This window comes from Lonchura striata, chromosome 1, assembly GCF_046129695.1.
Source record: "Lonchura striata isolate bLonStr1 chromosome 1, bLonStr1.mat, whole genome shotgun sequence".
In the NCBI taxonomy this organism is placed as follows: Eukaryota; Metazoa; Chordata; class Aves; order Passeriformes; family Estrildidae; genus Lonchura; species Lonchura striata.
The window spans coordinates 125,129,650-125,192,218 of record NC_134603.1 but is presented as its reverse complement, the minus strand read 5'-3'; the positions used below and the strand labels follow the sequence as shown (position 1 = coordinate 125,192,218).

Genomic DNA, 62,569 nt, shown 5'->3' with positions numbered 1-62,569 from the left:
ACCTAAAAAAGGAGGTTTAAGGTAGGTGCAATCAAAACATAGTCTAAGATGAAGGAGGACATTCTTCTCTCACAGGTATCAACACTGCCACTCTTACTGAATTCAGAAGTCAAGGCGTTTGCTGATCGAATGCAGAACATCCATCTTCATTCCAGGCAAGAGGAAATATTTTGCAAGGATGCTGGAGCCTCCCATGAGGTGCTGTGGATAGTGACAGAAGAAAGCAGTACTGCAGCTGATCTATTGAAATCAGACCAATGCTGTGCTCTCCTTTTGGAGCAAGCCTTTCTGGCTGCAGCTGTCATGAGGAGGAAGTGACATCAAAGGCTCTAGTCTAAGTGGGCAAAGCATTAATTGCCCTTTAATCTTCCTTTAATTTTTAATCCATGCTTTGGAGTCCTCAATGTAAGCAAGTGCAGATATTCAGGCAAATACCCAATTCCCTGTTTTCCAGACACAGGTGAATAAATGAAGGTTTCAGTAGTGTGCTTTCTCCTATAGGTGAGGGTACTGCATACTTTCTTATCTTCAAACAACTAAATGTTGTAAAGACTCAACTCCCTTTTTCAACATGTTTCTCACTTTTTAAGTTATTAAGGAAGAAGAATGACTAAACACTAATAAACTGGACTAATAATGGTTTCCTGCCATCAGAAAACATAATATTTCTGCATCCCATGTCCAACACTGAGTTACCTGAAGCAGAATGGAAGACATAATTGATGTGTGGGTAGGAAAGTGCCTCCCTTTCACTGTTAGCCAGACATTAAGCCACCTTCTCTACCATGCTGAATTGCTCTTCTTACCTCATACACATTGTTAGATTCTGCCTGATCCTCACAGATGAAAAGTGCTTACTCAGGGGAAAATCTGAGGAACATCTGGCAATGTATTGTAGTGCATATTGCTTATTACCTTTTTAAAATTGTGATAATTATATCATCATCTCCAGTTCCTGGGGCTGCAGGTTACAGGTTTGGGCTCTACTGTACCCAACAATCAGCCTCTGAGGTTTAAGGCTTTGTCTTCATTCCCACAGTCATTTGTAGTATCTGAACCTACACAGGTCAGTCCTCGAGCCTGGAAATCCATGAGGACAGGAGAGACAGGATCAATTTTTATGGGACCCTAATTTGAAAACCGTGCTTGGTTTTTAAGCAGTGTTTTAGGGCAGGCACAGGTAAACTATCAAATGGACAATAAACTTTTGAGAAAAGCAGTCATTTATACAACTCTGCATTTTTTAGTTGACACCCAAAGCTGTTATAGATTAAAAGTAGTCAATTTCCAGATTTCAGTTTCAGGCAGCTCTGCTTAGTTTCAAAGAGTCTGCAGAAAAATTGCATTTGACAATAGCACTCTTCTTAATAATTCTATGCCTGGTCCTAGGAGATCTTTCTGACACTTAATCTATTTTATTTTGGTTTTAGTCCAAAGAAGGGCAGTGAAGCTGGTAAGAGGTCTAGGGCACAAATCTCACAAGGAGCAGCTGAGGAAGATGAGGGTGTTAAGCCTGGAGAAGATGAAGCTCAGAGGGGACCTTGTTGCTCTCCAGAGTAAAGGTGGGGGCCAGTCTCTTCTCTCAGGTGACAAGTGAGAGGAGAAGAGGAAATGGCCTCAAGTTGTGTCAGAGGAGGTGTGGAGAGGATAATAGAAAAAAATTCTTCCCTGGAAGGGTTGTCCAGCATTGGAACAGGGAAGTGGTGGAGTCACCATCCCTGGAGGTACTTAAAAGATATGTAGATGGGGCACCTGGGAACATGGTTTGGTGGTGGGCTTGTCAGTGTTAGGTTAGTGGTTGGATTCAATGATCTGAAAGATTATTTCCAGCCTCGATGATTCTTTGATTTTTTTGCATCTATTTACCATTCAAAAATCAGACTAATGCAATGTACTATACATATATTAGATTCTTGTTGGCTATATGGCCTAATTTTAATTCCTACACTTTGAATGAAGATTAGTTTTATGCGACACTGAAAGCAGTCACCTCTCAGTAAGGCATTTAGCACAGGGGTATAGCAGCTCCAGCTCCTCCAGAGCAGTGATCAATAACAGTGACACGTTACTCTTATGCCACAGCAAGTGACATATGGCCATGTAGCTGCACATTATAATTAACCACTGATTAACAACAGAAAGAGGATTGACTGTTACATTCAATTAACTTGCCTTCCTTTCAGCTGACAAGCAGCTGAGTGCTGAACATTTAATACACTTTTTGCAAATTTCCTTTCCTGCAAGTATTATAATTGCAGTAATTAGCACAGATCACATATGACAGCAAAACTCTCATTTCATCTATACAATAAAGTAGCTTAGAAAAAGTTAGGTTTTGTCTGTTTTATTAATTAACTAACCAGTATTTCTCTTCTACCACAAATTCTCATGGAATTCCATGTAGTTTTTCAGATAATTTAGTCAACTTATAGATAACTCTACAGAAAATTTTCCCAATATGATTGGGGTTGTCATCAGTTGATGACAGTCACATGCACATCTACAAAGAGGTACATCTGTGTAGCTGTGTGAAGAATGATCCAGGTGTCTCACATTTGCTGTTAAATGAGTTGGTATTTTCTCACATGCTGTTTTCTTTCCTTTGGACTGTATATTAGTCCATAGGGAAAAAAGCTGCCAAGGCACCCTGAACCTCCTTTTTTTCTTTCTTCTGTTTTCCATATGGTGGCCTGCTCGTATTCCCTAACAGGGACTTGATGTTTTATTTGACTTGACATTTTGATTTGCCTGTCAGAATAGCGTAGAGGTTAGAAGTGACTGGTAAAAGTAGAAAGGAGTTTATGCTAGCTAATAACCTTCCCACTGAGCAGATATTGAGAAATTTGAGCAAAAGTTGTCAAGTCAGATCACACTCCTGACAAAACGACCCACAAAGCGCCTTCAGGAGGGTTACCCTGCTGAGCTTCATGTCATCCATTCAGGTAATGAAAGCCATGAAAAAGAAGGTTAATGCCAGTACTTTGTATAGCACAGTCCCACAAACCTCAAGGAAATGTAATCTGCTGTGGTACCTGAGAGCAGATCAGGCACTGACCTTGAGTCACCACGTTGTTCCTCCTGGCATTGAGTCCCCTCTACTCAGAGGGTGGTGCCACCAAGGGCAGCTGTGGGGTCACCGTGGTGCAGGGAATGATGCACAGCTCAGGCTGTGCCCTGCCCAGGGTGCCCGGCCTCCTGCTGGCATTTCCAGGAGTGATACCGACCACAGGAACACCTTTGGCCTTCAGATGTGCATCTCTGTCCTTGTACTGACTGGCCATGGGGTGGCAATGTCAATCTTCAAGAAAACAGTTTTTACACTTGCTTGCTGCTCCTCCCTCTTTGTGGTTTTTCCCTTGTTCTCTTTTTATAGTGAAGGAATCTGTACTTACATTTAAATTTCCTTACAGAAGTTGAATTCTGCTTTTTCTTCTAGGAATAGTTCATCACCAAGACTTTCTGACCCCATGAAGGCTAGACATTCTCTTCTGCTCCCTCTTCATTCAGTTCCTTGCAGGTGCTCAAGTATATTCCTTAAATTAATTTTATGTTAAATGCCAACTTTCCACAGAATTTTCCTCTCATTCTAAAGGTGGCAAATGCCAGAGACTCAATCCTTCGGCTAAATCTTCTTTGAACATTTCATTTTGTGCTTTCCAAAAGGTACCAGACATATATTTCTTGGCAGCAAACATGACAAGAAAGTCATCAGCACTTAAGCTTACGTAGAGGAGTGCAGCCACCAGTGCTGCCCAGAAATGTTCTTCTAGTCCCGGGGTAGGTTGTTTCAGGACTAAATTCCCTGTATTTTTTACTGTAATAGTTCCAGCACTTTACTTCCTTCCCAAAAAGGAAGCAGAGGCAGGGAAGGGGCAGAATGCCACAGCACAAGTTCTGCCTGATGGGAAGATGCCCGCCCTTGCAGTCAGGATGGAATCAGGGGAGAAGAGATTTCTTCCAAAAGCTCTCAGCTTTATGTGTGTCTCATTTTGCGCAGTTTCTTCATTCATACAAAAGTGGCCCCAGAAACAGGCAGAGAGGAAGCGACATTTTGAACTGCTCTTGCAGCTTCTGGTTTCGCCTCCCATTCACCTCTTTTCCCAGAGCTCAGTACAAAGCGTGCTTTGTGTGACACGTTCCTCCTTTCAAGCATGAAACAACTATCCCTCAGCCCTTGTGCTGTACACTGCCTACTCTTGTTGGAGTAGGAAGGAATAATTACAGGGATTGTGTACGTGGTACTGAATGTCAAGGCATATTAAAACTGTTCAGTCTCTCAAGAGCAAATCAAAATTCTTCCAAGGGACTGCTTTTCTGCCTGAAATTGAATTACATCATCAATTACCTTACGAGTAGATTTACCTAGTAACTAATTTTGTTGGGGTATTTAAGAATTTACTCATCTCACCATTACCAGAATGCGTCAAAACTCTCTGTGCTCCCAAACACCACCATTTTTCATGCAGTATGGCTCCTCAGGTACAACAACACCCGCCATTCATGGAGAAGGGGGCCCATGTATCGTGCTGCAGTCTGTATCACACATGCCAGGTTTTATGAAAAAGGTTGGGTCATACAGTCTGGATCTTGGAGAAATCGATTGCTCAGCAATTTCGTATTTGTCCATAAGCGTATTTTATTTTGTGCAATGATGCCAAAGCAGGGAACTAGCAGGAATTGTTCAGTGTTTTTGTAGCATGGCTTCCTACGCTGGCAGCAGGATAAAGCAAGTTCTCATGGATAACCAAGGAAGCTTAAAGATTTGAATTTGATACAGTATGCAAGACAGTCAAGGGGATCTTTCCCAAACCATATAGTTAAGAATTAAGATTTGTCAAAGGACTCAGCTAGAGCTGAACATGTACCATCCACTTATAAGGAAGCTTTAACAGCCTTGCTGCTATTCCACATGAAAATTCAAAAGCTGGTAAAGGTATTGCATACTTCTAAGTGGGATCATAAAGCAATAACAGCAGAAATGAGAATGAGAGAGAGATTTGTGCTCTATTTCTTTCCTCCCCTACTTTAGACATTTGAAAATGGCTGAAAATGCAACAACTTCATGATTAGTCATATAATCTGAACAGATGCTGTTTGAATCCTAAATCCCAGCACCTGTCCACATTATTTCAGGCTGATCTTTACAGCCTGGCCAGAGAACCACTAAACCATATCTATTCTTCCTAGACATCTGCCTGCTTGTAAGGTCTTAAGCAAAGGGGACAGCTGCTGACATTCAGAGCTCTGCTGAAGCCACTGATGCTGTGCTAAAGCTTCTTTTGGCTTAATTCAGCAGGAAAAGGGAATGTAGGGATTCGATTCAGTCAGAATCAGTAGGAAGGCAGCAATGCTAAACCAGTTGTTCAGGGTGAGAAGGGAGAAAGACATGGGATATACACCTCGTGGGTGTCAGAAAAGGTCTTCCTAACTCAGGATGTCCTGAATCAGTTTGACAGTGCCTTTATCTTTCACCAGTCAATAAAGAGAGAGAGATGAAATCAGTCCTTTTGTTAAAGAGTATTGGATTGGTATTTTCTAATGGCTGAAATGAGGAATATGAATCCTAATGAACTAACAAGTAAATGACATATCAATGATATTACCTTCTGAAAGTAGTTCTACTGATTTATTATAGCATATTTCTTACACACCAACATTTGAGGGGTACGACAGTCTGCTGAAAGATGACATTTGGTATGACAGTTGGTTCACAAAATGTTATCATATATAATACTGTCCTGATTCCCTCCCAATTATTCCTGAAGTCTGAACTGCAGGTTGTTAACATTAACGAAAACACAATGCATTTTACCAACTAAAAAAGCAAAATGAAAAAATAGGAGTATGGTGGTTTTTTTTAAAAAAATATCTTTAAGGAATAACCTCAAGAGCCTTTACAATTTATACTCCAATCAATTTACTGCTAGCAATTAAAACCACAAGGAAAATATACAGGTGACAATACAACCTTTCACTGCATAGCTACATCTACTTTACGTGGTATCCTAAGTCACTGACACCAGTGCGGGTCCAATGTTTTGCCAGCTCTGGCAGTCTGCATGGCAGTATTACAATCTCTGCATCTTGATAGCTGAAAACAATGTGTAAAATAAACACACACACACACACACATTTTATATGTAATTTTTAAATGATTCAGCGATTCAGTGAAATCAAAGATCATGTACAAGTGAATTTAGTGACATGACAAGAGGTAATGGATTCAAACTGAGAGTGAATTTACATTAGATATTAGGAAAAAATTCTTTATGTGTGAGTGGTGAGGCACTGGAACAGGCTGCCCAGAGAAGCTGCAGATGCCTCATCCCTGGAAGCGTTCAAGGCCAGGTTAGATGGGGCTCTGAGCAACCTGGTCTAGTGAGTGGCATCCCTGCCCATGGCAAGGGAACTGAAAACAGATCATCTTTAAGGTCTTTTCCAACCCAAACCATTTTGTGATTCCATAAATTCATGCATGAAGAAAGTATCTTACCAGAGAAAGTACTGAACATTCATTATTCTGGTTGACTATTTGTATTGCATAAATTATATCCACACCAAGGACTTCTCACACCAATACGTGACACACCTTCATTTACTTTGTTGTGCATTGTGGAAGCAGAAATGACATTTCTTATCCCCCCTGAAACGTGCCCTCTCGCAGCACAAAAGCTACCATCATACTCCAGACCAAGCAAGTCTTTGTGGGGGACTGCCAGTATTAGTCAGCACTACTGATGAGAACAACAAGCAGGCAGCTTGTCAGAAGTGCTGTGTGACTCAGACTGACTTCCACAAGTCCTTCTGCACCATTACATTTCTGTATTGTCCCTGCACATGTAGAGTAACAGATGACTAAACACAACCTTATTTTAGGAATCAAGCTAACGAAGCGAGCACCGTGCGATGTGAAGGCTTGTTTCACAAAGGCTTCTGGAGTTTCACAGTGACATTCTTCCCACTACCCTGAATTAGCAGGTGTATTTATTATCTGGCAGCTGTGGGCTGGGAGAAAACCCCCATACTGAAGTCATCTTTAATACAGAGCCAGATTAACATAAAATATGAAAAACAACTATTACAAGCTCAGTGCAGGCAACCAGCTGTGAAGTCTGTAGGAACAAATGTTATTTCTGTAACTTGTTACTAATTGCCTGTAATGCCTTCAAAAACCCCTTTCCCCATAAATTGCCCAGCAAGCTCTCAGCTATATTCTCATCCTTCAAATACAGGCAGTATTTTGGAGTACCATATTTTGGGTATTTTGGGAAAAGTTCTTGAAATCCATGTTGTCTTCCACTAATCAATAGCTATTCGATCCTGAAACAATGTAAGAGCCCATTTTAAACACTGCCTTTCACTCACTAACTGAAATCCAAATCCTACACACTTACAGGACAATCACAGCATCAAATTAATTTGTACCTTTTGCAAAGGAAAACTTTTACCTACTCCAATGCTTGGAATCAGATTTCCCTTCTTACCCATTTATGATGGGAAATTGAGTTTTGTCCTTTCAAGACGCAGGTTAAACGCTGACATCCAAAAATTAGGAAACTATGCAGTGAGATCTCCCACTGCTGCCCTCTACTACAGCTCTTTCATTCAACCAGGTTTCTCTATAGTATTGCACCAGAGACTACATTTGTAATGGCAAAAGAAAAAAACCCTGGAGCTACAGAACAGAGCTTGCCTTGCACAGGAGTTTCTCTGCAGATGGCCATGGGAAACCATCCTAGAGAGAAAGGCCCAGGAGAGCTGGAGGATGTTCAAGAACCACCTCTTCCAGGTTTAAGAATGGTCTATGGCTACACACAGAAAAGCAAGCAGAGGTGGCAGAAGGCATGGAAGCATGAAGCAGGAGCTCCTGACTAGGAAAAAGCAGCATACAAGAGGTGGAAGCAAGAGCAGGTGACCCAGGGAGAAGCACCATCCAAGCATGCACAGGTAGATAACCCCCACAAGACAACCCCCAAATTAAGTGGCATATGGCAAGGAAGGTGAAGGGCAAGGGGAAAAAAGATTCAGCAGAGACATCATCAGCAACAGGAAGATTAGGGGAAGAAAAGGCACTGCAGCTGAGTGGGGCAGAGGAGCTGCTGACAGAAAAGGCCAAGGTACCAACTGCCACCTTTGCTTCTGCTGTTCCCAGCAAGAGCAATCCCAGAGCTACCCTGGACACAGTGCAGATAATGAATGTGTATCAAACTACTGTTAATATTCACACCACCAGAATTACCAATCTGCCCAAGTAGTGCTGCTCTACTGACATCTGCTTCTGCCAGTTTGGAACTCAACTGCTAGAACTTGCCCTTCACCCATCAGCGTTTCTCAGCCATGGTGTCCCCCCTGACAGGGCTGCATTTGCAGACCCTATGTTGTATAAAATACGTATTCAGCATATTTTAAGTAATGCAGTCAACCTTACTATGGCTTCTGGATGTGAATGAAAACTGAACAAATATGTAGCTATGTAATGTGTATTTCAATAAAGTCTGTAAAGTGGCAAAAATTTCTGCTGTACAAAGTATTTACAAAAGCATACAATTTCAAAAACACAAATTTATTTTACTGCCAAAATTATTAAACACTAAAAAGACAATCTTTTAGCCTATACATTAGGAATGTAAGTTTTTATGTACAATCAAGAGAACACTTTACTGCAAAAAAGGTGAAAAACTGTGTTTCTCAAACAGTGTCACATAATGAGCTGAAGAAAGAGTGTTAGTTGCTTAAATTCAGGTTTTGATGTGAAAGACATACATCCATAGACTGATGCAGATATTCCACAGACTTCAGGGAATATCAAATGTGCACATCTAGTCTTAGAAGTAGAATTATACAAATACAAAATGTAATATATTTTACATCTATATACAGCCTCAAACACCAACAAAGGTACTGGACAATTATATTAGAAATTTCTAGAATTTCTCATAGGAAACCTCCTTAGAGAGAAGTGTGGCTAAAATAGCTCTATTTCTGTACCTTTCAAATTTGTTAGGTAATCAAGGCAATTCAAGACATTTAAATCCACTCAGAAATGTCACTGCAGCTCTACAGCAAGTGGTTAGAGGCCATACATTTTTTGCACAAATGTTACATATTCTCACAACAAAAATAATTCTTCTCAGCTTCAATGAGTTTTGCAAGTGTTGCTGTTCAAAGCCATCCTTGGAAACAATGCCCTATGATTTGGAACAGTAGGGTCAGTTATAAACGTCAGCATTGGAACAACTTCTCTTATTACAATGTGAGATGATTCACTCCTACATAACATTTTCCCTGCAGAATGGTGCAGCTGTGTATGTTTGGAAGGTATTCATCACTCCTGAGCACACTGTAATATGTGTTGTCTTAATGCGTTTCCTTTACACTGTTAGAAGACATCTACTTCTTTAACAAAGATTTTCCATCTGATGGTCTGAAGTGATTGGATAATGCTCAAACCCCCAGAGTTTGACAATTTTAGAAATGTCTGCTTCCTGCCCTACTTCCCTCATCACTCTTCCCACCCCTCTCCTAATCCTGCACCATGGATATTTGGTCAACAAATAATTCTGCCCTCACTCCCCCTTGTGCCTTTTGGTTTTGGGTTTGTGTTTTTTTGGGTTTTTTTTTAACTTTTCATTTTTTAAGAGAAGAAAGAAGCACAACTCAAAGTTTTGGTACTCAGGAAAGAAATTCTTTAGACTCGATCAGTATGAATGTCAGCTCACAAAAACACACTCATCACTGGGTAAGTTACTCCAGAGACCAATACAAACATGTTTATATGACACCACATATGTATGGACAGAACAGTCTTTAGTACCAAGAACCTTTCATCATTTTCTCAAAAAAGTATGAAGATTTATGTTATTTCAGTTGTACGACTATGAGCCTATGTCTTGGGTTCAAGCCAGACCAGCTGGGTAAAAAAAGGATAAACAAACTTCATTTTAACACCATTTGGCTTGTAGCCAAGAGTACTGAAAACTTTATGTTACATATCTACACTTTATGGCATTTTAGATCCTAATTTGAAATCCTAATTATTTAGAGCTAAATCTTCCCAGTATAATAAATATCTTTTATAGCAACACCCACCTTGAAAGAGTGTCTATCATGGAGGTAACAAACAATTATGAATTAAATTAAACAAAGCAAAACCAGCAGAATTCTCAAAAATTCTAGCCCCTCAACACTACCTCACAACTAATACCATAACAACAAATATTTGTCTACTGCAGTTTTATTTATCTATTTTATGTCAATTTAAATTACTGCTAATTTTTTCTAATGTGTTCTTTAGATCCTACACTGCAAAAGTGGATTAGGAAACTGCTGTAAGCTTTGCAGGTTATTTCTTTGCAACATCTAGATCAAATTTCAAGGGAAGGAAGAGCTCTACTGTGTGGAGAGACAACCAATGCCAACTATTATCTGCCTAACACCCTGCTGCTGCTCGTGGTTATGCATGTCCAGCAGCCAGATGCATTAGTCAATGTGAAACAAATGTCCTGACTAACGTGTATTGCAGAAACGCCTATAAAAAGGAGGCCAACTTTTCTGCTGTAGAAAGTATTTACAAAAACAACCTCAAAGAACCAGTCTTTCTCACTGGTCAGTATTAAAAAATAAACATGGCAAATGTGTAGTTTATCCATTAGGAATATAAGTTTTCATGTAAAATTAGGAAAATACTTCACTGTAAAAAGGTGAGGTACTGCATTACTACAAGACAATGGTGTCACACAACGAAATGAAGAATGAGAAATTGTGGCATACTCCTTTAAATTCAGGCTCTTGGGTAAATATGAACACCTACAGACACACGGGGTTATTCTGCATACTTTGGTGCATTTTCAGGAATGTACACATCCAGTCTGTGGTCTTATTACTACAATTATACAACTTAATTACTCTTTTCATTAGTTAACCAGCTTATTAATTGCCATAAACCTGAATAATATTAGCTGTTTAAAAGTTACTTGTGCTTCAGCTTAAGTCAAAAGTATCTGAACTTGCCTCCAAGCAAATGAGAAAGTCTACCAGAATTTTAGTGTTTGTTTTTTTACAATGTTCTTGACAATAATGGATTAACAGCTGCAGAAATCTGGACAGTTGGGAGCAACTATGCCTTAGATCTTCATCCTACTTCTCCACTCATAATATATTGTGTGTTCATCAGCTAATAAACTGCTACTGGAGTGGCTTTGTCAGCAACTGCTTCTTCAGATTTCTGCTTAAGAAGTTTTAATGTCCATTTTTAATTAAAATCTTAACATTATAAAAGTTTTTGTCAAATTCACTGAAGGCTAAAGGTTAGGTAAAACCTTGAACAGGTTGCTGGTTTAGAATTTTGAACTAGAAAAATAATAGATATAAGAAAACCTTAGGAATTACAGTGCTACTTATATTTATATTATAGTTCCCCTTTGTGCTTGCAAATTACTGAAAGTACACATCCTTTGGTAGTATTCTCTTAGTCTCACGCATGAAATTCCTGTTAAGCACATTCACACTCCTGATTTGCTTGAGTCAGTGCAAGGGCTCATATTTCTACATAACATTGGTACACAAGCACATCTATTCCCTACAGACAATAAAAATACTGATGACTGACTTTTCAGTGAGTAGTTTTGGAACTGATATTTAAGAATCCTAAAGGAAGAGTCTGTCACATAATTTTTACTTCTTAAGTGACTACTACAGCAATTGATAATAATTCCCAGCCACAAGCTCTGCTGCTGTATTACTTCAGGCCCAGTTTTGAAGACATACAGATAAACCAAAATGCATCTAAAATTGGACTTATACAGGCATAAAGAAGCATGAACATTGCTACGTGTACTAACTACAATACAAAAGCCACCAGAACACCAAACACTGAAGTGATGCCTCTAGTTTAAATTTACATGTAAGCACAGCTCACATGTAAGACAGTGTATGTTTTTACAATGCTCTTCCAAAATTGCATGACAATACTGCAAGACTCCTCCTTAGAAACCTTAAGTACTTGCAGTTTTGCCTATGCCAAGTGGAAGACAAAAACTGGAATCTGGGAGAGACACTCCATTTGTTCCCACAGTGTACATGTGTAAGAAGCCACACACCTTGGCCAGTGACAACCAACCAATTGATGCTTGTTCAGCTGGTGAAGGTATAAACTTTTCATGAAGCTGTAAAAGTATCAGAAGTTGACTCAAAATAATTAAAACTGTTGTCTATTCACTATTACTGTCAAACATGAGCCAAGTAAGAATTTATTTGAGACTTAAGGAAGTAACGTATGGCGTATTAAGAGCTTAATGTACCAATATCAGGATAAAATCTCAGTAAATTATTTTTTATACTGGCCAATTTAATATCAATCTGTTGACAAAGTTATGCTAATACTAGGAGGTCGCTGCTGATTAGGTTGTTTGCTTAAAATAGGAAGATCTGTTCTTTCTGTTCCATATATCAATTTTTCCTCCTGAAGACTGCAAGCTGAAAACCTGTTTGCCTCTGTACCAGAGGCACCACCACGATTATTTGGAACTGGGACACCACTGACCTGTTCAAAGGATTTACTAAACACAGTAGTGGTCGTTCTGGCCAGGCTATGGCTGCCAGGCTTGGGCAGGGACTGGCTGGTTGTCAGTGTCAGTCTCTTCAGAGAGACAAGCTCTAGATTCTCACTCATGGCTCTCTGAGTTTGTTTCCGTGATAAATGCTCTCTGCAGGTTTCCCCTTCTTTTTCTTTTCCTCCAGGTTTGCTTCCTCCAGACCTTCGTTGGCTCTTCCCTAAGAGGTTCTTGCTGCTCATGGTGCTGCTGTTAGATAGGGCAGACTGACTTGTACCAGAAGTAGCCCTAGAGTAAAACCCTTCATCGGTTTCAGATACTTCTATCAGTTCTTCTTCAATTGCTAAGTCAGAATTATCTGCATGGTATAAACAGAAATAAAAAATTAGCAATTGACTGTCTCACATTCATTGCTTTTACATATTGTTAAATTTGGTATTTATAAGCATGAAGCCATAAAGCAGTAGAACAGAGAACAGAAGACAATGCTTACCTATTCCATGATATTTTGGAATTAAGGTTCATTAGGACATAGAATTACAGCAAGTAATGCTGCATTAACTACATCAAAAATATCAAAAAGCATGCCCCCAATCTCATTTTGTTGCGATTTTGAAGGAAAAGAAAAAATACAGTTTTGTTAATTCATGCAGAAAATTAGAAACTTAGAGATTAGAAAGTACCATACAGAACAAAAAAAAAGTGTAAATCTTATTTTGAGCAAGTGATCCACTACAGGATTTGGCAAAGCTTGTTAATTACAGAAGTATGTGATCAATGCCTCAGGACACCCTATGGCACCTGCATGTTTAGCAACCCAAGAATGCTTCAGGACTGAAAGGTCACTTTCTGCATCACAGGTCTGGTGGTAAGAGTTGGAAACTTAAGCACAACATGAGGTACACCATGAAAGGTAGAATTTGGGAAATCTGAGTAACATAGCAAGATACTTTTAACATCCATTGTAATGGATTTTTCATACCATTGATCACTGGATTTTGTAAACTCACATAAATATGCTTAATAAACTCAAAGGTATGTTGAGTCTCGGTGTATTTTCTCCAGATTAAATACATCTACTTTTAAGTATGTCGTCATTGTCTGTGGCACAGACAAAGCTGTGTGCAATACATGCAACTGTGTTATTACACATGCAAATATATTAACTGCATACTTTAATTCTTGAAACATGCAGCAGTGACCCTTTCAATCAACAGCGGTACCTTACAGTGCAGCTACAAGTGCTCTGCTAAAACTGCACTCTGCCAGATGAGTTTATTCCATCCTCCATCATTTTTCTTACAGATTTTTGCCTCCTGATTTCTGGCATGCCTTTGCTGTCAGTTCTAGGATCTGAAGCTGTTTCCTGTACTCCCTGTAAATGCTGAACATCATTCTCTGCTAGAGCTCTGCTCTTTTCCCCATTCCCGGTCCTCTCTCCAGCCACATTTGTGACACTAATCTCAGGTATGATAAAGTTGCCCAATTCAGTAGCATCATTACCATTCTCTGGTTGTTCTAGAATTAAAGATGGATAAGAAAAAAAAAAAAAAAACAAACAAAAAACAAAATATGTCTGAAACAAAACATAAACAAAACATAAACAAAAGCCAATAGATACAGATGACTTAAGCATTATAAATTAAAGCAGATGTACACATATTAACCTCTTGTTAATTAGCAACATTAGCAAGTATGGAATTTTGCTTTATTTCTAAAATGGCAGTCTTCAATCTTCCAATTACAGGCCTGCATCATATACTGGAAAGGCTCATGCTTGATCTTTCAAAACTGAAATTTCTGAGGGTCATGAAACAGATTATCAGAAACTAAAGAACAACTCATAATTCCCTTTTATGACTATATTCTCCATATCACCATGCTAGAATGAAAGTTACTTTTACAATTAAATGGCATAGAAACTTCATATATTATCATTCAAGACTAGAAAATCTACACATGTCATGATGATGCACCTTGGTCAGCTTGAAAACTAAGAATGAAACAACAAAGTCAACTCAAGAACACTTTGATATCCATTTTCTTCCTTCATTTAAAAAAACTGTTTTCAACTGGAAAGGTATTTCTGGATACACCAGAAAAACTACATGAGAAGAGCACTGTGGCACAGAAACTTGACAAGACTAAAAATGTATTAAAAGCATAGCTCAGAATAAAGCTCAAGTGAGTCCCTCTTTTATTCATAATGCAGCTCTTTCAGACCAAATGATTAAATAAGGAGCACCCAGACGATACTGCCAGTCTGCTACTGCACATGACAGAAGCTGGCAGCACATTGAACTGACAGTATGAAGCCCAAAACCAGAGGAATTTACAATGGGATGATTTTTCACAGTGGCAGCTCTAATGCTCTCTTTAATTCAAGGGGATTCCCTCTTCCTCCTCTCTCCTCACTTGTGCAGTGCACTTCTAGGTCAGGTGGCTCCTGCACTGGGCTTTTCACTACCATTTGTGCTGTTTGCACTGACCACAACTGAGCCAGAAGGTTATTCGGGCAGGAATGGACATCAGTGTCCCCTGGTGTAAGAGCTATCCCTTATTTTACCTGAAAATTCTAATAATAAGACTTTCTAACTAATCAATGACCAATCAAAGTATCTATTTAACAAGTTGCACCACCCAAAGGAAATGGCATTAATAACTGATGGTATTCCTCACTAAATTCCTGATATTTGGGATGAAACCCAAAATAACCATTTGAGAACCATTGACTTTTAAGAGCACTTTCTGCAAAAGTCTTCTATTTCCAGTAGTAAAGGTGGCAAAGAGCACCATGAACTGGAATTGTAATAAAAATAAATAAACAATATTATAAGGAAAGCATCATCAAATATAGCCTTTTTTTTCCTAAAAACACAGAGGCAGAAAGGTTAGTGAGAAGACCAATGCTTTGAATGGCCTCAATGCCCTAAATTCACCAGTGAGGAACTTCTGACTCTCCAATGGCAATTTTTGAAACTCCTTCCTGATGCCCCAGAGGGAGGAAAGGATAGAACAGAGCTTAACTGTCAGAAATGCACTGATTATCCAACTCCAAAGAAAGAAGACTCAATGTATACAGCAGAAATCAGAAAAACAGAATATCTTCTTTTTTTTTGGTAAAAGATTCTTTATAAAAGCATTACCTAGTTATGGGTATTTGGTGGTATGCATTTCTAAATGTAACATCCAGCTGTGATATCAGCACTTCACCCAATATTGCTGCATTCCCACAGCTGAGTAACCATTACTACAATAAACTGAGGGGAAAAAAACCCAAAAAGTTAACAGTTTTACTCATTATAATTAGGTCCTTTCTCTGAATTTAACTGAGTACAGGAAGAAACTAATGGAAAGAATGGGATATGGGGTACCTAAACTCACATTAACACTGTCTACTACAGCAGCTACAGTCTTGGGGCTAAGAGTACACAATACACACCCTCCATAGCAGTGTACCCTCCTTATTTTACAGCTTTTAAAGACACCCAAACCTTCAGCTTCATAGTGCCTGTGGTGAAGATAATACTGCTTTCAAGATGGACAGCTCTGGAGGTCTAGCCTTTCTTAGAGAGCTATTAATGCCCAGTGCACAAAGTAATGCAACAAAAAAAAAAAAAAAAAAAAAAAAACAAAACAAAACAAAACAAAAAAAAAAAAAAAAAAACACACAAAAAAAAAACCACCAAAACAAAACACAAAGACACTGCTGAACAGTGTGGAGATAAAAATTAATAATGATGTCATGATGTCAGTTAGTTTGTCAACATAGATCTACCCAGAGCAGTTGAAGGAAAATGTATTTGGTGTCACATTTCTGAATGCCTTGAGTAGTACAACCAACTTTGATAAATGCATTTCATGTTTACTAATTGCTAAAACTTAATTCAAAATTATAGTCAACCTTATTACAGTTGCCCAGATAACTTACCTCAGACTGCACAGGCAACTGCCCATTCAGAATGTAATTCAATTTTAACCCCCACAAGCTCAAGCTGCGTGTCCTGCACAACTGTGTTAGCATATTTAATTAGTCATAAAAGCACCAAGCTTATAACCTAAGACTAGCATTAACTTCAGAATCTTGCAAGTTACAATTATTTCAGGAATTAATACCGTTTAAAAAAAAGTAAGAAAATTCTCTCCACAGAGAGAATTCAAAGACTAGTATTTCTAAACCTTGTATACTACATGAAAGTCAATTTCTGCAGTGAAAAAAAAGTAACTTGTTGTCCTTCTTTGCTAGTTCATGTCTTTGTTCTTGTATTACGTATCGCACCAACATCTGGTCAGCTTTTCTCACTCTGTTACATCAGAGGATTTCTCTACAAACAAGAGCTAATGCTCCCCTTCAGGTGTGATAATTTATAGGCAATCCAATCCAACAGCACTAAATAATTTGTTGCTAAGTAGTGACCAGTATCAGCTCACTCCATAAACAAAATCCGTTTGTGATTAGATGAATCTATTTTGCAAACCACCTCTCACATTTAGTACCTCTAAAGTACCTATCTGTGAAGTCCAAATTCACTTACTAATTGAATTTTAAAAGTCCTAAGTAACTGCTCCTAATGAACAAATTACAGGGTTAAGTATCACAAGAAGATTTAATGTTAAGTCAACCTTTATCCAAAACTGACTTCAATCTAGAGTTCTAGTAAAGGTTAGCAAGATCTAATGGCTGAAAACTTTTATAGTAAAATTAATTTTTTAAAATATAAAGAAAATAAAGCCCATGCTTCTCAGCTGGAAATGTGATTCACTGGAGCTGTTCTATTTTATTTTAAACACATAAATAGTGATTGAAAATTGCTGTCCTTGCTTCCCCAAGAGATGGTTTGCTTCATCAGTTCTCCTAGTCCACATAATATACAACATTGAGTACCTCTCAGCTGTCTCCTCTGACTTCTGAATCCATTTACACTAATTTTTATTATAATGAAAATAAAAATAATCCCCCAAATACGTTTTTCCTCTTACACTATGAGAGGGAGAGAGAGAGAAAAATGGTCAAGATGTAAGAGGTTTGTCATCTAATTTCTATCAATTCCAGTATTCATTTTAATTTGAACAAGCACATGTAAGCACAAGCCTTGCTATTCTTTCTGCATGCCAATCATGAAGATGTATTTCATATGTTTATTTCCTGAGGAATTGTGTGGCACTGAATTAGTTTAGTAAGAATTTTGAAAATGGGAGACAATCCACTCTGACTTTAAAAAGGCTGTCCAAGTCACAAACAAAAGGTTTCTTAAGATTTTATGAGAATTTTGAGGAGATTAGCTGAAGTGATTTATGCATGGAATATTTACCATTTAAAAGAACTCAAGTGGCAGTCACTTTTAGATAGATACCACAGATTCAACTTTGGACTCTTAATCAGCCTAATCTTTGCATAGCCTTCAAATTACAATTACTCCCACAACCTGCCATGTATTCCACTCCAACCCACCTTATACCAAGTGATTTTCTTCCTTTTCATTAAATCCTGTATGGTGAGACAAATCCAACTTTTTAATAGAAACCCCAACAAAATGTTGGCATGAGCTGTTTTGAACAAGTCCTTAATCTTTCAGTCTTCTCTGAACACTGACGACTCACTCCTTGCTTGGACTACACTAACTAGATTCTTGCTGCTTCTCTCGACTTGTCCTGCTTTGTAAGACTCTCATAAAACACAGCATTCCATTGCACTTCTGAGTTCAATTGGTATTTTAATTTCCCTTTCACCTTACTGTTACCTGCTGCAGGGCACACCTGCCACACACTTTCGTCCCTGAACTTCACCAAGCCACACTCCCTGCAAGGAGGCAGTAACTGTAGAAATTTCTCTATTTCTGTATTTGCTGAAAATTTTGCATTCTTATAAGGATGTATTCAATACTCATTTCGTACCATTTTGGTCTCCTGTATTTTCTCCTGTAAACACAAAGGGAATGTTTCTTTTAATACACTTTCAGTTTCTCTGGATGAGCTAGCACTTGATCGGTGTTACCCTCTATAATCTCATCTAAACAAATATCAAAACCACTCAAAAATAATAGCTAACAAAATTGCTAAGCTTCAGAGGGCATTTGTCCATTTAAAAGCTAAGACATCATACCATTTTCTTGAATCTGGTCAATAATCCATGCTTATTTACTTTAAGGCTGAAGAAAGGAAAATAAAATGGTTCCTAGCAGCCTTGAGATGTCAGTAATGACCTGCTACTCCATCTCACTAAAGACAACAATGTTTTGCTCCTCAGGTTTGTCTGATGGTTTTAAGTAGTTTTTAATCAACTGAAATGAAATTTGGTTGCTTTACCTTTCTTCTCTGTCCTTCACCTCCTCTAGCAGCTTACTATTGGTACTAGTACTACAAATGTGTTCTACCACCAATTGTTTCTCAACACTTACCTAAATTACCTCTTGGTCAATTTATGACAAGTAACTTAGCAAAATTTTTCTAACTGTACATATACAACAAAAGCTCACTTTGTAATATCATACAGAAATTTTAATGGTACTACAAAATCTTCAGTGAACCTATTAGAAAAGCACTCTTATCTACACTCATGCTCTTAGCCCGTTACCAGGATTATAATCCCGACAGAATAACTGCCAATTCTGACCCCTGGTCCACTGGCTCTTCCCTCATCTGAAGATGGCAAAGGTGAAGGAATACAATATTTAGACTCACAGAATCTCTTGCTGGTACTGCTACTTCTGCAGTACATTCAGCACTTTTTCAGACTTTTGAGCCCAGATTTGTGCTCTGCTTTGTGGAAGCCCTTAAACTAGTTTGCCCAAATATACAGGCTTTGGCTGGAACAGAGACAATTTTCTTCACAGTAGCTGGTATGGGGCTGCGTTTTGGATTTGGTGTGGAAATGGTGTTGATACTTTGTTGATACAGGGGTATTTTTGTTATTGCTGAGCAGCACTTGCACAGAGTCAAGGCCTTTTCTACTCCTCACCCCACCCCACCAGTGAGCAGGCTGGGGGTGCACAAAAAGCGGGGAGGGGACACAGTGGGGACAGCTGCCCCAGCTGACCCAAGGGGTATCCCAGACCATGTAACATCATACTCAGTACACAAAGCTGGGGAAAGAAGGAGGAACAGGGGGGGATATTTGGTGTTTGTCCTCCCATGTAACTGTTAGGTGTGATGGAGCTCTGCTTTCCTGGGCATGGCTGAACTCCTGCCTGCCCATGGGAAACGGTGAATGAATTCCCTGTTTTGCATTGCTTGCAGGCACAGCTTTTGCTGTATCTCATGAACTGGCTTTATTTCAATAAGATTTCTCCTTTTACTCTTCCAGTTCTCTCCACCATCCCACTGTAGGGAGTGTGTAAGCACCTGTATGGGGCTTACTTGTTCTGTGGGCTTAAACTATAACACCAAAACATAGTAGTTTACCCCTCTATCCTTAAATCCAATTTTTATTTAAGTACTTTAAGACAAATGAGGTTCTGTGGTAAAGCTCTTAAATAATTATTTTGCTTCAGGTACTAGAAACTAGTTTTCAAAAGAAAGCAGAAACATCATTTTCTGAGAGAGCACTAATTGTGTACACCTTGCTTTAGCAAAAAGGGTTTGTGTGTGCTCTGTTTTATTTTTTAATCATGGTTAAGGAAATAAAGAATATACTTCATCTGAATTGTGTTGAATTCTCACTCACCAGTCAAGAAAATAATAACCTCCAAATTGCTGCTTGCCTATAAGTAGTAAATATGTGAAATAATAAAATTCTCAATATTATTTTAAAAACAGGAAAAAACTAAGAATTCATCACAAAATGTGTTCCTTACCATGCCTTTTCCATCTATGCCCTCTTATAGACATGCTAGTCACAGCATTTCTTGATATTCTGGATGAAGTAGGTGTAATTTCAACCTGAATGCATCTTGCACCTTCTTTAGTAGAGTTCATGGCAACCTGAGGCAGTGAAGCTTTTATTGCATTAGCGACCTACAACAGAAGATATGCAGTTAAGTTCTTATCACAAAGGTAAAAATTTTAGAAGAATTCTGTCAGGGATTCTTCCTATTTCAAGAAAAATATGTGTATAATTCCAATTTATAGTCAAAAAGCATGCCACATTTTTGCATGGCCTGTAAAGAATGCTGGTTTCAATTAGCTCTCAGAATTTATACTTGCCACTTTCTTAAAACAAAGTTTCCACTTTCAAGACGTGGCTATTCCTTCTGCTGCACCATTAGCTTAATTCTGAAGACTTACAAGTGTTCTGTTGAAAACAGCTTGGTCAAAAGGGAAACGTGAAATCATAACTAAGTACAGTGAAAAGCCCTGTGTAGTGTTTGCACACTCTCACACACACAGCTTTAGATTCCTAGTAGCATCTTATATCATGCATGCCTACAGCAAGGATTTCCCAGGCTAAAAATTAATAAAATACCTACCAGCAGAGGTTCTGGATACAGCTCAAGCTGTGCTCTATATAAAACGTCATCCATAGCTTTACGAGCCAGATCCCATTCTCCATTATAACTGCAAAGGTAAAATTATATGTAATAATAAGCATCTATGTCAACAGATGAACCTTCTTGTTCACCTAACCTTCACAGCTCTGGTGTTTCTTGAGAGTTCAGTTTAAAGAATTGGAATTAACTGTGTTTGTTAGCAGTAAGCCTGCTAATTAGAGAACACTGAAATAGCATCTATGGAGACAAAGTTTTATTTTCATTGGCCACCCCAAGCAATTAAAAAATTACATAATTAGCTGTTAATCAGCTAGTCACAAAATATTCTGAATACAATCAGGATTTTTTGATATTACTCCATCTTTTGAGTATTTATGTATTACTAGTCTCCAATTTTTTCAGTTACTGAGTAAGCTTCATACATTAACATGACTTTCAAAAGGTAGATGACATCAGCATTTCAGAGAAAAAATATAACCTCATTTCCTTAACTAGACTGATGTCAAAACTAACTATGTAGAAATGTGGATAGCAGACAATGGCTGGAAAAGGGTTTTTACAATATTTTCTTCCCATCAGCAGTTACACCTACCACATGCTGCTCTGCCAATCTTTCCCCAGTATGACACAGGTAACTTCATCCAGCTACTTGGAGAACTGTCTAATCCCAAGGACCCCTTATTGCTACACACATCTGCCCATAGAAAATTAAATGCCTCCAAGGCAGTATGTCTGAACAAGTACACAAATTAGGCTGGCATTTCTCTATTTTGTCCGCCTATTAGAAAAAAAAAAAACAACTTACAAGGCATAATAGATCCCTGTTAGCATTTGCACCATGAATTCAGATGAAACTGGAATCCTACAGTTGACTCCCTTGTACTTTCTCACTTGCTGGCGAGGATATCCACAGACACAAATTCTAAAGAAATCATGCATTTGTCATTAGTAAATAATGTAGAACCACCTTTGTACTTTATAGACTTTCAATACTTCACCAGTAGTGACCAGTTTTTAGAGGCCCTCTGTTACTTCTTCTAAAAATGTAAGAATGACATCCAAGTAAGTTAACATTCTGATGAAGAGAGACTTAGTAGCTGCTCAGATGCAAAAAATCTGGATTTACAACTTGAGACCAGCACAACCTATATTACCTGCTGTAATTTTCACATTTACAATCCATATTTGTAATTTAAGGAAAATATAAAAATTTAATTAGATTTACTGAAATAAAAAGCATTCATTGTATGTTTTAAAGAAAACCCCCTAAATTCCCCATTGCTCAAACCAATAAAAAGAGTTATTATAAATATCCAAATAGCAGAATAGTGATTTCACAACATCCAAACAGGACACTGCAAGATATTCGGGGCTTCTGACACATACTCCCTGTATTCTAACATGCTGTCTATTCTGAATTACTGTCACAGTAAAATTTTCAGTAAGCAGAGAAACATGAATGACAAAACCAGTCAGGAATAAAGAACAATGAGAGAAGTTAAATGGTATAGAATTAAATAATTAAGTATCCAGACATTCAACATTTTGAAAGCAGAAAGACTTGCTTGCATCTACTGGTAGCTTGCTTGGGGTTCTTTTGAATGTTTTAAATATTATTTATTCCAAATACAATCAAAACCTAATCAAGCAGAATAAGCAACATCAGTCTCCTTTCCACAATCTTCTTGGTCTCTTAGGTTTCCAGGGTTAAGGAGAGCATTCTAACTTTTCCCTTAACATAAAGTCCACTTTTGAAAATCCAGAGACAAACATGTTTACTACCCATTTATCTTCCTTGAAAAAAGATATTGATCAAAAAATAGACACTGTAATTAAAGCTGAGGTAGGTTTTGTTTTGTTTTGAGGTCAGGAGGGGCATGTTGCCATTGTTATTTTGGTTTCTTGAAGCAACAGCTGATTTTGGAAATGCTCAATGTATCCATAAAAATGGAGGTATGTCTAGTTTCAACACCTACTATAATTACAAGAAAGTTTAAACCTGCACAGCATCCGAATTTATTTAGCAAACTTGCAATACAAAATATACTGCACTTCTACAAGACACTTCTGGTTTTCTTTAATTAACACAACTACAACTACTGTTATTAAAAACAAACAGTTCTCTTTGACTTCTCCTCTTAAAGGAGAAGCTTAACCTGTGTATAAACCAGGTTATTGTTCCCCATTTTGAGATCTCAACCCAAAGTTATGTAAGAGACACTTTAAAAGCAAATAATGCAGCTGTAAACACATACAGAAGAAGTCAAGTTTAAAAGTGGCCTTTGGGAACTCAAAGCTTATTTTTATTTAAAAAACTCCAAACTGACTGCACTTCAATCTGGTAATGCCATTTCAAGAGTAAACAACCTACAGAAATTACCTTGAAGAAATTTGACACAATGACTGAAGAGACATTGCAGGCATGTAGCTTAAGGCAGCATTGTAACAGAGCAGAAGAAAACTCAGCACTTCAAACCTGGAATTTGAAAGAAACATTGGAATTCCATTACCAACTTTATTTTTTACAAAAAAAACAAATTTACAGGGAAATTTTAAATAATTATTTGAGCAGATCTGGCATTATATTTCAATTTAATCAACAACTGCGTAAGCTTTTCCCTTACATGCAGTAATAAGGCCTACTGATCTTTCTCCATCTACATTTACACATGTTTAGAAACAAAAAAAAGACACATGACAAAACACAACATACACCTATCGTCCTTCAGTCTGCAACTATACTAAAAATTAGAAGCTCAGATCCATTAGAGACTCTCAAGCAAAATCCCATGATACAATTTTACCTGTTCTGGGCTGTCAGCATCTCCCTCTGAGGGTGAGGTCCACTGTACACAACCCTGGACAAACCATGCTGCGACAAAGCTCCTTCAGTGAGAGCCATGGAGCCAATGCTGGAAGGCTGGAGGAAAAAAGGGTCATTCAGAGCACGTCCACCTCAAATCTTGCTATAATGCAAGTGAAAATGGCCAACAATAAGCATCACCATACATAAATACGAATTTTCAACAGGCTTAATGCTATCTGACAGTTCAGATGTTATCTGTTCATTTTACACCAAATAAGGCATATGGCTTCAGAAAATAAAAAAAAAAATACATAGTTGCTGCATGGGTATTATGCAGTTATGACTATTCCACTTTGAAAAGACCTCAGAGACCAGTTAGTAGTATTCAGAAATCTCTGAACACAACATGTTAAAACTACTTTTCACTTTTGCTCTTAATAAACAGGCCCCCACAGCATACAGGGCATTTGTTAGACCCCATCGATGCTCTCATTTGTTTGAACTCCACAGCTCTTCAGGTTCTGGCCAGTGAGATGCCTGCAGGCTTGGGAGATATTTGATTGGCCAAGACCCCTCACAATTATGGTAATGCTGCCCTTCTCAATCAGGAATTTCACTTCGTAGGCATCACTTACTTCATGATAGACAGAAGGTTTGGACAAAGATGGAATTGTGAAACTCAGCACTTTGTTATGTCCCTCTTTGTCAATTATCTCCTGAAAAAGACAGAAGATATCAATGGTTACACTGTACTACAGAAAACATCCTAAGGTGTTAAATACTATTTATTATAGAGACTGATAGGGATACTATAACAATCCAAGCTGCAAGCTAGAAATTATCTATTTGCTTTTTATCACTGCGCATTTTGTTTGTTTATGAAAACTCTTCAAATAACTTAGCCAAGGGCACATCCATTTGCATATATAACCCACATTAAAAACACTAAGAGGAAACATCATGTTTAAAACAGCATCATCCTTTTTTTAATTATACACAATTTGCTAATTGTGAACGATCAATAATTCTGTTCCAAAAACTATTAGCCATCAAGTAAGCACTCAACAAGTAATTTGTTCTGGAAATATTACAGCTCTGGAAAGACTGCAGCCTCTTATGTCTTGACAGCAGCAGATCACAACATTTGCAAAAGTCCAAGTCTGATAAATCACTCTATGGAATTAAAAGAAGTATGCATGCAAAGCTTTAGAGAAGCTGCTTTCCTGAAAGATACCACCACAGCAGTAGCTGGCAGACTTCTTGCTCCTCTAAGTTAACAGACGACTAATGGATAAAGGCAACACTGGATTTTACTTTTCTCTTTTCCAAATTTCAGCAGCTGATTTCATATATCCAGAAGTGATAATCAGAGAGAAGTTCCAGTGTCTCCTAACACCCATGTGTTAGAAGGCTGAAGGACTAACTTCACACAGTAATTATTAAAATTCCTGTCTTAAAATAAAATATGAAGAGGTAAAGGAAAAGTGAAAAGGATCAAAAGGGCACACAGAGCTGATCCTTCTGAAAAGCTGCACAGCTCCTCCACTCTCCACATAAACCACTGATACTTTAATTTTTAATATTGCTCCTGGATCAATGTGGAAAACATGTTCCTCAATATATAGGAGAAAGGGAAAGAAAATGGCTACATTCAAACTTCTAAATTCTAAAATCAGATTTGTAATTAAGTTTCAGGAGTACATTTCAGGATGCATTTGTAGTGTATGATGTGTATTAAAGTGTATGAACTGTATTTAAAAAAACCTGGATAACTACAGCTAGGAAAGCAAAAAATTTCAACTGCATGCACTACCACTGCACATCCCTAAGCTGAAGATAGAACAATCCAGTCCATGATCTCAAGGTTCAGCCACAATAATTCCACACACCTCACCATGTAGACCATTTAAAATTATTCTGAGCAATATTTTTCATTTTCCTTCAGTAAGAAACTGCAGGACTCCGTCTGAACACATCAAGTTTCCAAGAGTCCACTGTACATCTTCACATAGGAATTACTTTTATATTAGGCTTCATATTTCCTCTTGGTTTTGAAAACAAAGTAGTTAGTTAAAGATAAAATAAGTATCTAAGCAGGTCACCTATTACCTTTTCAACCTATATACTAAAGAACAATACCATCTTGATTGTTCCAGTTAAAAATTTTATGCAACACCAACAGCAGGGAAGAAGTCAGTGAGTACCGTGGCACTGTTTTGCCATAAGCATTGCTCATGTCTTAAGAAAAAACAGAGAAAAAGTTCCCAAAAGTCATGCTGATCTACAGCTTCCTAGAGAAGCTTGCTGTGAAATTCTTATGACCCCAGGCAGCTGGAGATGGAAAGCCAAGTTACTAATTGAGAAAGAAACTGTTCTCAGCTAAGAGAGGATGTTACCAGACTGGTTTCAAGCTTAACTGTAAATGTGATCTCTTCTGGGAGAAAAACAAGTGATTACAGCCACATCCATGAACCAACTTAAATTACTTCATCATGGATATAAAGGAGTGAATTGCCTTAAGGTGTAAGATAAGACCAAATGCTTTTCAGGAATGTTCATCTTGTCAGATACAACTAAGCATACGGAAAAGGAAGCAAGCTAGTACTCTGCCTCAAGAGGAGTGGAACATTAGGGCTCAGGTCTTTTAAATCAGACTCCTGGGTAAAAAAGACATTTCCACTTGCTTGGTGAAGATACCTATGATTATTTCTAGGAGATGGATAGCAACTGCCTTCTCCAGATTTTCAGATGAAGAGAGTCGAAATTCATCAATATTTTGCTTCACAAAAAGCCTTCCTAAAACAACCAGAACAAACTACACAGACAAGAATCCCAAGAGACATAATAAAACACTAAGTATTTCAAAATAGCCATAAAAAGACTAAAATATGGTGCTTTTAAGGGTTCCTTATTAATTCTGTAATTCAAAGCATAGATATAGCAACAAACTGAATATTTTCATAAAAAGTATTTTTAAAACATCACGGTTATTTCAAAATGGACACCTTTAATTTCTCAAAGCTAAGCAAGCTGTTCAGCAGTCAAGGATGAGTTGAAAGTAATTTTTTTGTGGTTTTAGTCCAAATAGTCAAAATACAGGCAACAATTTCAAAAGCAGTGCTTCAAAAAGTTCTCAAGCAGAATGTGAGTTTAATCACCAAGATATAATGTGATTTAATCACCAAGAAATGGTGATTGCCAAGAAATATGAGTTTAATACCAAGAAATAAGTAACAAAATATTCAAGAACCACATAAAGGGCAGAGAAAATATTGACCAAAGAATGAAAGTTCATGTTGTAGATTTCTGACAGACACTGATTTGAAGAGTTGCAACTGAAATAATCACTTCATTTTAATTCGAAAACAAAATGTTGAAATACAAACCAAGTTATAAACTCCTAGGAGAAGAGCCTCTATGCATCCACTGCTCTGCAAATCTCTGTTGGCTGAGACAGCAAGGTAGCACCACATCAATTCTGGCAGGAACTGCAGCGTAAACCGTAGCAATTGCTCCTCACCACTGCGGTAGAACTCAAAGAGCTGGTGGCAAACTGGCTCCAAAAGCTGAAATACAAGTTACAATCATGAAAGAATAAAACATTACAAAAATCTGCAACTTTGTCTGGATCAACCCTGTAGCCAAAACTTTAAACTGATAAAAATGACATTTTAGTTATCAGGGCATGACTGATACAGTGACTGCTCAAGTCATCCTACACACGTTCACGCCCGTAACATACTTCTGGATGATAAAAGTAGAGCCATTCATCCTACATGAATAAAAAAATTCCAATGGCTGCTTTGCCTTGTTTTTAGCTCCCTTCCTCCAGCTTCAAAGGCAAAAAATAGAGAGTTATCACATACCTCATACCTCTCAATATCTCTAATATACAGGCAAAGTACCTGAACAAAAGGTCTTGTTATTCTACAACTCCAATAGCATACACAAAATTAATCTAGAAGCTTTACTCACCTAGTGAGAAGAGTTGTGTAACACTTAAATTCCAAGTATTACAAAAACCTAATACACAATAGAATTAGTTTATTTCCCCACCCTCATTATCTTCTAGAAGCTTCAATGTATTTATACACTTGAGACAGAAATGGAAAGCCTCAAGAGTAATTTTAGAATCAAATTTGTTAAGCTGATATAAATGGATGTAAAACACTGAACTGGAAGTAATACACTAAGCTAGATCAAGTTTAAAAAAGATTTTAAAACAATAAAGCTATCAGCCTGCCTGTGTTCCTGGATTTAATGTGCCTTCTTGTGCTACCACCTACCTCTGATATAAGGATGAAACATTGTGTTAACCACCACCTGTCAATGTATGGAAATCAGATTTCCTAATTTTCTCCAATTAGAAAATATTGTCAAAAAGAGCAGGCACTTTCAAAGGCAGCTGAACTATTAAGTTCAGTTCTGCTATTTGTCTAGATCACAACTTTAGTTGTAGTAGACTAAGTTCTCAGAAAAATAAGAAAGCAAATTCCATATTCATCCCTTTATTGAACCAAATGAGGTGAAATCACCAGGGAGACCACACTAGAAATATACGTGGTTGCTTTCCTAATCTTTTCCTTCTGAACATGAAAAAAAAGTCAACATTTTCTTACTTCCCAAAGTTACTTCTGAAACAGAAAGATCTTAGCAGATTTGAGTTCTTTTTAAAGAAGTAATCTGGGACAATCTGATCCATTCTAAAAAGAGGAACTTTAGCTTCTGAGAGATAAAAGCTTCACTTCGGAAAATTATTCCTGAAAAAATCTACCACAAAAGCAAAAAAGCCACACAAAGCTATACTAATAATCAGTTTTAAGAGCAAGACAGCAAAGATCCTTCTAGAAAACCTTACCAGCAGAATTGTGTTCCATATTCAGTTTATATTTTCACACAATTCACATCCTTCCCGTAATGAATTATCAATTCTGAATGATGCGCTTGAACTTTAAAAGGCCCATAAATAGCTGTGACAGGTATCCATGTCTACATCGTTATCTCACTTGAGACAGCTTTGTATCAGCACATTTAAATGCATCATCAGTACAAAACCAGATTTTCTTCCTCAAAATGCCACCACATGCTACAACCTAATATCAAAAAGCAGTAATGACTGTGCCTGTTTCAAGATATCGTTTTGAACTAAAGAAAGAACTAGATTGAGACATTTTTTCATGCTGGAATAGAAGAGTGTCCAAGCAATTTCATCCCTCTTTCTTTTAAGCTGTACCCAAGTGTGTCAGACACTCCAAACACTTGCTATTTCCTAATGCATGTGTCTGTTTGGCTCCTATCTAGAAAGGCAGCAAGAGTGTTTTAAGTAAAAGCATTCAACCTTTAAAAAAAAATCCATCACATATTTATTCAATTATTTTTGACTGCTGAAAGACTTTAGTGAATTTTAAGTCCTTTAAATCTACACATCTTCTGGACTCTCACTGAACTTCATTTTTCATCTAGCAAGTGGCCCAGGAACCTCAAAAGTAATTAAAAGTCTTTACTAATACAGCTACTATGAAGTGGATGTTAAACAAGTAGTCCATTTATCTTAAAAATTTATCTTTTTTTTTTTTTTTAAAGTAAATGAAAACAATCCATATAAAAAGCAAACATGAATCAGCAGGAAAATGCAGTTACACATCCCAATACCCATGATCACTTTTCAAATGCTTAAAAAAACCCCATATCCATCCTGCAAAACAAGATTAATCACAAATTTACAGTACTGATAATTATTATAAGTACATATAGTCAAAGGTCTACAGACGGGGTTGTTTATCCATTTTTAAACTCTGCAGTATTTGTAGTGTTCATGCAAATCCTTCGCCTTTGCATTACACCCGTAAGAGCAGACAGCACATACCCTCCACAGTACAGCAAGCTGACATTACACAATGCTTCTAACAGATCCCAAACAGCAGCTAAAAGATATTAATTTTCTATTTAACTGCTGGTTTGTAATTATTTTTACAATGTGAAAGCTCCAAGTAGCCTCTCCCACAAAGCAACAGCTACTTGGAGAACAGTCCAAAAATTATTTTTCCTCAAGGCAGCACAACATTCAGCACTAGCTTTTCATTTCAATCCTAAATCCCACTAACAGGAAAATCTGAAATTATCCCAACAACCTTTTCAACCAGAAGTTGCAGCAGCACACTGCTACTAAGGCCCCTGAGAAACCTAGTGATAGTCAGAAGTAGTAAGAAATCAAAGAACTTATGAAAGTATTAATTAGGCTATCAACAGGGATACTCATCAGATTAATTTACATTTTGATACAAATTCTGAAGACCAGACAGGCTTGACTCAGTAGCTGAAATGACTCAGAATGCCTTTCTGAGCAGCAAATTAAAATTACATTTTTCTTTGCTGGACAAGCTGGGAGTTTCACTATCAGCATTCTCTCTAAAAGCATATATACTGAAAGCATTTTATCCTCTGACCTTTAGTACTGGCATAATCTCAAACTTTGGGAAGATGCCTTATTTCTGGGTCTTTTCAGATGAATTAAGGATTTGGCACAATATTAAAATAATGCACAAAAGGATTTCTGGATGGTACAAGGCAGTTAACAACACACAATTAAATCCAGACCAGGATGTTCTGAACACCTGGACATTTTAAAACAAGGGCAGTCATGGGAAACAGAACCTTCTCAGTACAGATACTAGGAAACCTGCCCCTCTTCCCCACAGTTTTTTCATATTTTGCCCTCATTTCAGTAAGAGTACATCCACTGTATAAATCCATGTATTTTTATCACATGCATCTCAAACAACAAAAAACCTAAAACCTAAGAAACCATTTTAAAAGGATGGCTAACCTAATTTTGTTCTCTTGCATTGTAATAGATAAGCTTCAGACACCAAGACATTCACATTCAAGTGATAATTACAGAAATAATTCTATCAAACACAAACATCTTTTCAATTCCTTAATGCACTTCTCAATTCTATATCCAAGCCCTGAAACCCATGAATATCACCTACAAGCTTAACTATGATCAGGTTACAAAACTTGCAATATTTTTTCCATGATAGTACATCATTGCTAAGAACAAACTTTTTGAAGGAGACTTGTCATCAATTACCTAGCATGCAAGGTCTTGGTTTCATTCTGCCAGTGTTATTGACAGACATTTTGGATGAGGGATCCAAAATACTCACTTCACACTGTGGCTCCTGAATTACTTTGTAAAGAGATGAAATCAAAGCTGTCTTGTCTTTCAGGCTGGTAGCATAGCTGGATATGGATGCTTCTGGCAGTGTCTGAAATAAAAAATATTATAAGCAATTTCTATCATTAAACTGTAACAGCTATTTCAACAAACAATTTTCCATTACAAGTCACTATTTATCAGAGAGTACTATAAACTAAACCTTGTTTCACAAAGAAATCCTCACATTTTCAGATCCTTGTCAGAAGACACACTGCACTCTATCACTTAGCAATTTCATATGGAATGTAACAACAGTGGATGTGAAATTGATTTAAAAAAAGTTATAAAAATGCAACCACCACTGAAATTTCACTGTGAGATGTCAGTCCCATGAAACTTTTACAGTCTGGTTCAGATGCATACTTCAAGGAGTTCTCAAGAACTCCCAACACACACAGGTAAGTGAACATTATTACCAGATACAGTATTACTATGGAAAAACACAAATTCCAGTTAATGCAAATTCCAGCTCTTCTCTAAAACTAAATGTATTTTCTGCCACTACTTAAGAAGGTAAAAATCGAATGTTTTTAACAATTATTTCAGAAGATGTACGCTTAAATGTACCTAAGTCTTACAGTAATTCTTATCTCCAATCCTTCAAAGGACTCCACTCTACAGACAGGAAAACATATTTCCAGTGTATCTAAGCAGACCAGGAGCAAAACCTACAGTCATGTCTGGTACTCAAACCAATAAAATCATTCATCTATGATATACATTTTCACTGCCCTCTGTCAGGAAGTATGTAGCCCCAAAGAGGCAAGGAAAAAATTCCTTTCAAGCAGACATTTGTATTTATCATATGATCTCAGCAAAATCCAAGGTTACTATCTTTCTTTTCTCTACAGGATGCAAGCACTCTGCATACTTCACCAGCAGTGATTCAAACACTTCTGGCTAAATATCAGAGAGTGTATTACCTTGAACTCTGATAACCACTCCTCCACAACCCCAGTATCCACAGCTAACATCTTCCAACATCTGCTTCAAAACCTTCAGCCTGAAAGAATAAGCAAACACAGTTTGTGAATACTCCAGTCACTGCATTAAGTCAATGATGAAAATTAAGCCTCTGTGAATATTTAAAGAATCTTATCATGCTTTTACTTGTTACCATTTTACATGCTGACATTACTTTGAACTTTTATTGTACCTCACTTATGCACACTGCTGGAAGCATTAAGCACAGAAGTCTTCACATAGTGCAGTTTAATAAATTCCAACTATGTATTGCGTGGGAAGTAAGTTAAAGATTTTCAGAAATGGCATTCTGAAAACAGAAAATATTACCTCCTCAATTTCAATTTATTTTTCAGCTTACAAGACTCAAGAGGAAACTGTATGGACTCACTGAAGAGAAATGACTGTTTAGGTTTTTCCAAGTCAACTGCTATTCCCAGCTTGGAAAAGGTCACTGAAATAAAGGCGGATGGAAAACCTTTCAGTCCTCCCCCACCATGGCAACTGCAAGACAATGAGCCTGCTGCCTTTGCATGGAGCCTAAGAGACTCCCCAGCCCAACATACTGCCCAGCCTCAGATGGAGAGAGGTCATCAGCAATAGGACTTTAACACAGGAGATGCAGAATGGCTACTGAAATTAATCTCCGATTTCTCTTCAATTTTGAGAAACCACTTAAAAACAACTGTCCCTTGAAGCAGCTTATTCTGACAGAAAAGACCAATATATCATTAAGATATAAAACTACTAGAAGTTAAAAGAGCATGCTGTTAGCTTATCCAAACTGTGTCCATGGATTTCAACCAGTAACAAAATTAAATACTCATCTGAGGGGAAAATTAACACCATCTTGGTGAAATGTTCAGTCATGGGAGATATCCCATCAAGTTTTACTTTGCCAGTTTAAAATTAGTTTTGAAGTACTGATATCCAAGTATAGGTTTGTACAGGAAAAGACAAGGAAAAAGATAGTAGGTAAGAATTGCCTTTTATAACACAAATACGAGTCTTTTATTCTGTAATTCAGACTGTAAAAGATCATATACTACTGTACTATATACAGTATATTTTAAGAAGCCTGACAGGAAAAGAACAAAGTATATTAGCAGGAGCTCATTATAACCCTCCAAAGCAAGGGGAGTGGGGAAATCCCAAACTTAAATAAGGCTTTAGGTAGTGACCAAGATATTTCAATGCACAGACAAGGTTGCAAGGAAATTACTATTCAGACATGAATGGCAAAAAGAATAAAATTGAACAGCCTGTCCAGCAATCTCATTTTCAGAATCATTTTGAGTACACAATAATAACATAAGGCAACCGGAGACTTCTGTGCCCCCTCGCCTCACTTCCATGATCATTAAATAATGGACTGGGACAGGTGAAATCCCAGGGAACCAGCTGTGGCAATATTCTCACACAACCCTAGAAAGACATGCAGGTGTGCACAAAGCTTACAAAACACTGCCTTTGGAGGATGAAAGGACAACAGGGAAGCGCCAAGGAAGCGTAAGCATTTAATTTTCAGAGACCGGACCACTGCCCTGGCTGGGTATGGGCTCTTCAAGGATTGCAGGGGAGGAAAGCTGCCATTTATTTGGGAGAGCAGCAGAGAGACATGGAGTTCAGCCCTGCTGTGGACAATGAGACAGCTGGGAGCTTATGGGTCACAGATGAGAGGCAGAACAACATGGGTGACATTATTGCAGGTGTTGGCTACTAATCACCTGAGCAACACAAAACACAGGAATCCCTCCTCACATAAGCAGAAGGTTTACAGGCACCTGGTCCTCACATGGACCATGAACTACCCTCTTATCTCTTGGAGGGGAAACAGAACTGGGAACCAGTGCATTGATTACTACTTCCTGAAACAGGGGACTGAGGAGCCAAAGGCAGGCCCTCTGCTAAACATGGTAAACTACAAACATGGAAAAACTGGCTAGGGATGTCATGGTCAGGGCAGACACAGCTGCAATGTCCATGACAAAGTAGATCACAGGATCCCAGTAAGGAGGATCAAAGCAAGAAGGAAGATCAAGAATGTTCTAGAATGGTTCATGGGCTTTTGCAAAAATAGCAGCAGTAGCAACAGGAAAACTAAGGCTCCATGACCAAATCAGCAGGGGATCTGCTGAGAGAAGATACAGAAAAGGCCAAGGTATTCACTGTCACCTTTACTTCTGTTGTTACCACAAAGAGCAGCACCCAGGAACCCTGGGTGTCAGAGCACAGAAAATTGCCTTAAATGACAGAGTGGCTGAGGAGTCTCCAAGCAGAGACACTGAAAACCCGGTTTGGTAAGACCTTGAGCAACCAGACACCTGCTCCAATTTTCACTATTTTGAGGAAAGGAGGCTGGACTTCATGATCACCAAGGATCCATTTACATCTCATCCATTCTGTCATCCTGTATCAACAAAGAAATGGGAAGAACTGCCACGTATACTAATTTAGCTAAATACCAAGTCTTTCTGATCAGCACTAACAGTCCTGATACAGAGGAGCAGCCTCTGGAGGCTCAGCATAGGTTACATGCGAGTCCCTGTGGTGAAGTGAGGATTATTTATTATTTATCCAGTATTTTAAGGATAATACATGTGCTAACAAAGACTAGATCTATTACTAAAATTAGTGAAGTAACCACCTTGCCAGTTCCTACAGAATCCCACAACCTACCAGCCCTATGAAGGTGGACAAGGGCTTTTGCAGCATCCCATGCTTCAGCAGAGCTCACAATAGTAACCATTCCCTACTGTGCCCCATTAATAGCACAAATACCTGTCCTAATACTGATTGCTCAAAGCAAAAGTCTCATTATTTAAAAGAGCCAAGAGGAGTCCTGGATACACCAAGTCCACAGCTGATACTAGATATCCAAGAGATTCATTTTTTTTCCTCACCCTTCTCTAGTGATCCATCAAGCATTATTTTCAGATTAAAGGTTCCCAGAGAACAGAGATCTCATTTGACCAGTAAAAACAGTAACAACATCCTTGGCTGGCATTATCCATTGGAATATATTTTGAGTTTTTATGACTAATTTTATGACTAAGTATTTAAAGATTACTTTTTTTTTTTTTTGCAACATCTTGAACTTTTGAAATTACATTTGTAGAAAAGAAATAGGACAAAGTTTTTGCTGATCAGATTTTTTATATTTATTTTTAAAGTAGCAGAAGCATTCAACTGAGAGTTAAGGCAGTAGAAGCATACAGGGGATACTGTCCTTATTTTACCTTCATACTTTGGAAAATCCATATATATCTGCTTAAACCACAGCAATACACATTTGAGTATCACAAATAAGAACTCTTAACTTTACAATTATTTTCCATGAAGACATGGATTATGTGTTCAATTGATGTCCCCCAGAAGGAAAAAAAAAGCTTTAACTCCACATATCAGCTGTGTAGTATCTATTTAAACAAGCAAGACAACCTACTGCTTTACTGAGGATTGTCTCATTTTGTCCTAGTTACATAACAGATCAAGTTGGACTGACACAATATTTGGACAGAGTTGGAAAACCCAAGACTGTCCCAAAAGAAGGATTAACAAGTTTCAGTTAACAACACAATTTTTTGCTGAAGCTAACAAAAAGTTTTTAAAAAGTAACTCTAGAATGGGATTTTTAACACTGAGTGTACCAAAATAAGGCTTAATTTATAGCATCTGTTAACCTTTTATGGGGGAAAAAAAAAAGATCGAGAGGATTAAAAAAGCATGCCTTAATTACAGCTTTGTTTCAGCGGATATTACTGCAAGATATAGGCCACTGTAAACATGAGACATCCCAGCTACTACAGAATTAAAGCAACATAAAGTAGATAAAGTAAATACCTGCTACTTGGACAAAAAAAAAAACAAACAAACAAAAAAAAAACCAAACAAAAAAAAAACCCAACAAAAAAAAAAAAAGTGCAAAATTGTATTAAAAACATACTTTATGAATACCAAAACTATACTGGAAATTCAAATAACACAGCAAACACTATACAGCATTTTTCCCAAAAAAGTCTTGTTTTAAGGGACATTATCATGTAATTCTCCTCAAATAACTATTTTTTCTTGATCTCTTCCTGCTAAGTCCCTCTAAAGATTTTGAAAGAGTGGACTCTGAGGATTTCTTTAAAAACAACTTTTGTCACAAATCAAACAATACTTTGATTAAATGTGAAGCACAGTTCAAATGTACCCATGCTCCTTGTTCATTTGGATGTCCTGATGAAGACTGTTACAGGAAAGAGAAGTCTCAATTATTTAAATACCACAAAACTACTTGTGAGGAAGCTTAGTAACAGTCAGGTAGATCAGGACTGCTGAATTTTTATTAGCCAAGATATATTCTTAGTTTATCTCACACATCAAGTAACACCACTTTAGGGAACACTCTTGCATTGCAGGTCTTCATATTTGCCACATGAAAGCAGGCACAGCTTATGCAGTCTAGCTAACAAATGGCTAATTGTCTATATTTATATGGCTAATATAACCTGTATTCTTGTGCCTTGTGAGTTAAAAGCACTTTGGAGTGTTTTCCACAAGAATCTCAACTTGGATTAGCAACCAAAGACAGGATTTATAATAATTAATAATTAACACGTTCCCAAGTCCTAAGCAGCCTCTGACAGCTGTTAATTGGTCTTGCTCTATTCTAATACAATAATTTAAGTCTCCTTCCTTTGGAGATACCAATTTTTCTTTTGTTTCGAGGTGAGTAGTGTAATTTGAATAAAATACCAAAGAAATTCATCGGACAAAAGCAAATCTCATTTAGAAGAGACTTCTACAAAGTCCCTAAACAGGTAATTTTCCCTTCCTCACCCTTTACAGCACAAATACATCAGGAACTTACTGAATTTCCTGTTTTTAATAGAGGAGGAAGAAAAATTTGGTGGAGGGCCAGCCAAGACAAATTAAGACATTCTCTGGCAAACCTACAAATGCATCCATCTACTTAAATGGCTTTGGACTTTCATACCTGTCACAGAAGACTTTAATATAATATCAAATTATGTCTTTGAATGAAATCACAGACAATACATGCACAGGTTTTTCTTTAAAAAGAAATTCTCACAATAGGTGGCTTTCTTGCTCTTTACAGCTACCCAGCATTTGTGGAATTCATCCACAGAATGCACGTGTGTAAATGCAATCTGGATTAAGCACAAGGAGGCTGGACTTGGATAAAGAACGAATGCTTGAGTTCTGCAGAAGTGACCTTCTGAAACCACAGTATTAGATATTTGCTAGGGAAAGTCACAGAGCTGGAAAAAACAAAAACAGGAGCCAAAAACTGCTCAAGTCTCATCCTCTGGGAATTGCTGGAAGAGTAAGCATATACTTTGTCTTTACCTCCTCTGTAATGTATCTGCTTGAAAGCCTGTATTATTTGCTAAAAAAAAAAAAAAAAAAATCAGCTTAAAGGGAAATATGGAGCAGAAAGTTAAGCTATTTTTGAACCATCAGCCAAATCTGTCAATTCATCCCAGAACTGGAACAAAGTAAACTTGTGAGCATTCCATTACAATGCATCAGACCCATAAGAGATCAAGACCCTAGTAAATGTTCATCTTCTGTGCCATAGTAGTTTTCACTCAGAAGTAGGGATGGGCCAATTAGGACTCAACTTTTCTTCCCTTTTGAAGTGGTACAAGAAAAATTAAAAACCTTTTAGTCAGCTCTTACTCGATTCATCAAGCTCATTTAAAGGACTACAGTCTACACATAAAATTCACATTGCTGAGCCCTTTCTTCTCCCTCATTTCAGAGACAGGGACACAATCCTTGGTAGGCCACAGAACAGGAAAGAACACTCAGGCAAGTGTATTCTTGATTCAATTGCCGAAGAAGAAAATATATTTTCCTGATGTTAATGCACAACTCATTTAAGTGATACAGTGATCTTTCATCTTCTATACAATTTTGAATATGGTCAAGATATTCTGTTCAGATACTTGTAGGTGCAATAACAGACAGCAAAATACTTGAAGTCTCTTGAGAAAAGAAACAGATGCTATTGTGGACTCCAAAAGCCATTCTGACAGGTTTCAGAAACCACAAAGGCCAGGTCTGACTTTTTGATTTTTTTCAAACTTTCACAAAGAAACAAACACCCCATTGTGCTAAGCCTGAAACAGCCACATGTTCTATTCAAATACAAATACACAACTGCAAACTGTGCTCAGTGATTTAGTATCAAACACTCTCATAATTGCCATCTTCAGCTTAAAACAGGACAGCTGTGGTGCACCAAGCATCACTGACTTAGGCTCAGGCAAATTCCTAAAATGAGAGATGGTTATTCAGCATCTTCTAACAAGAGAAATAACAAGTTTTAGGTGACACTAGAGGTGACAGGCTCAAACAGGAATTAGCAAAAACAATGCAGGAAGGAAGTATGCATTGAGTATGCATGTATAAGGTCCAGGTACATGAACTTTACATAAATGAACAGAAAAAAAAACCCCACTGGGACATATGCATGGAAAAATCTACCCAGAGCCACTAAATATATAAACACTTCTAGTTCAGAAAGCTGGACTCATAGGTTGCTCCCCCAGCACACTCTTCCAGTTTACTCTCAGTTCCTTTCTTGGCCTCTATTAACAGCCACTGCTAGACAACAAGGTTTCAGAAATTCTCATCTGGTTCACTATGGTCATTCTGCAGTCTTCCAAGCAACAAAATAGTGAACACACAAAAATAACTTTTGAACATTTGTTTCCAGTGGTTTGTAAAGATTACTGAACCTTAGGAAGTGAAACTGTAGTCAATTTTAATTTCATCTTGCCAAAGGCATTATTCAGTTTTGCTTCCCATTTTCCCCTCCCCTCTGTCAGTAATAGAAGCAACTGTAAATAAAGCTCTTAACTAGAGCTTACACTTTATATCACAATGTGGAATATCAGCCTTAAAGAGTCAGGAGTCAGTGGACTCTTTCATGATACAGATTTAAAGACTTCCCAATGCTGTGCACATATGCTTCTCAAACAATCTAATACTTGGAATATGACAAAGTGATAGATATTTGCCCACCAAATGGAAAAGTCCTCCTAAATGATATCCATTACAATTTTTTAAAAAACAATAGATGTATTACTATTCAGCCACAGATGACAGACCTTAATTCAGTTTTGGTAACAGCAAGTAAGGAAAAAAATAGTCTATAGAAAGCAACCATACAGCAGGTAGACAATACAGAAACTATAAATAACTGTCTTAAATGCAGTTGTTTCTCGTGCAAAGTATCCAGTACCACAGAATACTGTTTGGAGGTTTCTGGGCTGTAAAGCATCAAATACTTGATGTATCAAACTGTAACTCAGTCTACTACAACCTTTCAATTCTGTCAAGAGGGAAAAAAAAAAAAAAAAAAAACCAAACCAAAAAAACAACAAACCTGTGGCTGAGGTCATGAAACCACAAGGCCATTTACATTGCTGGTAAACAGTCATGTAGGCACACATGACCCAAAACATTCATGATTAAAGCTTTCTAAAAAGTCTCAAAAGCAGAAGGTAAGACTCCTAATAGCACAGGCTTTTGAAGATTTTAATCCTGATCTTTGACTCCTGGTAAATTAATTTTGCTCTATTTCAGATTAGCAATCAATTACAAACCATATTTGTACTCAACTAACCTTGTAGTCACCCTTTACGACCAAGGGGAATTGTCTCCCAAGACAGCCAAATTACTTATGCCAGTCAGACAAGTCATCAGGATAGAGATAAGAGACTACAAGCACTGATATATTCACTTGAACTTATACAAGCCATAGTAAATCAGATCTATATTGTTTAAGCAGGACAAAAGCAGACCTAACAGTACAGTGCCAAAATTAAGTAAGACAAAATAACTACCACAGCTTGAATTTTATTTTTTCATTGCCCTCTACTACTTCTTCTTTACCTTTTTTAATCCTGCTTTATTATTTCTTCCCTGCAGCACAAATGCACACTCTAAGTACATCTGCCATGTTGAAAACCATAGCCAAAACTGACCACCTATAAGTCAACTTACTCCAGTTACACTCTTTCAAGCTACTTCATCTGCAGTATATCCTCAAATGTTAGCTTTCCTATAATTTTTAATTAATCAATAGTTTCATTATAGGGAAATAAAGTAAGATTTATTACTTTCAAAGCATTTTTTTAGCAGCTAACATATATTTGCTTCCACTTTTAATTCATTCAAACATTACTATTTACATTTTCCTGATCCTTTAAGAAAGAACATGTATATAAACAGCATAATCTTAAACAGAATAAAACATACATAATTGAAAAATCTTGTCTTAATTGTCCTTATGTTTTCTGGATTAATATAGTTAACTGTTCCAACACATACAAAGAAAAATCAAGAGAGTAATTATATGCATCATACAGAAATAGAATTTAAATTAAATCACATTAAAATGAGTACAAGCACAAGCTTAACCAAATAAATAAACTAGAAAGCTTTAGAAATCTTGTCTGTTTTCTGTTATCAAGACTTCCATAACTTGTGTTGAGAACATCAGTGAACTGGCAATTAATTCCACAGCACATGATGCAGTGCTCTTATCACTTCTGTTAGGAAAAGAGGTGCTGCACAAGTTCAGCACTTACAAGAAACATTCTGTACAGAACCCCACACAAACTTACTGTTCTTTTTACACCTTACTTCCCTAAGCCCAAAGTACACCACATCCCTACCAAGTCAGGAAGCTTTCTCAAAACCCAAAAGCAAATTTACAAGAGTGAAATATAATAAGCCATAGAGAGAAAAATTGTGATGCAGCTTTAATTTTAGTATGGCGTATAAGTCTCGAACTAACTAGTGGTCTTCTCAATGGAGTGTTATTTTGGTAGCAATGCTGTGACATGTAGTTCCTTGCCTCCTTAACCTTCAATGCTACCACAGTATTACCTTTACAGGCAGTTATTCACTTAACCTATTTGTGAAGTCAATTTGCTACAAGCTAATTTTACAAACCAAGCTTTGTTTTCTAAATGAAAATTGCAAGTCATCTCACGTTAGAGTTTGTTCAAAACGTTCAGTCATATGAAAAGAAAGGTGTGGGGTAATTCAGCTGCTGAAAGGCTCTCAGTGTAGAGCATGCACAGACAGATGCTGCACAATAGCTTGAATATGACTAAAAAGCATATGAAGAACTGAGCATGGGCTGAACTTCATTTCTGAGCACTGACTGTAAAAGAGACGATTTTAACACCTTCTACCATTACAGCACATAGTTTCAGGTAGTACAAATCCAGAGACAATCATCTCACAAGTAGTTTAGCAGTGACCTACCAGAAGGAAAAAGACACAGTTCTACCAAAGGAGGGCGGGAGTTTGAGAGACTCTTCATCTACTTTTTAGCAGCAACATAAAGAATACAAGACTTTTGACCAAAACCCCCCAATTCTGCTGGCTAAGAATGAGATTTTAGGAGACTGTCTATTTACAACCCTTCTCTAAGTATCCACACCTCATTAAATTTGGAAAACAGAGATATCTACCTGCAAACCAGACACTAACTTTAGAAGATACTACACAAGCTACATAAGAAATTTTGTAGCAGCTCTTGGGACTACATTTCAATGCAATTGTCCATCTGCCTCCATAAAATGTGAGGAGCTCCACAAACTGAGAACTGGGCTGCAAAAGTCACAGGTGCTTCAGAAGTGACACGTCAGGTTCAGGCCAGAACAGAGTCCATTTTTGTAGTAGCTAGGAAGAGCATAGCCAGAATCTGGATGCTATTCCATATCACCTCATCATTGCCAGGGGAAGCACTCAGGGTAGCCAGTTCTCCATGGTGGGTGATCATATGTAAATCATTTGCCTGTTTTGTACACTTTGTTATTGACAGTGTAGCTGTTACTGTTTGCTTTCTTATTCTGTTTCTGTTTCCAGTAAATTGTTCTTATCTCAACCTGTAATCTTTACTTTTTGTGTCCCTAATTCTTCTCTCCATCCCTACTCATGGGAGGCCAAGGAGGAAAGGGAGACTGAACGAGTAGCTGTGTTTTGGAACATTTCCATGGGAACATTAAATTGGGGAATACTATTCTTATGCCAGGACAGCCTCACCTAGTAAAGCACAGGCCACTCTTTCAGGCCAAACCCATTCCAGGGTACCCAGCCCTTCACAAAGAAAAGAGAATTCTCCCAGGGCTCCCATTGATTTCTCTGGATCAGCTGTGTCCCCACACTGGGCTACCCAGGGAAGATCTACAATATCGCATTAATATTAGACATGATCAAATGCAACTGCAATGGAAGGGTTTTATTTTGACTCCAGAACCTTTATTTTAAGTAAGTGCTATGATACATCCCATCACTCTAACCCTACCAATGCAGCAGCATTAGAATTCCTCACAGCTTTCTAGCTGCAAAATATTATCTCCAGTGTACCATTCTACCATTTCCTCAAAGATCATGAAAGAATCAGGAATACATCACAGATTTTATAGCAAAAAGAGGTCTATGATAGTCTACTGACAGGTGTTTTAACAGCTAATTTTTACAGGGAAAAAAAACCCTCAAAATCTATACAAAGGTACATTTTTCAGAAGAGGGGTGCATCAATACTGCAAATAACCTTAGGACTTAGTTTTAGTAGTTGATAACTGCTTCCTGTTAAATTACAAAACTAAAATTATCCTTTGATACATGCATGCAATGCATGTATTTAGCTGTGTTAAACAGCTTCAGGAGAAACATGCTTTATCTCTTCATGACAGTGCTCTTAGTCTTCCTCATCCCTTCACATTCCCCCACCCCCACAACAGCCCATCTGCATACACTCACAAGACTAGACACATTCATTTGAAAAACATTTCAGAACAACTAAGAACAATTTTGTGGGTTTTTACATACTTTACATGCTACAGAAGAACATGACTTGTCAACTAAAATTTTTAGAGGCAGGACCCACGCTTCTGTCTCATTCAGAAGACAAATCCAATATATTAAATGCTCTATTGTCACATATAAATGCTGTAGTACAGACAAAATATATGCAACTCAAAGTCTCAAGAGAATTCACTACCCTGTATGTCTTGCTCTGCATTGTAATTTTTTTTTTAAGTCAAATCCCAGAAGCATAATGCTGTCAAAGCAGAAAAGGATTATAATTCTCTTACGTTAAGAGATGTATTGATTTAGATTGAATTCATGTTAAATGAAAAAGCTTTTAAAATAAAAAGTTCCCATTTCCTGAAAGCACTTAAAGGTCAGAATATTAATTACTCCAAGAAATAGAAAGCTAATAAAACTCAAATTATACATGTTCTGGAAGGACTCTTTATTTGAGTTCAGATTTCCAAGTTAGTTGGTATCAAGTAATCTGTCATTATTCCAAAGTCACAACAACAGAAAGTTTCTAAGGAATTTATATTACCACTTTAGTAGCATGAGACAGTTTAAGATTTAAAATAACAGAGCATACATTCATTTTCTTTTTCTCTTTCTTTTATTTGCATTGTCATTAAATCACACAATGTCTTCTGCTCAAGACAGGCCTGACTTTTAAGAGCATTCTTACATATCCTACATATCTAGTAGTTCTAGAAGAAGTGAGTGGTGCTTCTATAATCAGACATCAATTCAGAGTCCTTGCTTAGAGCACAGATTAGATGATTAGAGCCAGGGAAATATTTCCATAGCCTAACTACAAAGTGGTCAAAATTTATTTCTGTAATAATCTCAGGTCTGTGAACTTGAGCACTTAATATAGTGTATTGTGCTTACACGCAGTATCTGAGAAGTCACTTGAATGGCAGACACTGTTGTGACAATACATGGAAATTGATCATTGATTGCACATGTATTTGGGGTGTAGTGGACGAGATGAACCAGAGCCAAAGGACATCAATACAGTCTAACAACCCTTGCACACAACATATTCTGCTTGTACAAACTGTCATAAGCATATGAAAGAAGTGTTGCAATGAGCCAAGAGCAAAGCACTGCATGAAAAAAAAAATAATCTAAGTGAATGGCCACTTTTCAAACAGTATGACATTTGAGGTGTGAGGGTCAATTGCACAAAACAAAAAGATCATACACCTATAATTTAACATCAACAGACACATTTAAGGAACTTCAAGGGTGTGGCATCATTTGGTTCCTGTTTCATCACTCAGTTAACTTTCTATTCCCACTTTTGTCAGTTCCTCTATTTACTGTACAAGCAGGACCTTCATCTAGGTGCTTCTTCTTCCCTTGCCATCAAAGGTATCCACATCCTACTCCACCTACTGAATTTATACAGTACTTTTATTCTGTATAAATATTTTACCACACCAAGAAGCAGCTGTAAATGGTTAAGGCAGTCCCTGCCACTATTTCACAGGATTGGAGCAGCTTTTTGAGCACAGGTGAACTAGCATCCACTTCATTAACAAAACAAGACAAAACCTCTGAGCCACTTTTGAATACCACTAAAATAGGAATTAACTAAAGATTTCCATTATTTCCTTAAGGAATGAATGAATGTGTGCATTATTTATACAAGGGAACGGCAAAGTTGAGAGATCTCCTCTGATTATATTGTTTTGGGTGGAAAATCATTATCATTCTTCCTTTGTGCAGTTACAGTTTGTCAGTAATAGTCTGGGAGAAAATATCACTGCACAAATAACCATTCCATTCTAGTAAAAACTCTTGGTAACCAATGCATATGCTTTAGATATTCTTAAACTTCAGCCTAAGAACAAAGAGAATGATATTGAAAATACATATACCAAGCTAAAGTAAGGCAGCAAAAGAATTAAAAGTAATAGAGACTGCAAATTTACTCAGCCAATCCCCAGAATGATGTAGAAGTGCTGGAAGAGCAGTTCTGCTGTATATGTACGCATTACTGAAAAGTCAACAAAACTTCAACCAATTCCAGCTGAGACAACAGAATCCTGCTACTCCAAGCTGTACCATTACAGACTAAGCAAAACAGATGTTTCCTTTTTTGTGTTTCACTCAGTAACAGAACAAATTTGATTGTCTGAAGTGTCTCATCACAACATGACTGCTGCAAAACTACCCCTCGTTTACAGTGCTGACACATAATGCTGCTGAGAAAACAGGGATGGGGGCAAAGAAACTCAGGTTTTTTTTTCTTCAGATTTACAATTAAATATAAATCACATTCTCTTAAGACAGGGAGAAATTCGTAAATATTATACCAGCACTCACAAAGCTACACATGCATGTGTAAGCAGATGCACAGGATTACTGTCAAAAGCCTCTCACCTGCTCCTCTGGCTTCTGCACTGGGAATTTAGTTCAAAGCAGGGAAAAAAAATGCAGGAGCCTATTAGTCTTTCTACACCTGACATTCGGAGTCAATATAATAGGAATGTAAGAGATGTAAGCAGAAAGACTGCAGCTTATTGAGCCTAAAAGCTGTAACTGAATAAAAACAGTAGCACGTCTGCAGTATGTGACATGAAGCAGGCAGGTATTTTGGCACAGCCTAAAGGAAGTCAGTAAGAAATATATTCTTTTAACAGAGTGTTTAGCAATTGGTTTAACCAGATGTGCTATGAACCACAAACCATAGGATAATACTTAGCATTTCACTAGCAAAATGCATCTAAATTGACTGTAAGGAATATTAAATTGTTGCTTTAGCACCAAGTACCAAGAGCTAAGGAACTCCCCAACCCTGCTCCTTCCCCCACTTTGATCACACTGCTCTCCCCTTCTAACACCAAATACATGATGCTGCAGTCTACCTACTTCAAATCTGGAAGAAATATAATTTCCTTCATCTAGCAAATACTGCAAAGGAGTATTTACCAGGGGGGAAAAAAATCATTTTTATACCTGAAGATCCTTTACTCTACTTCCTCAGGTAGACATGTGACTATAGCATACCTGACATGTTTTACACAGTACACTGAAAATATTCACAGTATCCTGACAGAGAAGGTGGCTGGTGTTAAAAACTTGTCAAATGCTATTTTTAAAAATTTATTAGAGCAACGCTTTTACATATATTCCAGTTGTCTCCTCTAATACAGCAAATAGATAGTATGAAAGGATTGAAAAGAATAGAAAACAATTGCTTTTACAAATCACAATATAGTACAGCCTTGTCCATTAACCAGATGCTCATGGATTCCTTGTATTATCCAGCACCAGCTCCTGTACAATACTCAGACTACTAGACAGGTTAATTGTCAAGTATTAGATCTAATTCCCTACCACATATTTAAAGTGTAATGGGATATTTTTTCCTCTTTTCCTAAACAAAAAGAACTGTGATAAAATATAGCAAAAGGAGTGAATCATGGTGTTTAGTATTAGCAAAATATTAAAGTTATATGCAGTGTTCGTCAGGTTGAAATTAATGCCTTGCTGAAGCACAAATATTTATCCAGTGCAAACAGCAGGAAACCTTAGGAGACAGCATGGCTTTAAGCACCGAAGTGTGTTAATTAGTACCCAGTGCAGCTTCAGAGCATGCTATGCTATTTTTAAATAAAGGTTAGATTCCAAATAGAGGAAACTAAAAAAATGTAAAGGTATGAGATAAGATGGCCTAAGAAAGCTGCCTTGAATAGCTATCAAAAGTGCCCCAAATAGACATTTTTTGTCACATAGAGAGCTCTTGTGAATGAGAATGAGAGCTCTTGTGCCAATCAGGATGGAATACAGATACTCAGCAACTTTTGCATCAGCAATAAGTATGTTTTACTAGTGTTACTTTCACCTACATTTCTTTGTTATGCTTCAGTTGCTACATAGCATTTCATATCATCAGAGGCTAGAGACGGAAGAACAAAAACATCCATCTGTTTTGAAGAGATAACCCATTTCCAAGTCTTCATCTCAACACTCAGATGATTCTTCAGCATTGCTGGTCATTTATAAATTAAGAAACGTTTCATGCACGCCCTCACTTTCCATGGCATTCTCCATATACAAGAGTGATGACAACTAAATATCTGTCCAAATTCCATGTCCCTTACTGATTCCAGTTCTAATAAATAATGCTACTAATAACAACTGTTTATTGAACCCATCTGTTTTACATTTGTACACCATTTAGAAGTTAAACTGAAGCCTTATAAACAGAATCCTTAATTCATCACATGAACACCTACACCAACATGCTCCCCTTTCTGCCACTACATGACAAAATAGGGTCACATTCAGACAATATCAGGACTCACTTGGCTGCAAGTTATACTGCTTTCACTCACTGTCTTTCCAGTTGTTAGCAAAGCATGTAAGTTCATGTGGGGATGTGACTAAAGAAATTGCCATAAATAACAGTTGCCCTCACAGACTCAGCCAAGATGCTATTTTTATTCTGCTCCTCTTGAACATGGTCCTGATTAGGGCAAAGGCTTCAAAACAGTTTCACCACAAGTACAAGAAAATACTTCATATCCAGTACTAATTTAGAAATGCTATAAGCTGAAAATGATTACAGTTGTTAGATCATTCAGATGCTTGTTTTGGCGCTTTGGAATTTTTTATCTAATCCAAGAGTATTTGAGTTTTCGTGCTAGCAAAGTTCCAACACAAATTCTGATAGAAATCTGATTTACAGAAAGAACAAATGCAGAAGCATTTCAGCTGTCAGCCTTGTGCAAAACTTTTTAAATTTTAAATGTTTTCAAATAACTTTAAATAATTCAAGTATCAGTTGTTTATAGAGAAAATCTCAAGTTCATGCAGAAGTACTTCATCTAAAAATTGTGGGCATACACTTAAACATTGTAGAGGAAGAGTCTGGCCATTGCAGAAATAAACATTTTAATGGCATACCGAGATGGAGCAGCAGCTTTAAACACCGCATAGCAGCAATATGCAGTTACTACACATTAGAAACATTTTCATACTTTAGTACTCCTTAACTTCAACAACACTGACAGAGACTTCTGTCCTTATCCTGACACCTTGTTGCTGTCTTCCAAGATTATCTCGCAAAGCATTTCAAATTAACTAATCCAATTTAAGTTTCTAAATAACTGATGCTAATATTCTCCACTTCCAAATGTGCATTTCATACATCACCATTTCAATTCTAGCAACTGAGAACAGCAGATGCCAAAAGGGCTATTCTTCCTGGAACAGAAAGAAAACACAGATTTAAAGACAAGATATCAGGCCTAAAATTCTAATAAAAGTGATATTTTACATATATATATGTATACTTGCATAATTAAACAGAAAAGCATTAACAAAACAAAACCTGTAATTCTCCTAAGCAGGGAAACTACAAAATCAACAAACTCTCTCAACTACATCCTACCAAGTACAAACCAACACACTGTAAGGCACTGCATATAAACTGCAGGTTTTAAGCATGCTGTATTTCCATAATCCCATGGAAGTCTCAGAGATTAGACAGGGTCACTCCAGTCAAACTATTTAACCTCAGAATATAATTACAGATGGGCAGCCTTCAGTTTTTCTGAAGTGTACAAGATTTGGACTCTAGTTATCTTCAAAGAAAACAGAGTATGCAGGCAGGGAAGGTCAGACTGTCAGGCTTCTAATTTCCTACACAGCAAGATCAGATCTCCTGCTTAAACTTCATGCATCTTGCTCTTGGAAGACTGACTGCTTGGTAACACTGGACGCAATGCACGCAAGTGCAGTGATTCACAGGTGTAACTTCCACTTCTGCCAACAAAAGTACCCACACAGTCCTATGGGAGACCAAAGGATAGATCAGCTTTCTACCCAGTCCTCCACCTGGGAGAGAGGAAGCGTGCTAGGTTATGCAGAGAGCACATTTGTCAAAGGGAAGGGCTGGGAATGAAACCTGACCTGGCAATTCACCTAACAGATTTAAGTCTAAACTCTTCCCGACAGAGGCTTTGTATGTTTGCTGAGTGCACAGGTGATCTTTGTTACGAGTCCAAGAGCTACTACATTTTAATATTCTAATCAACATAAACATTTATGCCTCATGGAAGTTTCATCCTAAAGCCTCACATACTCCACAAGCTCTTAAGTCCAAAGGGAAACCTGGGCACTGTGACTTTTCTCTAAGAAATCATTTTGCAAACTATGCATTCTCCATACAACCAGACAAAACATGGTATCACATCACACCATTTATCTTCTAATTAAAATAACCAGATACTAGCCAACACTTTATAACTAATAATTTAAACCTCCAGAATGAACAAGTTGATTTTCACATTGCATGCATTAAAGTCAGTGACAAGTTAAGAAGACAACCTAATATATACCTTAAGGCAGACTCTAATGAAAATCAATTTCCTGACATGAACATGAGGCCGGTTCAAGATATTGGGGTTTTAGAGGAATGTGCACTATGAGTGAGACTTTAACTCAGTGACTTACTATTTGGTTTGACCCAGTCACATGCATCAGCAAATGGGCTTGTCTCCCAGCTTAGAGCCAGCCCCACTGTGCTAAGTAAAACACAAATGACACACATCACTTGCAGGGCCCAGCCTTCCAGTATCTCACGTACACGCTTGTGATACAAGTCCTCACAAAATTAGAATCCAAGTGACTTAACTACCCAGCTATGTCTGAGAACATGTCTCCCATGGACTCCCTCAAGTTAAAACAAACTCGCCCATTCAGGAGGCTACAGCAGAATTTCGATGTGATCCTGTCTCTGACAGCCTTTTTCTTTGGAAGACACTTTCTGATTATATATGACATGTCCCTTTAAAACAGCTCACCACTGCAAGGAAGTGAATTGTTACAGTTAATAAATCATCCCAAGTAGTACTGAACTTCCTCAAAATTATCATCCTTCTGATAAAAGGCCTATTAGAAGGGCCTTGCCTCACAAAGACATTATCACAGAAGAGAAGCAGAGGGGTTTTGTATTTCAAAATTAGTGATTTTATATTTTTTCCTACTCTGGAGGAAAAAAATACATCCAAAAAACACTGCCAGAAGGATCTAAAATTCAACTTCAAAGTATACTACTTTTACCAAAACTATTTTGCTGATGAAACTACAAAAGATTGCAAATTAATTTAACCACATTATACAACATTACTTACTTTTCATAACATAAAAGAACTTATTGAAAGGTGGAGAGAACAAAAGCAAGATGCCATTCTAATGGCATGAAACTATATGAGCTTTAAGGTCCCTTTTAACCCCAACTTTTCAATGATACTGTGGAAAGCACAAACTTCTGAAAAACCACTGTAGCATGCAAGTCCATCATTGGAGGCAAAAACTACAGAAAAGCATTTCAGATACCATGAAATGCAGTCATCAATGTCACTCTACGCTTTGCTCCATAACACTGCTTCTTCCCTCTCTGCAGTGCAATCTGCTCAGCTTGCCTTAAAAAAAAGTCCCTATATCTGAATTTGCAGCTAAGGATCCTAACGCCAAACATGTAATAGAAACTCACATATTTTGCTCTTCTACAGTCATTTCCTCACACACTGGCAGCGTACGTTAAAACTTCTGAAAAGTCGATATTAGCAGGACTTCACAATCTTCAAGCACACAAACCATCTCCCCGCGAACCTAAGGCTGCGGAGCTCTTTCCACAGAGAGCTAGAATTCAATTGGCCGGGAAACAAACGTGATGGCTGTCGGGATTACATGGGACAAGCCAAATCCACTATCCCTGCTTCCATCGTCACCTCTGACACACAAAGCACATGGAAGGCCACTTCAGTTCAGCGTGCGCCAAGTTAAGGCACGAAGCCCGCGGAGGCACAAGCCGCGCAGCCTGCGGCGCTGCCCGCTCGGGTTTCCCAACTCCGCCGTTCTAACTGTTGCTGCCACCTCCCGCATCCCCCGGCGGGCACGCACCTCACCGCGGCAGGACACGGCCAAGCACACCCCAGCACGGGTCAGCATGAAGGCGCCCCACAGCACGCCGCCCACTCTGCCACAAGCCTCCCCAGGAGGGTCGGCAGTGGCACCGAGAAGCCGCTGCCACGCACCGCGCTGCCCGCCCTGCTCCGGAGACGCCGCGGGAGCAGCTCCTTTGTCTCTCCCGCAGCCCCGGCCGCCTTCTCCCGGCGGCACAAGGCGCCGCTGCCCCGCCGGCCCCCAGACGCCCCGGCGACGCCGCCGCTTGCCCGCTGTGCCCCGCCGCAGCCGGACCGGGCGCGGGCGGCGTGCGGCGAGCGGGCGGCCGGACGCGGCCGGGATGCCGGCGGGGCCCCGGGAGGACCCGCGGGAACGGGGGAAGCCGCAGCCGGTGCCCGGAGCGCCGCCCCGCAGTCCCGCACCGGGGGCAGGGTGTCGCCCTGCCCCTCCATCGCCCCCGGGCACCGGCCCTATCCCCCAGCAACTCCGCCGCCCCCTTCTGCTCTCCGTCCCCGGGCCCTTCACCCCCCGCCGCCCCGGCGAGTCACGGCCGCCCCAGCCGCGCGCCGCCGGCTGCCCCAGGGTGGGGCGCGGGACCGCAGCCTGGGGGGGCTCCGCTCAGTCGGCCGCGAGTTGCCCGACGGCCGCGGCCGCCCCGTCGGGATGCGCCAGCCCCGCGCGGGGAAAAAAAGTTGTCCCCGCGGGAGCGGCCGGGAACCGAACTCACCCTCCCGCCCGGGGCTCCGCCGCGGCCGCGACTCAAACTCACCCTCCCGCCGGGAGCGGCAGCGGCGGGCGGACACCGCCCGGCCCCGCCGCTGCCTGGCGGCGGCCGCAGCCAACCGGAGCGCGCAGCGCGGTCACGCCAGCCAATAGCGCGGCAGAGCGGGCCGTGCGCGCGCCCCGCTCCCCGGTGGGCGGGGCCGGCCCGCTCGAGGCCGGGCGGCTGCGGTGGGCGCGCTGTGAGGGCGCCCCGGGGCGGGCACGGCAGCCGGACGAGGCTTGGGCTCTGTGCCGCGGCTGGGCCGGGAGCGTGGTCCTGGGGGAAGCTCCGGCGGAGGCGGAGCGCTGGGCAGGGTCGTGCCCCCCGGGAGATGCGCCCTTCGGGACAGGGCTCGCTTCCGAAAGTGCCCTGCGAGCGCGGGTGGCAGCGGGCGCTCGGAGCAAAACGGGCGGCAGCGCTTGGATGGGCCGGAGAGGGCAGCGCCAGAGCTGCGTGTGTTGTACCGCTGTCCCGAACCACGCGTTCCCCCGGGCCGTCACTTGGAAATAAAACCAGAGCTGGAGGCAGGAGCAGGGGCAGGCAGTCGGGTCTGACAGTGCCCCAGCCCAGCTGTGCCCCAAAGGTTCGGCTGACAGCTCCGCAGGAGATCCTTCAGGCGCCCTGACGGCAATGCCGCGGAATTGAATGCCTCTTCGTTTTCATCTGGCGTGTCTTAATCATTATTTAGATACTGGGTTCTTGTCAGCCTTCCCCGAGTGAAGAAATTGTGGGCAAGGATCATTCCACAGAACTCCAAGGCCTTTTCAAATACAAGTACTATTTTTTCCCCTATGTTTTTTTTTTTTTTCTGCTGACATCCTTGGACTGCTCTGAAGAGCAATCTTGAAATAAAACCGCACGTCCCACAAATAGCTAGTTTTTATTTTTACATTTTTTTTGTTACCACCAGAGTTTCTTTTTAAGTATGCTTTCAGGATGTAAATTTTATTCCTCAGAAGCAAACACTTCTGGTAATACTCTGGATTAATAAAAATTAAATTAATCAGTAATCTAATAACTGTGTGGTGAAATCAAGGCAAGAAGACTGTGATTTTGTCTGTGTCAAATATCATATAATGACAGAGCCTGATTTAACACTCACAATCCCATATGATTACTCATTTTAAAGCCATGCTCTTCTATGCCTTGCACATGCTAATTTCTTCAGTTACTCTGTAGAGGTAGATAATGTGTTCACACACAAGTTTATTGACTTCTCTGGAGCCTTGAACCTGAGAAAATACCAGGTTCAATGCACTTCTTCTTTCTTGGCCATCCTGCATAGGGACATCAGTACCGTTCTGTCTGAGCTGTTTCTAGAATTTGTGCTAGTGTACCATTCATTTCCATAGGTATATGGTATACTAATTTGTTGACATAAAATATGTGTTATTTTCAAGGACCTTTTCTAATATAAACCATAATACATAAAAATTGCTTTTAGAATATAAGGCATTTGTCTTTAGAATACTCCCACTGTGTTATGGTCTCAATTCATTCTGTCATCAGTTTCTATGACACTGGATAAAATAGGTCTGTTTTCCTGACAGGATAGATATTCATTCCAACAAAGGTTTATAAAAGCTTTATTATTTCACTAAGATGAAGAGAGACAGTTAAATGACATAATCTTAGGAACAACCAAATGGAATTTTTTAAAGGAAATAATAAACTTCTACCTTTGAAAGAATATACTTTTTTATCACAGCCAGATTACTTAACAGTTTGGGGGTTTTGGTTTTTGAAAGCTCTTTACCTGACTGACTTTCTTTGCATTCCCATCACTATTTCTGACAACAGCATTGAAGGCATACAGAGCCTCCATCACAGTGTCTTTCCCACCTGCTGCCTGTAACTATTCCTGAGACCTTCCTGGCTTTTGTGACCCAATAACTACAAAAAAAGGCCAAGAGAAGAGAACCAAGTAGAAAAACCCAAGTATTTTCAAACACAATTCTGTCCCCTGAGCTGGTTTACTGCTAGTTCTGCAGTTCTGAGAGGACCAAAGAACAAGCAATGGATGAAAAGATGCAGCAGTGCAGGAGGGGTTTGTTAGCCTGCATGCTCAGATCCAATGTCAGGGGGAAGACTGGCTACTGATGCGGCTTGTGGCATACTAAAAGCCCCTGATAATTGCAAACAGAGGAAATAAGTTATGTTATAATTAGCTATTAATTTTACTGTTATGAATGTGTTACACCTCTAATGATTATCAAAAGTAATGAATCATCTGCAAACAAAAGGCAGGCAAATTATTTTCGTGCAGCAGATAACTGTCCTTCAATGTCAGGTCACATTAGCAAATGAAAATAGTTCCGTTTATATTACTTCCACAGATTTTATTTTTTTAACTCCTAAATTATTTTAGTGTTTCAGGCATTCTTAGCACATTAGCCTTAAATATTTTAGATGCACAAAAAAGTATGCAATAAATTTTGGTTTTAATGTGTTCAGATTTTTTTGCAGAGATGTACACATCACTTACTGCAGTTTAGTCTTAAGTTTAGGGCAGAGATTTTTGCCATTAAAAATCCATTTCAAACTGCTCTCTCAGAGGAAGGCCACAAAGAATCAGAAGTTTTGTTCCACTTTCACAGAAGTCAGGACTGCTCAGTGCCCTTTCACAAACAGCATTTCCAGGAAGAAGACATCCTCAGATTTCATAAAACACTCTCATTTCTCAAAAATATAATTTGGAACCTAGAACTTCTGCCTGCTTCATTATTTTCAGTCTCTGCCTATTCATTACAAGTTCTTATATTTAGATATATAATGGAGTTGTAAGCTTCTTTAAAAATAGAAATCCTTGATAAATAAATACTTAACAACCTTAATCTCTGTCATATGACCATGTTCTTAAAGCTCAATTCAACACAGAGACCATTTTTAAAAGATAATGCATCTGGACCACGGGAATAAAATAGCAGTTATTTCCAGTCAGCTGATCTCAGACCAAATCTGTAGCCTATGAGACACCAAGAAGGGCATGTTTAAGGGAGAGAGAATTCCAGAAGGGACAATTGCTTGGTCTCTGTCCCAGTGCCAGCCTAGGCCAGGCTGGCTGTGACCACAGTAACAACACGTGTTGCTCCACGGATGGGAGCACCACTGTGGAGCAGCCCTTCTGTTTTGATTGGGATGGAGCAACACTCACTGCAGAATTAAGAGCAGTCAGTGCTCTTAATTAGAAATTCAGCTAAGATTTTCAAAGACGCCCAGAACTCACCCTGCGCTCCTACAGAGCCTTTGATTAACTCCCCTAATTGGGTCTGCAAGGAAGCATTGAGTCATTCTTCAAATCAGCAGAGTTCCAAGGGCTTTGTATCAAATGCAGAAGGCTCTGGAGACTCCTGGTCTGGCATTCATAAAAACAGTTTCAGTAACCAAAGCATGTAAAAAGTCAGAGAGAAAAAAAGTAAGAAAATCATGCTGAACTAAAACAGCATATTCTGAAATTTCAGATATTCTGAAATTTCCTTTCTAATAGAAATAAGATGACAGCACTTTTTGTAAAAAAAAAACACAAATCCTGCAATTTTTATTTTAGGAACTCTGAAACCACTGGCTATGATATTTTAATAGTGTCAGATGTTCAGTTTTGTCTAATAGTTTTCTTCTTTATGTTCTTGTTTCAACCATAAATAAAATATTTCTATAGCTTTCTCTTGAAAACATAAATCAATATCTTCCTGCAAAATGTTACATTTTATCAAATCCATGTTTTGACAGAAAATTGCTCTAGCAGAAAGCTCTTTACTAGATCTTTCCAGAAACTGAAAAATCACTAGCTAACATCTGTTTGACTCTGAAACACTGAATATCTCATGGTCTTAGGTTTCTCATATTATCACAAAGCATTTTAAAGGAAACTGTTCAAGAAGGAAGGATTCTATAACCATTTTGTGGGTCAATTTTTAGAATAAAGTCCTTTTACTAGAGATCCAAATTAAAAATAAAAATCATACATTAGCATAGAACTATGAAGAAGTATCCCTAACTTATAATTTGTGGTAACTTTTATATGTTCTAAATAAATATAGCTTTTATCTTACACTTCTTACTAGCTGGGAGTTCTCCTGACAACCTGGAGTTTTCTTTACTTCACTTTTCATGACAAAGCTTACACACAGGTACAACACTACTATGGCTTGTTTTGCTAATATTGCAAATAAGTATATACCACAAAACCACTACAGTAGAATCAAAACCAAAAGAATTAATTTATTGTACTATGCAAAGGCTTTCCAGAAGTTTAAATTCACTTAACTCAAATTTAAAACTGCGTTTGACTTGCTGTTGAAGGGCAGTTATCTAAACAGTAATGTTACACATCAATATTTTGCATTAAGGGATGATTCTTACAACACCTGAAAATATAAGATAATAAATTCTGACTTAAACTTTAAGGGGAAAATGCTATGATTTGATAACAGAAAAAGCTTTTTCTTACTATACCACTAACATAAGGCAATATTTAAAAATATAGCAACCAAATAATCATAAACATAAATAATATATAAACTATCCTCACTACTCAACATCTAGGGTATCCATTACTTTTTCTTCCTTACACTTAAAAACCAGAGGTTAAAAGTGTGTATGTAGGTTTGTAAGAACAGCAGTTAACAAGACTAATTGTTTGAGTGGAAAGACACAAGCATTGCATCAAAGCCTGCATAGTCCAAAATCTTAGAAATGAGCCCTCGAGGTAAGGGAGGGGAAGAGAGGAACAACGTGGAGATTGCTGTTATGAGATGTACAGTCAAACATACATCACCACGACAGAACTGACAGCAGGAGAGGCTGTCTTTGGGAGGGGGAAGCTAGGAGGAAGAGATAAGGATCCGCTACAGCAGAGCACCTCCTGTAAGTCCTGTGGCACACTGCCCACGCACAGCACTACAGTCCTTCCTGCTCAGCAAAGGACTGAAAGAAAAGCTGCTACCCGCAACACCTCTGCCTTGGTATTAGCAGCTCAATTAAAGTATCACAGCTATCTTAATTAGCGCGGCTGAGCTGGGTTTCCTCTACCTAACCACAACCGTAGTGGGGTCTGCTGTCGCTGTATACACAAGGAGGAACAGGGTGGCCTGGTGAGGATGCTGTGAGAGACATGAGGAAAAACGCTGCAAAACAATTCAGGGATTTTTGAGTTTTCATGGTTCTTCAGATGCTTGCTAGTTGTTACTCCTACAGAAAATTCCTCTCCCGCCCCTGTGTGCCTGGGCACGTTGGCAGTATTTTGAACGTGTGTATTTATTATCTTGCTGCTGGACTACGGAAAATCAGCAGCTCGGTTTACAAGGGCCGTCAAACATCCTGGCCAGCCCAGGAGCTGCATATTCTTTTCGGGAGAAACTTAGTGCCATGCGATGTTTGGCAGGGAGCGAGCCCAGCCCGGGCCGGGGGGATGCCGGCTGTGTGCGAGGCTTCCCGGCCGCGCTCGCCACTTCCTCCCTCGGCGTGCGCTGAGATCATGAAGGGCTGTGGCTGTGGCTGTACTCAGAGCTCCCAGCTGACATTTCACTGCTCGCTCTTGAGTCACGCTTGTCAGCCTTGCCTTTGAATCCCAAGAGCTGGAAACACATGCACACGTCTTTATGTCCCTTCTGATGTAAGCCTGTTAGCTCCAAAGTTAGGGTGCTAGAGCCAAGCCTACAAAGCTCATGGGTCCTCTGCTAATCCAGAGAAGCAGCCTGTACACCCTGACACTCAGCCAGTGTTAGGAAGTCCTCAGGCTGTGTTCTGTGGTTGGCTCCACACAGAACTGTGGAAGCAGCCCTGAAAAATAGCAGGAGTGTGTCTGCACAGAAGCATCTTTTGGTCTGACCTGACCCCACTGCCACGGCCACATCTACTGTCAGCTGTAGCTCTTCCAGCAGACAAGAACCAGCACTGGCTTAGAGACTCGCATTTCGAGCAATTCGCCCAGGAAAAGTTAAGGCTTCAATTACATTTCTAAGTTTCATAATCCTGAGAGAGCTTAATGTTTATTTTTAAGCAGATAGGATGACAAATTGCAAGCTAAGCTGCAAGGGAGACAGAAGGTTGGCATTAGAAAATCATAGAACAGTTGGATTGGAAGGGACCTTTAAAGGTCATCTTGTCCAACACCCCTGCAGCCAGCAGGGACATCTGCAACTAGAACAGGTTGCTCAGAGTCCCATCCTACCTGACCCTCAATGTTTCCAGGAATAGGATGTCCACCACTTCTCTGGGCAATCAGTTCCAGCACTTAACCACCCTCATTATAAGAAATTTCTCCCTTACATCTAGTCTCAATCACACTCTTTTACTGCAAACCATTATGCTTTGCCCTATCACTGTAGGCCTTAGTAAAAAGTTTGTCTCCATATTTCTTACACACCTGCTCTAACTGTACTGATAGCACTGCAGCTGCTGATCCCTGGAGAAAAATGTGGAATTACAACCAGTCCAGGTTTTTAAGAAGAGTTTGGGTGTGAGAGATACAGACAACTGAGTGATGTCTCTTTATGATAACATTTTGGAGCTTCCGGGCTTTTATCTGTGATGCTTATTCTCTGCTCTCAAAGCAATGAGTTAGAGACTAAATATTTTAAGATTTAAGTGAAATTAAATTACAATGCTATGAAATGCTTTTAGAAAAAGTATGGGAACACTGCAAATGGGAACATAAGTATTCTTAAATAGGACAATATATCTAACAAATATCACAAATATTTGAAGCAAAATCCAAACTGAACATGAGCTAGATAGTTATCTTTGTAACCTTTTCTGATAGATAATAGCTAAGTTTGTCTCCTGCTTTTATAGTTAATAGCTATATCTTCACAGTTCTTAAAATTTTACTGTAGGTTTTCTACAGTTTGCTTTCATCGTTAACTTTGATAATATAACATCCTACATTTCCTGAGGATAAAAGACATACATTTTTCCCCATGTTCTTTGACACTGCCCAGATGAGGTGGTAACAAGTGTATTCTTTGCAACCCCTTCATTACCTGATTTATTTCAATAGAACTTTATGAGCTTTTCTGCTATTTTTGCTTACTCAGAACAGCCAGACAGATGCCTGTTCTTGTTCTGTCAAAAGCATCAGTTGCTTTGTTTTTATTAGATACATTGTTCTCCTGCCAGCAGAGAGCCTTTTCACTTGGTCAAGGACAAAATTCCAGCCAACATTTTTTTTAAGAATGTGAACAATGACAAAAATCTTGCCAATAAGAATTGCTTTCCTCTTAGTTTTGAGAGGTCATGAATTTGTTCTAGATATCTGGCCATTTCCCCTAGAATTTATGTTTGTCACAGAGACTTGCTTTAGTCTCAAAGACTGGAGTAGGGAGGAGAAGCAGGTTCTTAAGTTAATCAGGCCATTAGTGCTCTTCTTTCTTGCTATCTGCTTCCCCAAAGCCTGCCATTTAAAAAAATAAAAACTTATTCATAGGGCTATTATCTAGACAAAAGAAAACATTCAAATGATATACTTATTATTTTATATAGCTGCACCCTGTTGATTTTTAGAAAGTCACATTTCAGCTCAGCAGCTTGCTTCACTCAGCTCAGCTTGTGCTCTATTTTATCTGATGACATCTTACATATTGTCAGTCTGTCATGAAGAACACAGACGTAGCACTGGGTAAAATGAAAAAGGGACAACACTCACTAAATACATATCACACGTACAAACAAAACTGTTGGGACTTCCAGGGTGGAGGAAGGTGTCTGATATATTTTTCTAATCCTGAAATTCATGACCCTTGTGAGAAACTCAGATCAGCTATTGAACAATAGCTAAACATATTTTCAATAAATCAATGTGTGTTCAATATGTTTTTCAAATTATATACATGTGTATGTTGCAGCCTTGCAGCCCTTGTGTGGCTAAAACTGCCAATGACTGACTTGTCTCTTGGCTTTTCTGGGGATTTGTTCTCTGTTGGAGAGATTAAAATTTTATCTGGTAATAATACAGGGTTGTGGATTTACTCCCTGTTCAATGGCCCACTCAGGCAGCTACGAACCCTAAAACTGACTGGATACCCAGCAGCTCAGGTGCTGACGGGTGTGGAGACATAAACTCATGGTAAAAATGAAATAAGAGAATCTGGGTTTTTCTTTGGAGAAGTTATTTCTAAAGAGGATTAGGGGAGGGAAGGAAGAAGTCAAACAGAAAGGATATAATGGCTTTGAGCAAGCCAAGAAACTGTATACACACAAGAAACCGTATAGTTGTGGGAAAAAAAAACGAAAAATCAATCTACAAACTGAGTATCGCACATGCATTTCTTCCCATATACGTCTCTATTTATGACCATCTTCAGAGCATATAGACACCACTGCCATGGACCATGGACTGGTGTTTTACTAGTCAATATGTTTTTCAAAGCATTATGGAAAGGAAACGCTCTGCATAAATGCAAAGCGTTGAGAGAATTGCCTTGTTTTGACAGAAACAAGGTCTATTCCTGCAAAGCTTTCTTCCTGCCTTGGCAAAGATATCATTCCCAGTATCCCCGGCAGTATTTTCCATTGCCACGATGACATCTGCTGGAGGGGATAGGGTTGAACAAGGATTTTGCTGTCCAGGTGTGAAGGCTTCTATGAACAGGGTTGGTGTAATTTCACTCACTGAGAACTACTACAGTATTGAAACGTGTGAAGACCAACATGACAATGTTAGTGTTCTAGGTATTTTAAATTGCAACTCCCTCAAGAGACACATGACAAAAAAGGATTAGAAGAAACAATTCAAACCTCATCTAATACAGCTAAATAAAACTGGCTCGTCCAGATAATTTTAAATTATTATAAGAAAAGAAACTTGTTAAATAGCTTTTAAAAGATTCAAATATGCATTAACTGTAAAATAATATGCATTATTGTGGTCCCCAAAGATATGCTAACCTGAAGCACAGGTTTGTTGAAATTAAGGAGATATTAGAAATCCATTATGCAAAACAGTATAAATTAAAAAGAAAATACATGTGATGCTTTGCATATGAGTTTTTTTGTTTTCTCCACAATAAAAATACCAGGTGTTGGCTAGAAAATATAGTGTATATTCTTGCTACATTTTCACTTATTATTTGCAAAGGCAAATAGATCTTCACAATAACTGAAAAAGGAGTTACACAGGAGAATAACTAAAAAGGAGTATTTGTATGTTTTCTCAAGCATCATATCTAACTTCTTTTGTTGAAAATGAGTTTCTGCAATTTGTTTGAATGAAACTGAAGTCACTACTCATTATAGATGTTTTCTCAAAATAAAATTTTGCAGGGAAGCACACTTATTTTCCTTTAAGACCATTCCACTGCCAGACTATGCCAGCACTTTGTCTCTCTCCTTCCAGCCTCCAGAGGTCCACCACCTGCAAGGGGGGTGGCATGTGCCAAGTCATGCTATTGTCCTTTTATTCACTCTATTCTGTTCCTTTTTGATGGACAGGAGCAAAGAATAATGGTGTGGGGCAAATGCTGTCTGATAGCAGGTGCTCTCTGCAGGCTCAGACTTTCTGGAATGGAGAGGGTGTGTGTGGATTCTGGCTCTTGCTTCTGAGTAGGTTTATGGAAGAATTTCCCAGGAAAGAAGTGCACACAAGAGGCTAGATTTTGCCATGAAACCAAAGCAAAAAAACCTATCCCTGACCAAATAAATTTGCAAAAAATAACCCAAATCCTCCTGATTAAACAAACTTGCAAATAAGTCTGCACAAACATGAATTCTCTGTAAAAGAGGACTTTAATTCACAAAAGAGTTTGTTTGCCTGCTGGAGCTCCCGTTGTTTTCTTGTGCAGGAAGAGAAACAGGAATAGGTGCCTGCAGATGAGGATGTAGTCTGAAATGAATGACTTCTTCAGAAAAATCACTATATACAAAATGAGAACATTTTTTCCACATGAAGAAAATTCACTGTAATAAGGAATGAAGAAAAATAAGGAATCCTTTTTGTGGAAGCAAGAAGATAAAAAATTAGACTAAAGAGAGTATCAAGGCCCTGAATTTTAAACTTGGTAATACTTAAAGAGACACTGAAAGCTTCAAATGGCAAAATTAGATTTTGGTACTGACAGCAGTGTGAGATAATTCAGGATAAACTGGGATGAAGCAGTGTCTGCAGCCTGCAGGCCAGCAAGGGAGAGCACCATGTATGATGTGTGCTGGGCAGTTGCTTGGTCTACAAATGGGTAGGAATCCTGATACGCCCTTTATCAAACTTCCTGAGCATGCTTGTCCTGCACTTCAACTTGTCTAGAAATCAGAAACACATTGGCAAAGCAACTTGGCAGCAGATGACTGCTGCTAAAAGCAGCCATCTACTGCCAAAGGTATCAGGGTTGGCAGGCTGGGAATGTGCTGTCAGTGCCTGGCAGCTTAGGAACCAGTCACAAGCTGAAAATACTATACCTCTATCAAAAAGATAAGAAGATACTGCTAAAGATTTTACAAAAGGCTTTTTCAAACTACTCCGCTTAACCAGCAATGATGTTAAATCACACTTCTAGGAAACACTAGTGCATTTTCTTTGAAGGAGATCACCCACATAGCTGGAGGAATAGTTACAAGAGCTACTAGTACATGCAACTATCTAACAGGCTCATTCATAAAATGCTACCCTTAGGAGGATTATACATATCAAAAAGGAGACGACAGCAAAAGGTAAAATCACAGGTATGGACTAGGAAAAAGATATGAAGGGAAGAATCTAGTCCTTCCTTTCTTTCTTTTTCTTTCTTTCTTTCTTTCTTTCTCTTTCTTTCTTTCTTTCTTTCTTTCTTTCTTTCTTTCTTTCTTTCTTTCTTTCTTTCTTTCTTTCTTTCTCTTTCTTTCTTTCTTTCTTTCTTTCTTTTTCTCTTTCTTTCTTTTTCTCTTTCTTTCTTTCTTTCTTTCTTTCTTTCTTTCTTTCTTTTTCTTTTTCTTCCTTTCTTCCTTTCTTCCTTTCTTTCTTTCTTCCTTTCTTCCTTTCTTCCTTCCTTCCTTCCTTTCTTCCTTTCTTCCTTTCTTTCTTTTCTTTCTTTCCTTCTTTCTTTCTTTCTTGGAAACATTGCCTATTATCATTGCTATACTTGAAAAATACCT

At 38.6% G+C, this 62,569-nt stretch overlaps 1 protein-coding gene across 3 annotated transcripts; it reads right to left on the bottom strand.

The window, feature by feature from the left end:
- Positions 1 to 8,542: 8,542 nt before the first annotated feature.
- On the bottom strand, positions 8,543 to 51,547 carry HYCC1 (hyccin PI4KA lipid kinase complex subunit 1). 3 transcript variants are annotated; one of them, XM_021538259.2, is made up of 12 exons: positions 51,473 to 51,514; positions 31,929 to 32,008; positions 30,953 to 31,054; positions 27,170 to 27,349; positions 24,419 to 24,499; positions 23,782 to 23,897; positions 23,358 to 23,453; positions 21,783 to 21,899; positions 20,957 to 21,044; positions 20,345 to 20,504; positions 13,775 to 14,069; positions 12,798 to 12,909 (listed from the first exon to the last, which is right to left on the bottom strand). In XM_021538259.2, exons 2-11 carry the CDS (start codon positions 31,977 to 31,979, stop codon positions 13,801 to 13,803), a joined length of 1,260 nt encoding a protein of 419 aa, XP_021393934.1. In that variant the 5' UTR covers positions 31,980 to 32,008; positions 51,473 to 51,514; the 3' UTR covers positions 12,798 to 12,909; positions 13,775 to 13,800. The 3 variants fall into 3 exon arrangements, with proteins under 3 accessions (XP_021393933.1, XP_021393932.1, XP_021393934.1); XM_021538258.3 differs by lacking the exons at positions 13,775 to 14,069; positions 51,473 to 51,514 and adding an exon at positions 51,515 to 51,547 and having other exon boundaries at positions 8,543 to 12,909; XM_021538257.3 differs by lacking the exon at positions 13,775 to 14,069 and having other exon boundaries at positions 8,543 to 12,909.
- Positions 51,548 to 62,569: the final 11,022 nt, after the last annotated feature.

Coding starts and splice junctions, on each gene's coding strand:
- HYCC1 (XM_021538258.3), bottom strand. CDS start 31,979: ATGTTAGCTGTGGATACTGGGGTTGTGGAGGAGTGGTTATCAGAGTTC. Junction 23,454..23,781: donor ATGCTGACAGCCCAGAACAG/GTAAAATTGTAT, acceptor TTCAAATTCCAG/GTTTGAAGTGCTGAGTTTTC. Junction 21,900..23,357: donor TTGTGTCAAATTTCTTCAAG/GTAATTTCTGTA, acceptor TGATTTCTTTAG/AATTTGTGTCTGTGGATATC.